The 55,375-nt window shown below is 39.3% G+C and overlaps 2 protein-coding genes across 3 annotated transcripts; both read left to right on the forward strand.

Annotated features, from left to right (window-relative positions):
* Positions 1-1,781: 1,781 nt before the first annotated feature.
* FMO5 (flavin containing dimethylaniline monoxygenase 5) lies at positions 1,782-44,884 on the forward strand. 2 transcript variants are annotated; one of them, NM_001101304.1, is given in 9 exon segments: positions 1,782-2,190; positions 2,293-2,467; positions 19,013-19,201; positions 21,942-22,104; positions 24,060-24,202; positions 29,020-29,219; positions 32,547-32,899; positions 39,136-39,208; positions 42,649-44,884. In NM_001101304.1, coding segments are annotated over 8 exon segments (1,602 nt in total). In that variant the 5' UTR covers positions 1,782-2,190; positions 2,293-2,332; the 3' UTR covers positions 42,995-44,884.
* Positions 14,641-15,186, forward strand: LOC788724 (histone H2A type 2-A). The gene has a single exon (XM_002686087.4). The coding sequence runs from the start codon at positions 14,689-14,691 to the stop codon at positions 15,079-15,081; it is 393 nt and encodes a 130-aa protein (XP_002686133.1). The 5' UTR covers positions 14,641-14,688; the 3' UTR covers positions 15,082-15,186.
* Positions 44,885-55,375: the final 10,491 nt, after the last annotated feature.

Genomic DNA, 55,375 nt, shown 5'->3' on the forward strand with positions numbered 1-55,375 from the left:
TCTCATGATGTACTCTGTATATAAGTTAAATAAGCAGGGTGACAATATACTCCTTTTCCTATTTGGAACCAGTCTGTTGTTCCATGTCCAGTTCTAATTGTTGCTTCCTGACCTGCATACAAATTTCTCAAGAGGCAGATCAGGTGGTCTGGTATTCCCATCTCTTTCAGAATTTTCCACAGTTGATTGTGATCCACACAGTCAAAGGCTTTGGCATTGTCAGTAAAGCAGAAATAGATGCTTTTCTGGAACTCTCTTGCTTTTTCCATGATCCAGTGGATGTTGGCAATTTGATCTCTGGTTCCTCTGCCTTTTCTAAAACCAGCTTGAACATCAGGAAGTTCATGGTTCGCATATTGCTGAAGCCTGGCTTGGAGAATTTTGAGCATTACTTTACTAGCGTGTGAGATGAGTGCAATTGTGCGGTAGTGTGAGCATTCTTTGGCATTGCCTTTCTTTGGGATTGGAATGAAAACTGACCTTTTCCAGTCCTGTGGCCATTACTGAGTTTTCCAAATGTGCTGGCATATTGAGTGCAGCACTTTCACAGCATCATCAATGGACCCTGATTCTGACCCAATGTGTGAAGTCCTATATCATTATATTGGTCTTTTCTGCATGATTCGAAAAAATCTGTTACTTTTTAAAAGTGGATATTTTGTGTTTTTAATTGCACAGGTAACTGTGTGAGAAAAAGAGCCTTTTAAAAGTATTTTTAGTTTTCTGAAATTTTGTTTGTGTATTGTCCTCCCTACTAAACTCTAAGCTCCTCTAAGTAGAAAACAATCCACTCACTCCTCACTGTACCCCAGCACCCAGGTCAGTGCATGGATATTTTAAAGAAATTTTCTATCAGTAGCATAGAACCATTTGAAGTGAAGTGAAAGTTGCTCAGTTGTGTCAGGCTCTTTACAACTCGGTGGACTGTAGCCCGCCAAGCTCCTCTGCCCAAGAGATTCTCCAGGCAAGAATACTGGAGTGGGGGAAAAAAAAAAAAAAGGATACTGGAGTGGGTTGCTATTTCCTTCTCCAGGGGATCTTCCCAACCTAGGGACTGAAGCCAGGTCTCCTGCATTGCAGTCAGATTCTTTAGCTGCTGAGCCACCAGGGAAGCCCAAATAGCAGAGGGGGCATCCCTGGGTGGGCACGAAGAATTGATGCTTTTGAACTGTGGTGCTGAAGAAGACTCTTGAGAGTCCCTTGTACTGCAAGGAGATCAAACCAGTTAGACCTAAAGGAAATCAACCCTGAATATTAATTTGGAAGGACCGATGCTGAAGCTCCAATACTTTGGTCACCTGATGCAAAGAGCTGACTCATTAGAAAAGACCCCGATGCTGGGAAAGATTGAAGGAAAGAGGAGAAGGAGATGACAGAGGGTGAGATGGTTGGATGGCGTCACTGACTCAATGGACATGAGTTTGAGCAAGCTCTGGGAGATAGTGAAAGACAGGGAAACCTGGGGTGCTGCAGTCCACGGGGTAGCAAAGAGTCAAATACGACTGAGTGACTGAATAACAAGCATAGAACCAAAGACCCAATTTGGGGGGTTGAGACCAAAAGGTGGACAAGGGGGCCCCGAAGTGGTTTATCAGATCTCCCGAGAGACAAATGTTCTCCACTTAAGCTTTTGGAGCAAGACTTGCTTGGTGGTGGTGTTGACAGTTTCCCTTCGCCAGGAGGCGTCTATCACTTTAAGATAAACACCAGGAAGTTAAAAGTGAATGGGAGAGGCGAGTGACGGAAATTCCGGCTGCTTGGATCTCCCCCTGAGAGTATTTGAGAGTTCGAGCATCTGCAGCTGAAAAACCGAGAGGCTGTAGGGTTAATCCTTTCTGCTTAAAGCGGGTTGGCCCACTTTTTATTCCCTCAGCTGGAGAAAAGGTTGCGGCTGAGTGGGCGGGGTTTTGGCTGAGAGGTGTGGAGCCGAACAGCCCCGCCCCATTGGCTATTGATGATGTTGGTATTTTATTGCTTTATATATCTTCGAAAAGAGCCAAAATTGCACTGTGCTCCAGATCGCAGCTGTAGGATCTGTTGGTGTTGAGGCAAAGGCATTGAGTTCGGGTACCACAGCCGACCTCTCAGCTCTGTGTCTCAGGTCTGGGTCTTGCAGCCGCAGGGCTCTCCCATCCAAGGTGTAATAATTCCCTGTGGCTAGGAGGACACTGGTATCTGGCTTCCTCAAAGGTATCTGCTCTTTCAGCCTTTATTTATTGATGCCACGGCCAAGTCTTACCGAAAGATGTTAATTGATGTGTGTTTTCTATCTTTTGTCATCCTTTCTTTCAGACAGGTTACACTGACCCAGCCCCGAAGATCTCTGGAGACCATGGCCAAGAAAAGAATTGCTGTGATTGGGGCAGGTGTGAGTGGGCTCACGTCTATCAAGTGCTGCCTGGAAGAAGGCTTGGAGCCCCTCTGCTTTGAAAGGTCTGATGACATCGGAGGGCTGTGGCGGTTCCAGGTAAATCTCTTGGTTCCTTAATACTTGGAACTCTGGCTGTAACTAGGTGCAAAAGATATTTTATCTTGTGTCAGGAAATATGATGGGCTTCATAGTGATTCAGCCTGCTAGACTTCAGTTTGCTGATCCCTTCTCAGGTTCTATGCAGGTTCCTCTTTCCCAAGGCTGGCAGCAAAAATGGGACAGAGATATCACTTTTTTTTTTCCTTTACTGATGACTATGAAAATGGCACAGAGATCTTTTTCATTTACAGATCTTCCTTGATTGACAATGAAATTACATCTTGATAAGCCCATCATAAATTGAAAATATCCTAAGCTTAAAATACATTTAATACACCTAACTTGGTAAAGAACCTGCTTGCTATGCAGGAGACTGCCTACAATGCAAGAGCCCACCTGCAATGCAGGAGAGGCAGGATTGATCCTTGGGTTGGGAAGATCCCCTGGAGAAAGAAATGGCAATTCACTCCAGTACTCTTGCCTGGGAAATCCCATGGACAGAGGATACTGGTAGGCTACAGTCCATGGGGTTGCAAGAGGTGGACACGACTTAGTGACTAAACCACCCCCTAACACCATAGCTGCACCTAACCTGTCTTAAATGTGCTCAAAGCACTCACTTTAGCCTACACTGGCAAAATCGTCTCACACAAAGCCTATTTCATAATAAAGTGTTGAATATTTTATAATTTATTGAATACTGTACTGAACATGAAAACTAGAACGGTTGTAAACTGATCAGTTGTTTACCCTCCTGATCTGTGACTGGGTAGAAGCTGCCACTGCCCAGCAGCACCAGAGTATGGTACAAAATATTGCTAACCCAGGAAAAGATTAAAATTCAAAATTTGAAATATGGTGTCTATTGAATGAATATTGCTTTTAAACTATTGTAAAGTAAAAAAAAAAATCACAAGTTGAATCATGGTAAGTAAGTTGAGGAGTGTCTAATAAGTTTTGCTGCTATCTGGAAGAGGGCAACAATCTCCATGGTGGCAGGGTGTAACAAAACGACAATATGTGAAGTGGCTAGAAAATTTAGAGTGGTTACTCTTGGTCTGCATTAATCAGTAAGTGATCTAGAATATAGTTTACAGCTCCTAGGAATTCCTCTTTTCAGTCTCTTCTAATCTTACTGTTTTTTGTTTGTTTATTCCTTCCTTCCTTCCTTTTAAAAAATTCTAGTAACTTTAAACAATTCTCTAATAATTCCAGTCCCTGAATAGGATATAAAATCTGGCCTAAAAGAATCAAAAAATTCTTTGAACTTTTTCTTTGCTTGAGAAATCAAATCAGTAGTCATATCTTCAGAGGAGGGCAGATAGCACGTGCAACTAGATTGTCTTGTCCTTGCACAGATAAAGTTGTTGCTTTAATAAGCACACCCAGCCCTGCAACTAACATATTAAAGTATCATCTAACTTAAATGATAGTTAAGCTTATTATATGTTAAAGAATATCAACCTCCTTAACTTCCTCCAAAGCAACATCCATTGGGTTTACTTCTAAACTCACTTTTTAAAGCCAGTGTTTCATATTTCATAAAGACAAACAGTGTTTGCCAGTTACTTACAAGTGGTTTCACAGCATTCCTTAGTTGAACAACAGTGCCACTGTTTTGCTTCTTGCCTCTGTCTTAGCGACTAACTCTGACAATAGTTCTTATTCAGATCTAGGGTGAATACCCCTTAGCACACGACCCATGCCTCGGTCATAATCAGTCTTGCACGTGGACTGAAAAGACTGTTAATTAATATTTTGTAATCAATAGAAAATTTTACTTTAGAAACCCAGCCACAACATAGTGTAGAGTTTAAGAGCATAGTCTGGGTTCAAATCCTGTGTCTGCACCTACTAGCATTACTGTGACTTTGGAGAAAATCATTAAACCTCTCTGTACCTCTATGTTATCATCTTTAAGAAGGAGATACCCACTTCACAGAGTTATTGTGGAGGTTAAGTGAATAATTATGTCATCACTAATAACAGTGGCACAATAAGTGCTACACACCAGTTGTTATTCAGTAGGCCAAATGTGGGGCCCACACAACTGAGCGACTGAACTGAACTGAAGCCTCCTAGGCAACTACTGATCACCTAAGAAATCAGTTGAAGGTTCACCATCCTACCCGATTATCAGGTTTCTAGCTTTTATCTCCGAAGTGGCTTAAACTTCTTCTCTGTTAAAAATTCAACTTGAAGTTTGTTCTAATGATACTCTTGGCAAAATTTCAATACCTTATAAACTGCTTACTTGAAAATAAATAAGCTATATTTCATCGTAATGCTCTGACTTCTGTTAAGACAGACCACATCTGGGTCTATTATATATAACACATATTTTTACATATATTATATGCACACACATACACACCACTATAATTCTAGAGCCAAAGGCCATGCCTGGCATGTATTAGGCACCAAACATACTTGCATTTTATAAATGAATCCTTGAAATGGAAAATTTCTTGGGTGGCTGCTTAGACTGCTTATGGAAATAGACCTTCGTTCTCACATATCCCAGTTACACAACTGTGAAGCCTGAGGCATTATAAAAATTTGTTAATTGCAGATTAAGCATGTTTCACATGTTGATGCTGGTTTCCTCAAATATTCCTTTAAGATCTGCTTTTCTTTTACCTCCTTGCTTGTTGTTTGGAGCCTTCTCCCCCACCCTACCCCCCTTCACATTTTTATAATTTCATTGGGGGTTTCATATATAAGATCATCCCAAAGTGAAGTCGCTCAGTCGTGTCCGACTCTTAGCAACCCCATGGACTGCAGCCTACCAGGCTCCTCCACCCATGGGATTTTCCAGGCAAGAATACTGGAGTGGGTTGCCATTTCCTTCTCCTGATCATCCCAAGCACACTGGAATTCCACTGTTGCTACGAGGTGTCCAATAAGTCACTGGGGACTCAGGGCTTCCATTTTCTTTCTTGTAATAGGTCTCAGGGATTCAGTATGTATGCCTTTCTTCTTGACCTCTTCATTAATGTTAGATCAGACTGAGGCTGAAACATAGGTAGTGATGTGAGACATATTGCTTTAATGTTCATTACTACAGTATTACTTTATAAACAAAGTGGCTTAAAATGATAAATCGCTTGGGAAATGTTGAGGTTTTAATAAGTATGCAATGCTGTAGAATAATTTTTAATTTTAGTTAAATTTAGTTTAATTTTGGAGAAGGCAATGGCACCCCACTCCAGTACTCTTGCCTGGAAAATCCCATGGACAGAGGAGCCTGGTAGGCTGCAGTCCATGGGGTCGCTAGGAATCGGACACGACTGAGCGACTTCACTTTCACTTTTCACTTTCATGCATTGGAGAAGGAAATGGCAACCCACTCCAGTGTTCTTGCCTGGAGAATCCCAGGGATGGGGGAGCCTGGTGGGCTGCTGTCTCTGGGGTCACACAGAGTCGGACACGACTGAAGTGACTTAGCAGCAGCAGCAGTTTAATTTTAGTTAAATTTTTAGTTAAATTTTAGTTAAATTTAGTTAAATTTTAGTTAAATTTTTAAAATCTCAATGTATACCATAGCAATGCTTCTCAAACTTGAAAATGAAAATGAATCACTGGAGATTTTGCTAAAATGTACATTCTGATTCATTAATCTGGGGGTGGTGCTAAGATGCTATATTTCAAATAAGCCCCCAAGTGATGTTGATCCTGCTGATTATTACATTTTGAGTAGTAAAATTCTAAAGTGTATATGTTATACAAAGGTACCATATTGATACAATATAATGTAAAGTAAGGCATATTTAATACATTTTGATTTAAAATATAAAATTAAGTGATAACCACTCTTAGATGGATAGATCTTTTAAATTCTTAAATATATCTCCCTCCGAAAAAGACAACTGAATGGATACAAAAGTACTTAGAAGGTTAACTATAGAGCAGTGGCTGTTAACTTTGGCTGCACACTGAGCAATCACCTGGCAACTTTAATAAACTTTAGCAAATACTGCTATCAGCCCATCCAGATTCTGGCTTTATTGGCCTGGAGTGCCAATAAAACTTTCCACTAGTTATTTCTAATGCCCAACCAACATGAAAACCTTTGGCCTTCAGCCTTTACCCCTGCTTTCCCACATGATAAATGAGGATGACATTGCATCTTTAAAACAAAATCAATAATGGTTTATTAAATAAACATTTCTGGACCTCAGACTATATTAGATGATAGGGAAACAGAATTATATAACCTCCTGCCTCTGCCCTTAGATATTTTGCAATTTAGCTAAGAATGTGAGGAGAAAGGACTTCTGAGGTGGATGGGATAAACTCTGGTTCCCTGAGCCTTCTAGGGCCAGCACATGATCTCATATCAGTAGATTTCAACCTTATCTACATATTAGACAGGCAGTAATTAAAACAGGGTCTCTGGGAGAAGGGACCAGGCATTAGTATTTTAGAGTTCCCCATGTGATCCCTGTGTGAAGACAACATTGAGAACAGTCCTAAGACAGCTGGGGTCCAATGGGATTCTGAGAGTCTGTCAAAGGAACAGAAGGTCCACACTGTTCTCATTCCTCCCACTGAAGGTGAGTCATTTTTCTCCGTTCTTCTGCCCTTACTAATGCCTCCAATCCCTTCAGTTTAAATTACACTACCCTATGTCCCCATTATTTTTTTTTTCACATGAATTTCCTATTCAATGCAAGTCATGTGCTTAGGCAGGAAATATGATCAAGGTATGTCTATATAGGGAAGATTATTCACTGATAGTAGAAAATACTAAAATGCGGGAGTAGAAGCTCCTTTTTCTACTCACTGACCTGATACTGCTCTGCGCTCACTTATAAAGTAGTGAGCTGACAGTAATAAGCACTACGAAGGATCTAATGGGGTGTTTAGAAGGGCTTGAAGGTTTTTGTGGACATACAATATTTCATTGTCTTAATTATTTGAAAATTAATACAAATATATGATTATTGTCACATATAATGGGTAAGATCTGTGATTCATTTAGCTCAGTGACCCCCAACAGACCTGCTGTGGAAAGCATTGGTCTACTCCTTCTATATGGAAACTTCGAACCTTTGGAAAACAAGGACAGACGTGTATTTTTTAGCATTAAGATTGTGAGGTTTTTTGTTTTGTTTTGTTATTTTGGCAGCTCTGGATCTTGGTTGCAGCATGCAGAATCTTTAGTTGCAGCATGAGAACTATTAGATGTGGCATGTGGGATCTAGTTTCCTAACCAGGGATCGAACCCACGTCCTCTGCTTTGGTACAGTGTGGAGTTTTAGCCGCTGGACCACCAGGGAAGTCCCTGCGGCGGCTGCTTCTGCTGCTGCTGCTAAGTCGCTTCAGTCATGTCCGACTCTGTGCAACCCCATAGATGGCAGCCCACCAGGCTCCCCCGTCCCTGGGATTCTCCAGGCAAGAACACTGGAGTGGGTTGCCATTTCCTTCTCCAATGCATGAAAGTGAAAGTGAAGTTGCTCAGTCGTGTCCGACTCTTAGCGACCCCATGGACTGCAGCCTACCAGGCTCCTCCATCCATGGGATTTTCCAGGCAGGAGTACTGGAGTGGGGTGCCATTGCCTTCTCTGAGGGAAGTCCTTAATATAGTGTTTTTATTACTTTAGAAATATCTGCTGAATGAATGAAGTCAAATTTAATAGTTAGGAATATTTCTACCCCTGCCCTCACAAACACCTTGTTTTCAAAAGGACCTAACCACTAATTAATTTTTTAATGTGCTATTACAAACAATATGTTTAAATAAACTTTAATTTTAGAACTGTGTTAAGTTTACAGAATTATTAGGAAAATAGTACAGAGTTCCCATATACCTCATGCCCAGATATTGTTAACATCTTACATTAGTGTGATAATATTTGTCATAATTAATGAACCAATATTGATACATTATTATTAACTGAAGTCCATGCTTTATTCAGATTTATTTAGGTTTATTTTTCCTAATGACCTTTTCCTGTTCCAGTTGTCCTGTCTCCTTAGGCTCCTCATGGCTGTGTCAGTTTCTTAGCCTTTCCTTGTTTTTGATAACCTTGACAGTTTTGAGAATCACTGGCTAGATATTTTATAGAAAATCCCTCAGCTGGGATTTGTCTGATGTTTTCATCATGGTTAGACTGGGGTTATGGATTTTGGGGAGGAAGACTTTAGAGGTAGAGTGCCATTCTCATCACACCATATCAGTGTTACACTCTATCACACTTGTCACACTGATTGATGTTAATCTTGATGACCTGGCTGGAAATGGTGTTTATCAGAGTTTGTCACTGTGAAGTTTTTTTCTCCCATGTCATACTGTACTCTTTGGAAGAAAGTCACTATGCACAGTCCACATTTAAGGGCAAAGTTGGCTATTCTAGGCTTTTTGTCCTTCCACATAAATTTTAGAATCAGTTTGTCAACATCTACAAAATAGCTAGCTGGGAGATTGACTGGGACTGCATTGAATCTGTAGATCAAGTTGGGAAAACTGACATCTTAAAACAATATTGAGTCTTCCAATCTATGAGTAGAGAATAAGTTTTCTTTTTTTTTTTTTTTAAATTTTTAATATCAAAATGAATCCACCACAGGTATACATGTGTTCCCCATCCTGAACCCTCCTCCCTTCTCCCTCCCCATACCATCCCTCTGGGTCGTCCCAGTGCACCAGCCCCAAGCATCCAGTATCGTGCATTGAACCTGGACTGGCATCTCGTTTCATACATGATATTTTACATGTTTCAATGCCATTCTCCCAAATCTTCCCACCCTCTCCCTCTCCCACAGAGTCCATAAGACTGTTCTATACGTCAGTGTCTCTTTTGCTGTCTCGTATACAGGGTTATCGTTACCATCTTTCTAAATTCCATATATATGCATTAGTATACTGTATTGGTGTTTTTCCTTCTGGCTTACTTCACTCTGTATAATAGGCTCCAGTTTCATCCACCTCATTAGAACTGATTCAAATGTATTCTTTTTAATGGCTGAGTAATACTCCATTGTGTATATGTACCATAGCTTTCTTATCCATTCATCTGCTGATGGACATCTAGGTTGCTTCCATGTCCTGGCTATTATAAACAGTGCTGCGATGAACCCTTCTGGTTTCCTCAGTGTGTATGCCCAGCAGTGGGATTGCTGGATCATAAGGCAGTTCTATTTCCAGTTTTTTAAGGAATCTCCACACTGTTCTCCATAGTGGCTGTACTAGTTTGCATTCCCACCAACAGTGTAAGAGGGTTCCCTTTTCTCCACACCCTCTCCAGCATTTATTATTTGTAGACTTTTGGATCGCAGCCATTCTGACTGGTGTGAAATGGTACCTCATAGTGGTTTTGATTTGCATTTCTCTGATAATGAGTGATGTTGAGCATCTTTTCATGTGTTTGTTAGCCATCTGTATGTCTTCTTTGGAGAAATGTCTATTTAGATCTTTGGCCCATTTTTTGATTGGGTCATTTATTTTTCTGGAGTTGAGCTGTAGGAGTTGCTTGTATATTTTTGAGATTAGTTGTTTGTTGGTTGCTTCATTTGCTATTATTTTCTCCCATTCTGAAGGCTGTCTTTTCACCTTGCTAATAGTTTCCTTTGATGTGCAGAAGCTTTTAAGTTTAATTAGGTCCCATTTGTTTATTTTTGCTTTTATTTCCAATATTCTGGGAGGTGGGTCATAGAGGATCCTGCTGTGATGTATGTCAGAGAGTGTTTTGCCTATGTTCTCCTCTAGGAGTTTTATAGTTTCTGGTCTTACGTTGAGATCTTTAATCCATTTTGAGTTTATTTTTGTATATGGTGTTAGAAAGTGTTCTAGTTTCATTCTTTTACAAGTGGTTGACCAGATTTCCCAGCACCACTTGTTAAAGAGATTGTCTTTAATCCATTGTATATTCTTGCCTCCTTTGTCAAAGATAAGGTGTCCATATGTGCGTGGATTTATCTCTGGGCTTTCTATTTTGTTCCATTGATCTATATTTCTGTCTTTGTGCCAGTACCATACTGTCTTGATAACTGTGGCTTTGTAGTAGAGCCTGAAGTCAGGTAGGTTGATTCCTCCAGTTCCATTTTTCTTTCTCAAGATCGCTTTGGTTATTCGAGGTTTTTTGTATTTCCATACAAATTGTGAAATTATTTGTTCTAGCTCTGTGAAGAATACTGTCGGTAGCTTGATAGGGATTGCATTGAATCTATAAATTGCTTTGGGTAGTATACTCATTTTCACTATATTGATTCTTCCAATCCATGAACATGGTATATTTCTCCATCTATTAGTGTCCTTTGATTTCTTTCACCAGTGTTTTATAGTTTTCTATATATAGGTCTTTAGTTTCTTTAGGTAGATATATTCCTAAGTATTTTATTCTTTTTGTTGCAATGGTGAATGGAATTGTTTCCTTAATTTCTCTTTCTGTTTTCTCATTATTAGTGTATAGGAATGCAAGGGATTTCTGTGTGTTGATTTTATATCCTGCAACTTTACTATAATCATTGATTAGTTCTAGTAATTTTCTGGTGGAGTCTTTAGGGTTTTCTATGTAGAGGATCATGTCATCTGCAAATAGTGAGAGTTTTACTTCTTCTTTTCCAATTTGGATTCCTTTTATTTCTTTTTCTGCTCTGATTGCTGTGGCCAAAACTTCCAAAACTATGTTGAATAGTAATGGTGAAAGTGGGCACCCTTGTCTTGTTCCTGACTTTAGAGGAAATGCTTTCAATTTTTCACCATTGAGGATAATGTTTGCTGTGGGTTTGTCATATATAGCTTTTATTATGTTGAGGTATGTTCCTTCTCTTCCTGCTTTCTGGAGAGTTTTTATCATAAATGGGTGTTGAATTTTGTCAAAGGCTTTCTCTGCATCTATTGAGATAATCATATGGTTTTTATTTTTCAATTTGTTAATGTGGTGTATTACATTGATTGATTTGCGGATATTGAAGAATCCTTGCATCCCTGGGATAATGCCCACTTGGTCATGGTGTATGATCTTTTTAATGTGTTGTTGGATTCTGATTGCTAGAATTTTGTTTAGGATTTTTGCATCTATGTTCATCAGTGATATTGGCCTGTAGTTTTCTTTTTTTGTGGGATCTTTGTCAGGTTTTGGTATTAGGGTGATGGTGGCCTCATAGAATGAGTTTGGAAGTTTACCTTCCTCTGCAATTTTCTGGAAGAGTTTGAGCAGGATAGGTGTTAGCTCTTCTCTAAATTTTTGGTAGAATTCAGCTGTGAAGCTGTCTGGACCTGGGCTTTTGTTTGCTGGAAGATTTTTTATTACAGTTTCAATTTCCATGCTTGTGATGGGTCTGTTAAGGTTTTCTATTTCTTCCTGGTCGAGTTTTGGAAAGTTGTACTTTTCTAAGAATTTGTCCATTTCTTCCTCGTTGTCCATTTTATTGGCATATAATTGTTGATAATAGTCTCTTATGATCCTTTGTATTTCTGTGTTGTCTGTTGTGATCTCTCCATTTTCGTTTCTAATTTTATTGATTTGATTTTTCTCCCTTTGTTTCTTGATGAGTCTGGCTAATGGTTTGTCAATTTTATTTATCCTTTCAAAGAACCAGCTTTTGGCTTTGTTGATTTTTGCTATGGTCTCTTTTGTTTCTTTTGCATTTATTTCTGCTCTAATTTTTAAGATTTCTTTCCTTCTACTAACCCTGGGGTTCTTCATTTCTTCCTTTTCTAGTTGCTTTAGGTGTAGAGTTAGGTTATTTATTTGACTTTTTTCTTGTTTCTTGAGGTGTGCCTGTATTGCTATGAACTTTCCCCTTAGGACTGCTTTTACGGTGTCCCACAGGTTTTGGGTTGTTGTGTTTTCATTTTCATTCGTTTCTATGCAAATTTTGATTTCTTTTTTGATTTCTTCTGTGATTTGTTGGTTATTCAGCAGCGTGTTGTTCAGCCTCCATATGTTGGAATTTTTAATAGTTTTTCTCCTGTAATTAAGATCTAATCTTACTGCATTATGGTCAGAAAAGATGCTTGGAATGATTTCTATTTTTTTGAATTTACCAAGGCTAGCTTTATGGCCCAGGATGTGATCTATCCTGGAGAAGGTTCCATGTGCGCTTGAGAAAAAGGTGAAATTCATTGTTTTGGGATGAAATGTCCTATAGATATCAATTAGATCTAACTGGTCTATTGTATCGTTTAAAGTTTGTGTTTCCTTGTTAATTTTCTGTTTAGTTGATCTATCCATAGGTGTGAGTGGGGTATTAAAGTCTCCCACTATTATTGTGTTATTGTTAATTTCTCCTTTCATACTTGTTAGCATTTGTCTTACATACTGCGGTGCTCCTGTGTTGGGTGCATATATATTTATAATTGTTATATCTTCTTCTTGGATTGATCCTTTGATCATTATGTAGTGACCTTCTTTGTCTCTTTTCACAGCCTTTGTTTTAAAGTCTATTTTATCTGATATGAGTATTGCTACTCCTGCTTTCTTTTGGTTCCTATTTGCATGGAAAATCTTTTTCCAGCCCTTCACTTTCAGTCTGTATGTATCCCCTGTTTTGAGGTGGGTCTCCTGTAGACAACATATGTAGGGGTCTTGTTTTTGTATCCATTCAGCCAGTCTTTGTCTTTTGGTTGGGGCATTCAACCCATTTACGTTTAAGGTGATTACTGATAAGTATGATCCCGTTGCCATTTACTTTATTGTTTTGGGTTCGAATTTATACACCATTTTTGTGTTTCCTGTCTAGAGAAAAGTTTTCATTTATTTATATCTTTGATTTTCTTCTTCTGTGTCTTATATTACCTGGATATAAGTCTTATACATATTTTGTTAGATTTTTACCTAAGCATTTAATTCAGGGAGTATTATTATAAATGGTATGGTTTTTAATTTCAAAGTCCAATTTTTCAATTCTGGTATATAGGAAAGCAGTTGGCTTTTGTATATTACCTCTGTAGCCTGCAGTCCTGCTATAATTGCTTATGGTTTCCAGGAATTTAAAAAAATTCTTTGGAATTTTCTACATAGATAGGCAGTCATATCATCTTCAAATAAAAATCATTTTACTTATTCCTTCCCAATATTTCATTTATTGCCATTTCTTACCTTATTACATTAGTTAGGATTTCTAATACAGTGTTTAATAGAAGTGTTAAGAGAGGCTGTCCTTGCCTTGTTCTCAATTTTATGGGTAAATTGTTCATTTTCTCAGTATTAAGTATAATGTTGTTGTATTAGTTGCTCAGTCGTGTCCAACTCTTTGCAACCCCATGGATGGTAGCCCACCAGGCTCCTCAGTTCATGGGATTCTCCAGGCAAGAATACTGGAGTGGGTTGCCATTCCCTTCTTCAAAGTATCATGTTACCTGTAAGTATTTTGTAGATGTTCTTTATCAAATTGAAGGTGTTTCCCCCTATTCCTAGTTGGCTGAAGGTTTTTATCATGAAGATGTGGTATAAATATTTCTACAAAAATAAAAGAAAAATCCTACCTCCTTAATAAGTCAATTTGTTTTTCCTACCTTCAAGTTTTATTGATTCATAATAAATAAAATATACTCATATAACAGGGGAGAGATTATACAATGTGTAATTATGTAAACTTGGGTAGACACAGGCATACAGTTGCCCCAGGCATACATAATATTATATTTGGTGATTACAATGTAAATTTAATTTTGTATATTGCTTTTTCCACTTAAAGTTATAGCATAGGCTATTTTCAGTGTTCCTTTACAGATTTCAAAATCACATTTTTAAGTGTCTCTAAATTCAATCTCTATAATTCACTCATTAATTCATTTCAAATCATTTATTAAGCATCCACTATATATCAGGTTGGGAAGATATATACTTTCTGGAGTAGGAAAGGGCAACCTACTTCAGTATTCTGGAAAATTCCATTGTCAGAGGGGCCTGGCGAGCTACAGTCCATGGGGTTGCAAAGAGTCAGACACGACTGAGTGTGCGCACACACACACACACACACACACACACATCAGAAATCCAAAAATAAGACACAAACTCTACTTTTGGGTACCTCACAGTCATAGTAACAAATGTAGACTACTGTGTATTCTAAGTCGCCTTGATGGCAATATGAGCAGAGAGTTTTGGCAGTTTGAAGGTTGAATGGAGGCATTTAACTCAGTGGAGAGAACAAGAAATACTTCTCTAAAGAAGTCATATTTGATGGGACTCTTGAATGACTGATAAGAATTTTCCAGGAGTTTGTCGGACGTTTGGCGGGAGCAACTGTTAGTGGGTGTCGCTGTCATGTCTGGTCGTGGCAAGCAAGGCGGCAAGGCCCGCGCCAAGGCCAAGTCGCGCTCGTCTCGCTCAGGCTTGCAGTTCCCGGTGGGGCGGGTGCACCGCCTGCTGCGCAAAGGCAACTACGCTGAGCGGGTGGGGGCCGGCGCGCCCGTCTACATGGCGGTGGTCTTGGAGTACCTGACCGCCGAAATCCTGGAGCTGGCGGGCAATGCGGCGCGAGACAACAAGAAGACGCGCATCATCCCTCGTCACCTGCAGCTGGCCATCCGCAACGACGAGGAGCTGAACAAGCTGTTGGGCAAGGTCACCATCGCCCAGGGCGGCGTTTTGCCCAATATCCAGGCCGTGTTGCTCCCGAAGAAGACTGAGAGCCACCACAAGGCAAAGGGCAAGTGAGGCCGGTCTCCGCAAGTCCTACCCAGCTCTCCTGTAGAAGGGGCATCTGTAAAATCAAAAGGCTCTTTTCAGAGCCAAAAAAAAAAAAAAAAAGAATTTTCCAAATGAAGAAGCAGTAGTATTACAAAAGTTTAAAGTTGTGAAAGAGTCTAGAATGTTTCAAAAACAATTTAATGACTCAGAACCTTGAAGTTAATTGAGGGAATAATAAATGCAGATAATAAAGTAGATTAGGATTGTGCAACATGCTGAGTTTTAGAATAAGAAATCTGGTTTCCCACATGGAATCAGTGGAAGCCAGTAAGCAGTGGGCTGATAGGATCTGCTTTGAATTTAGCAGGATACTTAAGAAGTGGTGTGGAAGATAATTTCTACATCATACTGAGATCATAATTTATTAAACCATTTGCCTATTGGGAGAGGGGCCATTTTAGGTGATTTCTAATTAATAGCTATTTTAAACTATAAATTGAATATCTTCATGCATTTGATTTTATATTATTTTGCAATTTTCCTTACAACAAATTTTTATAAGATAAAAATATCTTATTCAACTCTTTTTGGAATGAATTTGATGTATTTCATTAGTTTGTTAAGCATTATGTGAAATTTACTTCTTTTTTCTATATGTACCTTTCTCAATGTAATTCAGCATACATCTATTAAATAGCTACTAAGTGCTATTTATAATTTTATATACTGTGGGAAAGATCATAAATATAAGTCAAGGGGTTTACAATCGAATTGGGGAGATAAAGAATGTATAAACTATAAGACATTATGGAGGTCTCTGAATCCTAAATTGAAAAACAAACTATAGAAAATGGAGCAGCATCCAAAAGTTTAATTAGAGAAGAGATACAACCATACCCTAGTAGAACACTTTGGTTGAAATTTGTAGGATAGGTTAGAAGATACTTGAAAAGAGACTTGTGAAAACATTATTAGCAGCCAACAAGAATGAGATCTGAAGTACAGGGGAAAGAAATGGGAATGATCAATTCGGGATTCTGAAATTCAAAAATTCTTCTCTAAAAACCAGGGGAAAATCATCTTTAATGTGGGCAAAGCCAATGAACACTCTCCTTTATGGCCATTGAATGCTCAGGAACACCCAACATCCAAATATCTGTTTGTTTATGGAAAAAAGTGAGGACTCTCTCTGCATGATAAACAACCTTTTGTTGTTTAGTCTCTTAAGTCATGTGGACTCTTTTGCAATCCCATGAACTGGCAGGCTCCTCTGTCCATGTGATTTCCCAGGCAAGACTGCTAGGGCAGATTGCCATTTCCTTCTCCAGGGGATCTTCCAACCCAGGATTTGAACCTGTGTTTTCTGCATTGGTAGGCAGATTCTTTACCACTGAGCCACCAGAAAAGCCCTAAAAAGGAAGTGCATGGGTGTGTGCTCAGTCGTGTTGGAATCTTTGTGATTCCATGGACTTTAGCCCACCAGGATCCTCTGTCCGTGGGATTTTCCAGGCAAGAATGCTGGAGTGGGTTGCCATCTCCTACTCCAAGAGAGCTTTCCCACCCAGGGATCGAACCCACATCTCTTGCACTGGCAGGCAGATTCTTACCACTGGGCCACCTGCAAAGCCCAGAAAGGGAAAAGGGGGTCTAAGTTGGTTAAGGTAATTGACCATAATCAAAACAATTTTTAAAAGAGTTGAAAAATCATCATTTGTGATGTTTCAGTGAAGGCTAATATAGCTGTCTGGATAGATACTGTGCTATTTTTTGTGGTCAGTACAACACCCCTGTTTGTGTGTGCTAAGTCACTTCAATCATGTTCAACTCTTTGCAACCCTATGGACTGTAGCCCACCATGCTCCTCTGTCCATGGGATTATCCAGGCAAGAATACAGGTGTGGGTTGCCACGCCCTCCTCCAGGGCATCTTCCCAACCCAGGGGTTGAACCTGTGTCTCTTGCGTCTCCTGCATTGGCAGGCAGATTCTTTATCCCTGAGCTACCTGGGAAAATCTTGAGGATTTTGCTAAAAAGGCAGGTTCCAATTCAGTAGGTCGGGGTGGGGCCTGAGATTCTGCATTTCTAACAATCTCCCAAGAGATATCTCTGCCTGCTAGTTCACAGATCATACTTCAGGTAGCAAGGATCTAGAGTAGTGATTCTCAAATACAGTGTATTTGTTGGGCGTTAAATGGTTCTGAGACCAATGCCAGTGTGTGTGGGTGTGTATGTGCATGGGTGGGGGATGGTCCCCAGACACCAACAGACAATGTTCAGATACTAGCAAGATGTCCAAGAATTAAACTCTATTCTATTTACCCAGAGATAGTTTCAGATTCCACAAATTGAGAGCTCAGTCCTACAAGACTGCCCCCTCAGCCCTACTGTAGACACCAAGTCATAAACTCAGGTTATTACCAGTGCTTCTGACGAACTGGCTGCAGTTTGGAGATTCCAATGACCCCTCCTTGGACTTTGGACTTCAAATGCCAGTCGTTACCAGGTTGTTACCTATACTTCTGACCAACTGGCTAGAAATCAGAAATTCCCATGACCCTTTCCTTGGGTTTGCTTAATTTGCTAGAGCAGCTCACAGAACACAGAAAACCCATTTACTCACTAGATTACCAGTTTCTTATAAAGGTATGTAGCTTGGGAACAGCCAAAGGGAGAGATGCACAGGGAAAGGACACTGAGCTTCCATGCCCTCTCTAGGCACGCTGCTCTCCTGATCTTTTCAGGTTCACCAACCTGGAAGCTCCCTAAATCCTACTCTTTTGGGTTTTTATGGTGGCTTCATGACATGGGAATGATTAATTAAATCACTGGGCATTGGCTACTGATTCAACTTCCAGTCCCTCTCCCCTCCCCAGAAGTCAGAAGAGGGCAACTGAAAGTTACAACCCACAGGGTTTGCTCCATTGGTAACCAGGCCCACCATTATTTGCTTTGTAAGAGTCACCATACTAACACAACAAAAGACTTTAATTACTTTCAACATTTGGGAAATTACAAGAGTTTTGGGAGCTCTGAGCTAGGAACTGTGGTAGAAATACCAAATATATATGAGAAATATATTTTGACCATCTGGATGACCAAATATATATTTCTTATAAATCACAATATCACAGACATTTATTTCATTTTTATGTTACAAATAATGTGATCAACATACATTAACATAAATTTTTGTCTGAATACTGAATCTTTTTTTAAATGGCTAAGTGTCAAGGGTTTTCATATTCTTGCCGCATTACTCTCCAGAAAACATTGTACTGAGATTTCATTTTTGCTAACACTGAATAATTGTCTTTTAAATTAGTGAAAATAAGGTAAAACAGGAACACATAGTGGACAGAATTATAAATTAGTACAGTGTTTCCTGGAGAACAGTGTTGCAAGTACATGAAAAACCTTGAAAGTAGTACTCAGATGGGAGTCTCTTGTCATTTTAATCAGGTGACAACTAAGACTGGACACATACTATGACCTCTTTGCTTCCATGTTTAGAACATCAGCTGGGATAACTAGGACTTCTGGGGGCTGGTTACACATCTCTCTATCACAAACATGCTCTTCATGTGGATAGCTTGGGCTTCCTCACAGGATGATGGTCTCAGGGTAGCTGGACTTGTTACACAGCTGCTGACTTCTACTAGAGGAAGCTTTCTAAGGAACCCAGGTGGAAGTGGCAAGACTACTTAGCACTTAGTCTTGGAAGCCATTCAGTATCATTCCAACTGCATGCTGTTGGTCAAAAGCAAGTCATAAAGACAACTCAGATTCAAGGGGAAGAGACAGCTCGAGGGTACAAATCCTGGGAGATATAAAGGGATGTGTGTGTATAACTTTTTTTTTTTTTAATTGGCGTTGCAGATAACTTTTCAAATGTTAATTGGCTGTTTATAAACCATGACTTTAATTCTCAAGCTGCTATGAATGCTTTTTATTTACTGCAGGAAGAACCTGAAGAAGGAAGGGCAAGTATTTACAAGTCAGTGATCATCAACACTTCTAAGGAGATGATGTGCTTCAGTGACTATCCCATCCCAGATCATTATCCTAACTTCATGCACAACTCCCAGGTCCTGGAGTATTTCAGGATGTATGCCAAAGAATTTGACCTTCTAAAGTACATTCAATTTAAGGTAGGGAATTTTGTGGGTATCTCTGTGTTTGAAGTTGTTTGCAAAGTAAATGAATAATGTGGTTTCATTTAGCAGTGCTTATGTGTAGCTTGGTTTGATATGCTCATGTATCTATCCAATAGACTCCACACTGTGTCTTCTCTCTGACTGAAAAGTATCAGTGGGAAAGTCTCTCTTCTATGTATTTTGGCTACAGATCCAGGAAGCAACCTTCATTTCATTGCCTTCATTCTGTATCATTTGATTACAATAAACAAATGAGAACTGACAGGTATGGACACTTTGAAACCTTCTGGTGCCACAGTTTGTTCTACAACTTGCCACTTAGCCCTTTATGCTTTCTGAAGTGCTTTCCAAAGCATTTTTTATGTGACGACAACAACCCCATGAATTAGTTATTGAACAGTTATGAGAAAGCAAATAAGTCAACTCTGGTGTAGAGGAAAGAACACTGAATTGAGGAAAAAATCTTAAGTTTTATTCTGCTGCTAATCTACTTGTGACTTCAGGCAAGTAAGTTCCTCAACTTTGATGTGTCTTAGTTTTATTTTTAAAACAAGATGATTGTAGTATATCACCTCCTTGGTTCCTTCCTGCTGTAAAATCTTCCATGATATTTCTATCATTTTAAGCCATGACCATAAAAGAACCAGTATTTCTGACAGCTGGCAAAAAGCCCAAATCTTCTACTTTCTGATCATTCTACTAAATCATGCCTTTTTCTATTTAACAACAAAATTAAAATGGCAATATCCAGTAACGACTTCTAAAGTCAGTCGTTTACAGCCTAGTGGTGCTTCTCTTCACTTGTTAAAAACACTTAGGTTTGTTATCACACTAAGCAGTGAAGAAACAAATACCAAAAAAACAAAACAAACAAAAAAACAGTGATTTAACAGTCTTAAATACAGAGTTACAGGGTGATAAATGCCCTGAGATCTATACATTGCAGCTCAGAGGTGGGACACTTAACCCATCAGAGCTTGAATTATCAGGTACCAAGGACGTTTTCTTAGAGGAGATAATACCAAACTAAATGCTGAAGGGTGAGTATCTCCAAATGAAGAAAGCATAAAAGGATGGTCCAGGCAGAAGCACCGGCCTGTGTAAAAGTAAGAACATGCTAGAGAGGAACTATAAATAATATAGGATCACTTGGGTATATAAGAGTGGTATCTCTATCAGTCCACCAAGACATTATGGTCATAAATCCTAGAAGCACATAGGACATACTCTTAATGTTTCCTTAGACTAGGTAAAGTAACCCGTATTTGTTTTTAAAGCTAAAAACTATACCACTGACTATCCCATCTTGTATCTTCTTTCTTTCTAGTTATTTGTAAAATGGGCATTTATGGGAGTCAAAGAAGTTCATTTACACAAAACATGAGCCACTGAGATGTTTTTCTACTCTATTAGGAAAGGGAGCCTTATTAGCTCAGTCACACATTTAAGACTAGACAGTGAGAACAGAACTTGAGATAAGAAAGCATCAGAAGATCTCAGGATGTCTGGGAGTATGGGGAGGAATAGGCATTTAGTACATCAAGTGTCTTAGAAACACAAGAGAAGCCCAAATTTTATTTAAGTATCATATTGCCTTAGGGTATGGTCCAGGGCATATGGTCCAAGAAGGGCTTCCCAGGTGGCGCAGTGGTGAAGAATCCACCTGCCAATGCAGGAGACACAGCAGACTTCGATCCCTGTGTCAGGAATATCCCCTGGAGGAGGAAATGGCAACCCACTCCAGTATTCTTACCTGGAAAATCCCGTGGACAGAGGAGCCTGGTGGGCTACAGTCCAGGGGATCGCAAAGAGTCAGACATGATTGAGTGACTGAGCATACACACATGCATGGCCTAATAAAACTAGTAATTTGCACTTTTCTCAGAGAAGACAATGGCACCCCACTCCAGTACTCTTGCCTGGAAAATCCCAAGGATGCAGGAGCCTGGTAGGCTGCAGTCCATTGGGTCGCTAAGAGTCCGACACAACTGAGCGACTTCACTTTCACTTTTCACTTTCATGCATTGGAGAAGGAAATGGCAACCCACTCCAGTATTCTTGCCTGGAGAATCCCAGGGACGGGAGAGCCTGGTGGGCTGCCATCTATGGGTCACACAGAGTCGGACATGACTGAAGTGACTTAGCAGCAGCAGGAGAGGACAGTGCAATGTTAATTTGCCAACTCATTTGAATTAGGTCGCCTCATGAAAGTTTTCTCACTCTGACCAAGGCGGTGGTGGTTGTGATGGTTTAGTTGCTAAGTTGTGTCCTACTCTTGTGATCCCATGGACTATAGCCTGCCAGACTCCTTTGTCCATGGGATTTTCCCAGGAAAGAATACTGGAGTTGGTTGCCATTTCCTTTTCCAGGGGATTCTTTCCAACCCAGGGATCAAACTCTGGTCTCCTGCATTGCAGGCAGAATCTTTACCAACTGAGGCATGGCCCAAGAAAAGTAGTCATTTGTACTTTTCTAGAAGGAGAAGATAGTGCACCGTTAGTCTGCCGACTCTGTTTTATTTAGCTTGCCTCGTGAAAGTTTTCTCACTCTGACCATAGCCCGAAACAAAAATAGTTCTTATTTGTAGAGTATGAATATCAAATATCCCTGCCTTAGCCCTCTTATGTGGTATCAGCCCTTTCGTGTAACCCCGTGCAAAGACATACCTGTCAGGGAAGATGACCACTGCATATCTGTGGCTACAGTCCCCCGTGGTGATCCCTTTTCTTCTTAGACCACTGTTTGCAGTGTGAAGAAGCAACCTGATTTCCCCACTTCGGGCCAATGGGAGGTGGTCACGGAATCTGAAGGGAAAAAGGAGGTGTATGTCTTCGATGGAGTTATGGTTTGCACTGGCCATCACACCTATGCTCACTTACCCTTGGAAAGCTTCCCTGGTAAGTACCTACTAAGCAGGAAGACCCTTGAACCATGCCTGTGACCTGGTCCCTAAAGAATGGTCTGAGTGATTCCTACCTTGGGATGAAATAAGGCTTATCCTAATTCTGCATATTCTCCTGAAAAATGTTGTGGTAACTTGTATTAATAATATTTGGGAGGTAGAAATAACAGTAACATGGGGGTCTAGAGGAAAATTAGAAGGCTTTATATTTAGTTTCACAATGATTATAGTTTTTCTAAGGATAAAAAGAGTTGATCTGCATTAGACTGAACGAGGGCTTTAAAAAAATTTTATTGGAGTATAGATGATTTAAATATTGTGTTTTGAAAAGTTTCTGCTATATAGCAAAGTGAATCATATATCCACTCTTTTTAAGGTTCTTTTGCCACACAGGTCATTACAGAGTATTGAAAAGAGTTCCCTGTGCTATACAACAGGTCCTTACTATTGCTGTTCAGTTGTCAAGTTATGCCAGACTCTTTTGCGACCCAATAGACTGTGGCCCACCAGGATCCTTTATCCATGGGATTTCCCAGGCAAGAATACTCAAGTCAGTTGCCATTTCCTTCTCCAGGGCATCTTCTCAACCAAGGAATTGAACCCATGTTTCCTGCATTGGCAGGTGAATTCTTTACCACTGAGCCACCAGAGACCCCTTATTAGCTGTCTATTTACAGTGGTGTGTATATGCCAATCCCCATGTCCCAGTTTATCCCTCCCCCACTTTTCCTCCCTATAGAAGTTTGTTTTCTATAACTCTTTCTGTTTTGTAAATAAGTTCATCTGTGCAATTTTTTTAGACTCCACATATAAGAGATACCATATGATATTTGTCTTTCTCTGACTTATTTCACTCAGTTTGACAACCTTTAGGGGCATCCCTGTTGCTGCAAATGACATTATTTTGTTCTTTTTCATGACTGAGTAATATCTCATTGTATAAATGTACCACATCTCTTTATCCTGAATGAAGGCTTTTTTTTTTTTTTTTTTTTTAAGCAATGGAGGAAACAAACAGAAATATTGAGTTTCTAAGCAAGAAAATAAAGCTTAAAGAAAGAGTTAAATTACAGTCTTTGGCCTGGATTTTCATTTTGAGGGGAAAAAAATACTATATATGTGCTCAGTTGCTCAGTTTTCAACTCTTTGTGTTACCACTGGAGTGGGTTGCCATTTCCTCCTCCAGGGGATATTCTCAACCTAGGGATTGAACCCATGTCTTCCTGCATTGCACATGGATTCTATGTATACTCTAGAGTATATAAAAACATATATACTACAATTGAAATGGAAGTAGGTATTTACAGAAGATGAGAGGGTGGGGTGGGCAAAATAGGTAAAGGGGATTAAGAAATACAAACTACTAATTATAAAATAAGTCACAAGTAATATAATATACAGCACAAAGAATGTAGTCAAAATACTATAATATTGTTAGAGAAGAAAATGGTAACCCACTCCAGGGTTGTTGCCCAGAGAATCCAATGGACAGAGGAGCCTGGTAGGCTGCAGTCCGGAGGGTCACAAGGAGTCTGACACAACTTAGCATCTAAACCACTATAATATTGTAATAAGTTTGAATGTTGCATAATCTATAAAATATCAAGTTACTATGTTATACATCTGGAACTGATACAAGTCAACTACAAAAAAAAAAAAAGAAGAAGAAGAAGATGAAAAGACAAGAGAATGTTTTCTGAAGTAGTTTGGATTTGTGAGTCCACAAGTCCAAAATACAAACAGATCCTGAGGTAAGCAGACTACTTATGGTAAGGAAATCACAAGGTTTGACTCTGGGGCTATGGGAAAAGAAAACAGGCAAAAATATTTAAAAAGGTGACAGTGTGCTTGAATAAAAGGAGAATACATGGAGAATGTATGCATAAACTCTACAGACTGCAAAAAAATTGAATGACCATTACCCATTAATTATTTTTCCTTCTGTTGTAGGAATTGAGAAGTTCAAAGGACAATACTTCCATAGTCGAGATTATAAGAATCCAGACAGTTTCACTGGAAAGAGAGTCATTATAATCGGCATTGGGAATTCTGGAGGGGACCTGGCAGTGGAAATTAGCCACAGGGCCAAACAGGTTTGAATTAGTAAAATTATTTACTTTGCTTCACCAAGGAAGCCGCAGGACCCAACGGAGTGTATATACCTGCACACAGCCCATCAGTGCCAATGGCAAATGTAGGGATTGGTTTTGTAGCCTCAATTGGCAACATCATGATTGATGATGTGACTGAGCCAGGTTACAAGTTAAGATTTCCATCATTTATCTGGTCACTCTAAGGAATTCAGTTATGACCAAGGACTGTGCCCATAATCGCTCTCAGCTGTCTCTTCGGAGGGTGCTTCTGGCTTTGAAGAAGACCAAGTGATTGCTGGGAGAGCTTGTTAGAATGCAGCATCCAGTGGGGACCACCTGGTGGCCAGCAGAAGTGCTATGCTCTTATTTTGAAGGAAAGTGTACTGGGTCATTGAAGGCTTTTCACTCATAGGCTGGTAGGGGAATTTTCCCCTTCACTCTTCTTCACTCCCCAAATGAAAAAAAAAAAAAAAAAGCAGTCTAATCCTCTAAAGACAACAGACATCAGTATGAAAAGCATCCACATTGTAGCACATGCAAGCAGCTCTCCCCAGCTTCCGTGTACAATTAGTTAACATAGAATTACATCCACAGTAAAGCCATTTCTATGTCCTTGAGGGTTTTTTGATTGTTTTTTATTTTTTGTGTATCATAGATTTTGAACTGGGAAGAAAGTATCTTCATTATAAATTCCTAGAAAAAGACATCATTGTCTTTCTGGAATCATAAAGATTCATGTCTTTATGGAATCATAACTTTTTTGGCATAGTTAAATGCCTGGTTGTTCTTCAGTAACTTTAATTAAACATACATTTTAAATTACTTTTTAAAAAAATTACTTTTAAAAATAGAAGTTTAATGCCACAACTTTGTTAAATAACCTTTACCCAGAAATTCCATTCAATAACAGTTCTTCTCAGGTTTATCCCCATCTATTGCCACAGAACTGATTTTATATGTTACTCCATGAATTAATTCAATAAGCATTTATTAGGAAACAGTTATGTAAATAATAAAGGGTAAAAATGTACGGGGGTGATGTGATAAAAGAATTTTCAAAGTATGTGGTAGGAACCCAAGTCATGAACTTTCTTTAATACCATTGGCTTGTTAAATTGTCAGCTATACAGAAGCTTGGCCTTACAAGCACTCAGTTCAGTTCAGTCACTCAGTTCTGTCTGACTCTTTGCAACCCTATGAATCACAGCACGCCAGGCCTCCGTATCTGTCACCAACTCCCGGAGTTCACTCAGACTCACGTCCATCGAGTCAGTGATGCCATCCAGCCATCCCATCCTCTGTTGTCCCCTTCTCCTCCTGCCCCCAGTCCCTCCCAGCATCAGAGTCTTTTCCACTGAGCCAACTCTTTGCATGAGGTGGCCAAAGTATTGGAGTTTCAGCTTTAGCATCAGTTCTTCCAATGAACATCCAAGACTGATCTCCTTTAGAATGGACTGGTTGGATCTCCTTGCAGTCCAAGGGACTCTCAAGAGTCTTCTCCAACACCACAGATCAAAAGCATCAATTCTTCGGTGCTCAGCTTTCTTCACAGTCCAACTCTCATATCCATACATGACTACTGGAAAAACCATAGCCTTGACTAGATGGACCTTTGTTGGGAAAGTAATGTCTCTGCTTTTGAATATACTATGTAGGTTGGTCATAACTTTCCTTCAAAGGAGTAAGTGTCTTTTAATTTCATGACTGCAGTCACCATCTGCAGTGATTTTGGAGCCCCAAAAATAAAGTCTGACACGGTTTCCACTGTTTCCCCATCTATTTCCATGAAGTGATGGGACCAGATGCCATGATCTTCGTTTTCTGAATGTTGAGTTTTAAGCCAACTTTTTTACTCTCCTCTTTCACCTTCATCAAGAGGCTTTTTAGTTCCTCTTCACTTTCTGCCATAAGGGTGGTGTCGTCTGCATATCTGAGGTTATTTATATTTCTCTGGCCAATCTTGATTCCAGCTTGTGCTTCTTCCAGGTCAGCGTTTCTCCTAATGTACTCTGCATATAAGTTAAATAAGCAGGGTGACAATATACAGCCTTAACGTACTCTTTTTCCTATTTGGAAACAGTCTGTTGTTCCATGTCCAGTTCTAACTGTTGCTTCCTGACCTGCATACAGGTTTCTCAAGAGGCAGGTCAGGTGGTCTGGTATTCCCATCTCTTTCAGAATTTTCCACAGTTTATTGTGATCCATACAGTCAAAGGCTTTGGCATAGTCAATAAAGCAGAAATAGATGTTTTTCTGGAACTCTCTTGCTTTTTCCATGATCCAGCAGATGTTGACAATTTGATCTCTGGTTCCTCTGCCTTTTCTAAAACCAGCTTGAACATCTGGAAGTTCACGGTTCATGTATTGCTGAAGCCTGGCTTGGAGAATTTTGAGCATTACTTTACTAGCATGTGAGATGAGTGCAATTGTGCGGTAGTTTGAGCATTCTTTGGCATTGCCTTTCTTTGGGACTGGAATGAAAACTGACCTTTTCCAGTCCTGTGGCCACTGCTGAGTTTTCCAAATGTGCTGGCATATTGAGTGCAGCACTTTCACAGCATCATCTTTCAGGATTTGAAATAGCTCCACTGGAATTCCATCACCTCTACTAGCTTTGTTCGTAGTGATGCTTTCTAAGGCCCACTTGACTTCACATTCCAGGATGTCTGGCTCTAGGTCAGTGATCACACCGTTGTGATTATCTTGGTCATGAAGATCTTTTTTTGTACAGTTCTTCTGTGTATTCTTGCCACCTCTTCTTAATAACTTCTGCTTCTGTTAGGTCCATACCATTTCTGTTCTTTACTGAGCCCATCTTTGCATGAAATGTTCCCTTGGTATCTCTAATTTTCTTGAAGAGATCTCTAGTCTTTCCCATTCTGTTGTTTTCCTCTATTTCTTTACAAGCACTGAGGAACCATAAATTGCCAAAGAACAAGGCAGCAAGAGTGGGTTAAGGTAAGGTGGATATGTTTCTGATAAAGGTTTGTGACATATGTATTATTGTCACTATTTTATACATAGAGAAGTTTTTACTATTTTTTAAATAGAGGATAATTGCTTTATAATGTATTGGTTGAGAACTTTTTAACTGAAGCTCTGAGCATTTACATTACTTATAACCTATATTTTAAAAGTTACATAGACTGCACACAAAATCATTTGATTCCTAAGACCATGCATGCTCTTTCAACTGTGACACATAAAAGTGCTTAATTATGATAGTGCTTAAGGGCACCATTGGTGAGAATACATGTATGAAGTATATGATCATCCCGCTGTAGACAGGTCACCTTTTAACAGGAGGACTTAAACAAAAAACCATGAAACAAGGACTTCCCTGTCAGTACAGTGGTTAAGACTCCACTGCAGAGGGTGCGTGTTCAATCCCTGGTTGGGGAACTAAGATCCCACTTGCTGCATGGCATGGACCAAAAAAAACAAAAAACAAAAAAAACCCCCACAAAACATTGTACTTAAATAGCTTGCTGCTGCTGCTAAGTCACTTCAGTCATGTCCGACTCTGTGCAACCCCATAGACGGCAGCCCACCAGGCTCCCCCGTCCCTGGGATTCTCCAGGCAAGAACACTGGAGTGGGTTGCCATTTCCTTCTCCAATGCAGGAAAGTGAAAAGTGAAAATGAAGTCGCTCAGTCGTGTCCGACTCTTCACGACCCCATGGACTGCAGCCCACCAGCCTCCTCCATTCATGGGATTTTCCAGGCAAGAGTACTGGAGTGGGGTGCTATTGCCTTCTCCGCTTAAATAGCTTACAACCCTGGAAAGTATCTCTAGAGAGTGTTATAACGTAGACAAAGTGATGCTTTTGCCAAGTAGCTGAATACCAAACTTTTATTAGCTCTGAATGTGGACTTGAGCCAGCAGATGACACAGAAAGAGTGACCAGCTCCCATGTTGTTCTACTCGCAATATTCAGTTTTTCCCTTAAATAACTGAAACATTTCTTAAGCACAAGCTTTGGCATAGGTAAGACTTAGGTTAGAAATTCAGCTCTACCACTTAGTAGATCTATATGAGTTCAGGCAAATTATTCATCTTCTCCATGTTTCTCATCCATCAAATGGACATAACATTACCTACCTCAAGAGGTATTTATTTATTGATCAAATAAAAATACAGATAAAGGACCTAGTACAATGACTTACGGGTTATAATTCTCAATAAATGGAAATGGTGATGATGGTATGTTGGGAACTAGAAGATGTATGTGCTATACCTTCCACCTTGGAGAAAATACATTCGGAAAGACAAAAATCAGAATATACAATGTTAAATATCAGTATAATTGATGTTTTTTTGTAATAATGCAAACAATGTCAAAGAAAAGATTAAAGGTTTTAGATTAAATGATGTCCACTTGCTGTCAGCTTTATTGTCCCCTGATTTTAGATGAATTGGACAGGTGATAAGTGCTAGAGAAGTTCAGAAAATGGAGAGAAAATTATCAGCCAGAATGATCAGTGGTATCTTATGGAGGAGGGAGACTTGATTCTGGATCTTAAAAAGGAATAAGCTTTGGAGAATTTAGGGAATAGGGGGCCTTTCAGGGAGGCATAATGACATTAAACAGAAATGCAGTGGTAGCTTACAGCAAGATATATTCTTGTTCAGTGAATATACCAATTTAATTGTAAGCTTAGTGTTTGAGAAGAAAATGGCAGGAAATTTAAATAAATAAAGAGATAGGCAGGGAATAAAAAGCCAGATTAATGAGTTTGAACTTCATCTTGAAAAAAATGGGTTCCCATTTCTTCAGAGAATGGCAAAAGCAAAAATTATTTTTTCCCCATTCTCAGGTTTTCCTCAGCACCAGAAGAGGGGCTTGGGTCCTCAATCGTGTAGGAGACTATGGATATCCTTTTGATACAATTTTGTCATCTCGATTTAATCATTTGCTGAAGAAGATTATTGGTGAATCAGCAACAAATAGATATTTGGAAAAAAAGATTAACCAAAGGTTTAATCATGAAATGTTTGGCCTGAAGCCTAAACACAGGTATGTTCCAAGGCTTGGAGTTGGCAGGGATGGCCAAAGCAAAGTATAAAGGCTGTGCCCACAGACTAACAGTAGAGCTTATCTCTACCTGTACATGAAACAGATGCACAGAATCAGAAATCAGATTTCTACCTTGCCCCCACGGAAGTCCAAGATCTACTGGTCTGTAATTTTCAGTCTAGAATTCTCCTTGGCATTAATCATTTTATCATTCTCCAAGGTACGAGTTCTTTTTACATGATGCCCAACAGCAACAATAAAATGGTAGTAGAGGGCAGTGCATCCTTCACTCATCTAACAACTGAGCATCTGAGCCAAGCAGTAAACTGGCTTGAGAATACTGAGACTCAAGACCTAATAGTAATACTAACATCTTACCTTTCTGAAGACTTAATATAAGACAAACATGGTGCTAAATGTGTTACATGCATGATCTCATTTAGTCCTCACAGTAGCCCTATAGGTTGGTACTATTTTGATCTCCATTTTGCAAATATAAAAATTGACAATTAGAGAAACTAACTTGCCCGAGATCACGTAAGCAATAAATGAGAAATGGCTAGTTCTTTAAATACTCTAACAAGAAGACAGATGGTAGAATATGATGTTATAAGAGAAATGCATGGAGATTATGAAGGACAGAAGTCTTCACACAGAAGTGGACTGTGATAGCATTTCCAGAGGGTGATTTTAAATGCTTTTTACTCCCTCCAACTTTTAATTTTTTTTAATGTTTAGATTTACTTGCTATAAAATAGTAAGTACAATGAACACCCATATACCCTTCATTTAGGTTGACCTATTATTACCATTTCACTATATTTCCTTTCTCTCTCTTTCTGGAGGTATATAGATCCATACATATATAGTATCTATATATCCATGCATGCATTCATACATTTTTTCCCTGAACTATTTGAGAGTAACTGCTGCTGCTGCTGCTGCTAAGTCGCTTCAGTCATGTCCGACTCTGTGCGACCCCATAGACGGCAGCCCACCAGGCTTCCTGGTCCCTGGGATTCTCCAGGCAAGAACACTGGAGTGGGTTGCCATTTCCTTCTCCAATGCATGAAAGTGAAAAGTGAAAGTGAAGTTGCTCAGCTGTGTCTGACTCTGAGCAACTACTTGTAGTCAATAAGACACTTTACCCTACATTCTTTAGCATACATTGCCTAAGAAAAAGGGCATTCTTCTACATAAACATAATATAATTACCAGACTTAGCAAACTGAACATTGATAAACTACCATTATCTATTGATAATATATTGCATATTCAAATTTCCCAAATTGTTTCAATAATATTTGTAGCTTTTTATTTTGGAGCCACACTGTGTGGCTTAAAGTGCAGAGTCCTAACCACTGGATCACCAGGGAATTCTTTGTAGCTTTTTTATTTTTAAAATCTAGGATCCTGTCAGGTATTATACCATGGCATTCAGTTGTCATCTCTCTTTTGTCTCTCTTAATCTGAAATAATTCTCTATTTTTTACACGGATTTTTGTTTTTTTTAAGAATTGAAGCCATTTGTTTTGCAGGAAGTCTCTAAATTTGGACTTTCATAGTTATTCTTCCTCTATTATATTTAGATTAAATGGTTCTGGTGCCAATACTCATAGGTTGTGTTGTGCCTTCTTGGTGGATCACATGAGAAACCAAATGACAACAGTTTATTGCATATTAATGATGTTAAATTTGATCACATGGATTTGGTAGTAGCTACCAGGTTTCTCTTCTGTAAAGATATTTTTTTCCTTTGAAATTAATCAGTGGGATGATACTTGGAGAGTGTGTTTCCCAACAAACTTTCAGCCATTTATTTGACCCAATTATGGAAACTGTAGCATCCAAAACTTTGGGAATCACAAAATAAACTGAGTCTTTATGAAATAATAGGAGATAGTCAAACAAAATGGGTAAGGAAGTAGCGTTCTAATTATAAATACAAGGTCTTAGAATAGCAAAAAATACATTATGCTGTAAGACCTGCATATAGTTTTGTTGGGCTGGACTACTAGGCAGAGATAGAAGAGTGCCTGAGTACATCTCCAGGTTCACTGGAAATAAATAAAATAAAAAGTTTAGAACGAAGACAGTCCAGAGCCATCATCAAAAGGTTTTAACCGAGTGACATAATAATAATAAATACATTTTTGAACAATCACTCCCAAAAAAAATGTAGAACATAGATTGAAGGGGGATGGAGCAGAAGACCCTGAAGACAACTATAACAGTCCAGGTGAAACAGAGAATGAGTAAAACAATTCTGAAGATGTTTAAAGGAGAAAGGGTGGCCTTGGTAACCAGATATAAGACTCACAGTTCTGTGATTTGGGCAACAGTGTGGAATTGTGGTACTGTTAGTGAAAAGGAGTAAGTTTGGAGAGAAAGATGAAATGAGGTTAGAATGAGAACAGAATCACAAACCTAAAGGTTTGAGTCAAAGAATTACTAAATGCAACAAGCCAGTAATACTGTTTAAACAGACCAGTTCCTGAGAAGAGGCCAGCTCTGTCCGAACATGACAGGCTGAGGATTATCAGAGCCTGTTAACACAATATCCAAGGATTCAGACTGTTTTTAGAAAGGTCCAAATTCTGCAAACCTGTCATTTTTTTGTCACCTTATCCTATACTATTTCTAGGAAATACCACTTACCATGCCCAGAGGATCTCAAGGGAGTTCATAAAAAACCATTTTGATATAAATCCTAAAGTCCTAGGCTGCAGGACCTTAGGCAAGTAGTCACTTAACTTCTTTAGTCCTCAGTTTCCTCATCTATAAAACCTGGATAATGGTAACTGTCCTGCCTCCTTCATTAGGTTTATGTTAATGTATGTAAAATCAATTTATAAAAGTAAATTACTATACACATGTAGTTCATTATACAGTTTGGAAAACGATGGTTCAAGTCTACCTCCTGGGCCTTTGAAACTAAAATGAGGCTCAGTAGGATGCTGATAATACAGTTCTGCAGACTTTCTGACATATGGATAGAAACCACTAGACTGTGGCCTTATTATGTCACCAAGAGCATTATTATTCCTTGAGAAACCATACATGTACTTTTCAAATAAGACCATTCTTCCCTTACTTCTCCAACATCTCCCCTTTCAATGCCTTCCACAGTCCAACATCTACTCTGAGATCGTCCTTATCTTTATCAAGCTGGTATATATTAGACTGTTTCCAAATTTCATGAATAAAGGGAGACTATTGGCATATTGATTAACCACCTCAATTGAAGCAGAATTTTACTTACATGGTAATGATTTCTCTCTCTCTCTCTCATGATCTCTCTCATTTCTCCTTTATCATCATTCACAGAGCTCTCAGTCAGCATCCAACAATAAATGATGACCTGCCAAACCGTATAATTTCTGGCTTTGTGAAGGTAAAAACAAATGTGAAGGAGTTCACAGAGACAGCAGCCATATTTGAGGACGGCTCCAGGGAAGATGACATTGATGCTGTTATCTTTGCTACAGGCTATAGCTTTGCATTTCCTTTTCTTGAAGATTCTGTCAAAGTAGTCAAAAACAAGGTATCCCTGTATAAAAAGGTCTTCCCTCCTAACCTTGAAAAGCCAACTCTTGCAATCATAGGCTTGATCCAGCCCTTGGGTGCCATTATGCCCATTTCAGAGCTCCAAGGACGCTGGGCCACTCAAGTATTTAAAGGTAAGTGACCATGTAAGATGATTACCTGATTACTTAGCAGTATGTTTAATTATATTTATGTTCTTGCTTATAAATAGCCAGATAGATAGTATGTATGATTAAAACAGTGCCTGGCACAAAGTTAGTGCTCAAAAATTAATTGTTGAGGGAATATAAAGTAGTAATTTATAACCATGGACCTATAGCAAAATCTCCTGGGAAATTTTCCCAAAATAGGCATGTTTTGCTGGTGGTATTTAGTTAATAAGTCCGAGATGGAGCTGATATAAAATCATTGAGAAAATGTTCCCCAGGTGATTAAAATGTGCACTCCAGATTAAAATCCACTCTTCTAGATTTTAGAAAATGGATACATATTTGTGAAGCAGTCTTCTTTTATTATAGTTAGAGAAAGTCAAATATAGAAGTGCTGTGACTTGATTTCAGCAAAAAATTAAGACCTGGTAAAGACTAGTCCAGAATATAGAAGATTCAGCCACTCAAATTCTCAATTTCCCCCTTTATAGTCCCTTTTTCAGACAGTTTTGGCTATGAGAACATGAGAAAAAACTGTAGGGTTTGGGATAGTAGGTTCAGCATGAATTAGCAGAATAATGTGGCTTCTAAAAGACTTAATTATACCTGACATCATTAAAAAACTATAATATCCTGGAATTTACAAAATTCTTCTCTAAGTCAGACCACACTGTGGTCAGACCACACCTAAAGATATTTTAAAAGTGAAACTGGAGTACATTAAAAGGAGAGAGATAAGAATGGTTAAGGGATTTGAAAATGTGCCATTTGAAGTACTAAAAAGGAGCTGACATATAGATTCAGGGATCAGATCTGATAGACAGAGTACCTGAAGAACTATGGATGAAGGTTCATAACATTGTATAGGAGGCAGTGATCAAAACCATCCCTAAGAAAAAGAAATGCAAAAAGGCAAAATGGTTGTCTCAGGAGGCCCTAAAAATAGCTGAGAAAAAAAGAGAAGTGAAAGGCAAAGGAGAAAAGGAAAGATATACCCATCTGTATGCAGAGTTCCAAAGAATAGCAAGGAGAGATAAGAAAACCATCCTAAGTGAACAATGCAAAGAAATAAAGGAAAATAATAGAATGGGAAAGACTAGAGATCACTTCAAGAAGATTAGAGATACCAAAAGCACATTTCATGCAAAGATGGGCATAATAAAGGACAGAAACACTATGGACCTAACAGAAGCAGAAGATATTAAGAAGAGGTGGCAAGAATACACAGGAAAACTATACAAAAAAGATCTTAATGACCTAGACAACTATGATGGTGTTATCACTCACCTGGAGTGTGAAGTCAAGTGGGCCTTAAGAAGCATCACTACAAATAAGGGTAGTGGAGGTGATGGAATTCCAGCTGAGCTATTTTAAATCCTAAAAGATGGTGCTGTGAAAGTGCTGCAGTCAAAATGCCAGCAAATTTGGAACACTCAACAGTGGCCACAGGACTGGAAAAGTTCAGTTTTCATTCCAATTCCAAAGAAGAGAAATGCCAAAGAATGTTCAAACTACCACACAATTGTACTCATTTCACATGCTAGCTAGGTAATGCTCAAAATCCTTCAAGCTAGGCTTCAACAGCGTGTGAACCAAGAAATTCCAGATGTACGAGCTGGATTTAGCAAAGGCAGAGAAACCAGAGATCAAATTGCCAACATCTGTTGGATCACAGAAAGAGCAAAAGAATTCCAGAAAAACATATACTTTTGCTTTATTGACTATGCAAAAGCCTTTGACTGTGTGAAAAGTGAAAGTTGCTCAGTTGTGTCCAACTGTTTGTAACCCTATGAAATTCACCAGGCCAGAATACTGGAGTGGGTAGCCTTTTCCTTCTCCAGGGGATCTTCCTAACCCAGGGATCAAAGCCAGCTCTCCCTCATTGCAGGCGAATTCTTTACCAGCTGAGCCACCGGGGAAGCCCCTTTGACTGTGTGGATCACAACTGTCTGTGAAAAATTCTTAAAGAGATGGGAATACCAGACCACCTCACCTACCTCCTGAGAAATCTGTAGGCAGGTCAAGAAGCAACTGTGAGAACCAGACATGGAACAACAGACTGGTTCCAGATCGGGAAAGGAGTATTTCAAGGCTGTATATTGTCATCCTGCTTATTTAACTTATATGCAGAGTACATCATGCAAAATGCTGGGCTGGATGAAGCACAAGTTGGAATCAAGATTGCTGGGAGAAATATTAGTAACCTCACATATGCAGATGACACTGCCCCAATGGCAGAAAGTGAAGAACTAAAGAGCCTCTTGATGAAAGTGAAAGAGGAGAGTGAAAAACATTCAAAAAGCTAAGATCATGGCATCCGGTCCCATCACTTCATGGCAAATAGATGGGGAAACAATGGAAACAGTGATAAACTTTATTTTCTTGGGCTCCAAAATCACTGCAGATGGTGACTGCAGTGATGAAATGAAAAGACGCTTGCTCCATGGGAGAAAAGCTATGACAAACCTAGACAGCATATTAAAAAGCAGAGACATTACTTTGCTGACAAAGGTCCATCTAGTCAAAGATATTGTTTTTCCAGTAGTCATGTATGGCTGTGAGAAACAGCCATAAAGAAGGCTGAGTGCCGAAGAATTGTTACTTTTTAACTGTGGTGTTGGAGAAGACTGTTGAGAGTGCCCTGGCCTGCAAGGAGATCCAACCAATCCATCCTAGGGGAAATTAGTCCTGTATATTCGTTGGAAGGACTGATGCTGAAGCTGAAGTTCCAATACTTTGGCCACCTGATGTGAAGAAGTGACTCACTGGAAAAGAGCTTGATACTGGGTAAGATTGAAGACAGGAGGAGAAGGGGATAACAGAGGATGAGATGGTTGGATGGCATCACTGACTCAGTGGACATGAGTCTGAGTAAGCTCTGGGAGTTGGTGATGGACAGGGGAGCCTGGCATGCTGCAGTTCATGGGGTCACAAAGATCGGACATGACTGAGTGACTCAACTGAACGGATTCAGAGTTCTTATAAAAATTACAGCTTCTTCCCTAGTGAATACTTCATGGTAGTAGAGAAAAAGAAACTATGGTGATAGATGGGAGTGAAAACTAGTACAACCACTATGGAGAACAGTGTAGAGATTCCTTAAAGAACCAGAAATAGAACTGCCATACAGCCTAGCAATCCCACTGCTGGGCATACACACTGAGGAAGCCAGAATTGAAAGAGACACACGTACCCCAATGCTCATTGCAGCACTGTTTACAATAGCTAGGACATGGAAGCAACCTAGATGTCCATTGGTAGAAGAATGGATAAGGAAGTTTTGGTACATATACACAATGAAATATTACTCAGCTATAAAAAAGAATGCATTTGAGTCAGTCCTGACGAGGTGGATGAAACCAGAGCCTATTATACAGAGTGAAGTAAGCCAGAAAGAGAAACACCAATACAGTATATTAATGCATATATATAGAATTTAGAAAGACAGTAAAGATGACCCTATATCCAAGACAGTCAATGAGACATAGATGTAAAGATCAGACTTTTGGACTACGTGCGAGAAGGAAAGGTTGGGACGATATGAGAGAATAGCATTGAAAATGTATATTACCATATGTAAAATAGATGACCAGTGCAAGTTCGATGCATGAAGCAGGGCACTCAAAGCTGGTGCTCTGGACAACCCAGAGGAATGGGTGGGAGGGAGGTGGGAGAGGGGTTCAGGATGGTGGGACACATGTACACCCATGGCTGATTCATGACAATATATGGCAAAAACCACCACAATATTGTGAAGTAATTAGCCTCCAATTAAAATAAATAAATTTTTTTAAAAAAGATTAGCAAAAAAAAAAAAGAGCTTTCCCAGATTTCCCCAAAGTTCTTTCATTTCTTTTCTTTTTCTTTTAATTTTTTGGCCACACCACAGGGCACATAGGATCATAGTTCTCCAACCAGGGATCAAACCCGTGTCCCCTGCATTGGAAGCATGGAGTCCTAACCACAGGGACTACCAGGGATGTCCCAGAGTTCTTTCATTTCTTAATTCTTTAATTCTATCCAGTAGATTGTGTACTCCTTGAGCGCTGGACCAGCAATCCAATGCAAGTAACCCATTAAGTTGGCTAATTCCAGTCATATTAAGTGGATCTTTTAAGTGGTCAATTAAGTAAGAGGAAAAAGTTGCATTAAAATAGGCCACAGTACCTTAATATATTTTGAACAAACAACTGAGACTCTTCCAGAACAAGTGAACTATTGAGAGGATTAGGGAAAAAACATTTGGAAGATTCTGCATTACGGCTGTGGGATTAGGGGATTTTAGGGGAATTGTATAAAAAGCCCAGTTTTCTATGCTAGCAGAGCTTAGTGCTAATTCCTCCAGCTTTCTTTTAACACTCGGAAAGAATCATCAGAGAATCCCTATAAATTTATCAAACTTCCAAAAGGAACCCTGAGTTTCTTCTAATACTCATACCCCTACATTCTACCTACCAAATTTCTTGCCTTTCTCATCCCTGAATTCTACCCTCACTGTGCTGATTTTAAGCCTTTAGAATCAGCTAATTTCACACATGCCCAGCTCAGCCTGTCTTCTTGCCTGATGTGTTCTTTCCTACCAAGTCCCAATTCTCTTCTTCCTTTGTTCTCTAGAATTACTATTCTCTTGTTAAGGAAATATTACACCCTTTTGTAGAACACTAAGTCTACTTGCTTGCCTTGACCAAAATCTAGTTTTCTTTAATCTTTGTCTCTTTTGTAACCTCTCAAGAGCCCTTGCAAGGATCCCACTTTCATTTAGTAACTTTCTTCCCTTGCAAACCATATGAAATGATACAATTCTCTGGATCACAAGGAGGCATTATGTCATAGCATGGCATTCGAGTTCCTTCACAAATTGGATAAAGGCTGCTTTTTCAGGCCTATCTTTCACTTCTTTTACCATATATCCTATCATTTTCTAGATCCTATCATCTTCTAAATCTTCTAGCTGACTTACCCACTAAGCAGCAACACAGCAGGTAATATGTTGAAAGCTCTTTGTTTTTCTGGCTGCAAACTGGGTCCACCTTGCAGGGCACAGGCTTCTCTAGTTGTAGTGCGAGGGCTTAGCTGCTCTGCTGCATGTGGGTTCTGAGTTCCCTAACCAGGGATTGAACCCACTCCCCTGCATTGGAAGACAGATTCTGAACCACTAGACCACCAGGGAAGTCCCTGAAAGTTCTTTAAATACAAGAGTCAAGTTTATTTGCCTTTGTCTTCCAAGACTAGACCAATGCCTAGCACATGGGAGGCAGCTAATAAATCTCTAGTCAATGAATGCAAGTCCAGCTTTGGTGGTTTTCTAAACTCTACAGTTGTTCAGTCCCTAAGTCATGTCTGACTCTTTGCAACCCCATGGACTGTAGCATGCTGGGCTCCACTTTAGAGTTGGGTTTAGAGTTGGATACAACCAACGGAGGAAATGAACAGGCTTTTTCTACACAAATAAGGAGTAAAGGGGAAGGCATACAAGACAGAGAAAACAGCAGAAGCAAAGGCATAAGGTATGAGTACCTTTAGAGTTGGCTCAAATTTTCTCTATGGCATAGTGCCTATAAATTCCTGGCAAATTGTTAAGTACTATCCTACCTTTGTTTAGCCATGTCCTTGATGTTGGTGTTAAATTCCTGCTACTGGAACTCTTTGTGCATTGGTGCATAAATTTATTTGTTAAGACTGGGTATTGAGTTGCCTTTAACCTTACCCCTCACTGTCACCAAATAAAAAAGCTTGTAAGGTAAGGTTTATTCCCCAAGGGACTTAAGGCATAAAACAGATTGACAGTTTATTTTTACTTCCTTCTCTCTGTGGTATAAAGCCCCTTTGTGATTGAGTACAAGAACAGATGTGTTTCCCATCATCCTCCCACCCTTTTACTTTGAACCTAACTTTTCATATAATTTTTATCATTTTCTCATGTCCATATCTCATTTCCCAGTTGAAAGACTATTTTAGGGAGGAGGCGGATATTGGTTGGAAAGCAGATTAGGAGAAATTTCTTCCAAAGACAAAGTGGGAAAGAGTAAGCTACCAAAGTTAATATGGTTATATTCTGGTGGTGGAAGGGTAAGGTGATCAACTGAATGTGTAACTTCCTTGGTACAGAAAACTAGCCTGTATTCCTTTGAATTCTCCATAGCATGGTCATTGTTAATAGGATTATTATTCAGACTGAGGTAATTTTACACATAAATTTTTGATTTTTTTTTTCTCTTTAGGGTTAAAGACATTGCCCCCACAAAGTGAAATGATGACAGAAATAGCTAAAGTTCAAGAGGATATGGCAAAACAGTAAGAATTCTCCCAATTTTTCCCACTCAATTCTTAATAAGAGCAATGTTGTACTATATTTATTTTCCTTGTGTTCATTTAAGGATTTAGATATTTTGAAGGAAAGGAAATAATAGTTTGTCACAACAGAATAGAGAAATACCACCAAGTGATTTGAGTATGGATGGGAAAGGAGATAAGAGCTTAAGAAAATCCTATGTGTAAGGCCTAAAAGAAAAGTCAAGTAGGAAAAAGTACACGGAGGGAAAACCAGGTATGTTATTTTGGCAAGAATTACTTGAAGGGCTGTTAGAGCTGCCAGAGAAAGGAGGGGCAGCAATGAATTAATGAGGGGTGGAGCTGCCAGAGAAAGGAGGGGCAGCAATGAATTAATGAGGGGTGGAGCTGCCAGAGAAAGGAGGGGCAGCAATGAATTAATGAGGGGTGGAGCTGCCAGAGAAAGGAGGGGCAGCAATGAATTAATGAGGGGTGGAGCTGCCAGAGAAAGGAGGGGCAGCAATGAATTAATGAGGGGTGGAGCTGCCAGAGAAAGGAGGGGCAGCAATGAATTAATGAGGGGTGGAGCTGCCAGAGAAAGGAGAGGCAGCAATGAATTAATGAGGGGTGGAGCTGCCAGAGAAAGGAGGGGCAGCAATGAATTAATGAGGGGTGGAGCTGCCAGAGAAAGGAGGGGCAGCAATGAATTAATGAGGGGTGGAGCTGCCAGAGAAAGGAGGGGCAGCAATGAATTAATGAGGGGTGGAGCTGCCAGAGAAAGGAGGGGCAGCAATGAATTAATGAGGGGTGGATATGGTCAAATTACAAATCTGTAGGTAGACTTGCAGATCTGCAGAGGACATTTGCTGGCTGGCCTGTGACAGCATACTCAGGCCCCAGTAGCTCTTGGTATGAACAGTCTATATGATCTGGGAAGGTGGTACCATCAGCTAGCTGCTTAGTGCTTATTTAGCAATCTGAATTTCAGAACTTAAACTTATTCACTGGGGGATTTTTATTTGAACGAAGTTGATGTTGATCAAGTCCTAAAAGTCAGAGGCACAATCACCCCATGCCCAAAGATGTGGTTTTCTTCAGTTATATGATTATACCAGTGTAACTCTCCCTTCTGGGAGGAAGAGAAAGTTTTTATTTAACCCTGATACCCTTTCTAGATGCCCTCCTGTTTTCCTCCTTCCTTTCACTACCAAACTTCAACAATATAAACATTCTGTATTACATGTTCTAAATTGGCACCCTTTTCTCCATTGTAACTTCCATCCTTATTCCTGAAATTGCTCTCTTAAGAGTCATCCATGAACAACTTAATTTTTCTTTCACTACTGAGTTTGGTGCTTTTTAACACCTCTTCCTTCTTGGAGTGCTTTCTTTCCCTGGCACTATTTATTATTTTTATTATTAATTATATTTATTATTGGGCTTCCTAGATGGCTCAGATGGTGAAGAATCTGCCTGCAGTGCAGGAGACTTGAGTTCCATCCCTGGGTTGGAAAGATCCCCTGGAGAAGGGAATGGCCACCCACTCCAGTATTTTTGCCTGGAGAATTCCATGGACAGAGGAGCCTGGTGGGCTACAGTCCATGGGGTCACAATATTATATTATTTAAATAATTTATTATATTTATTATTTAGTATGTATTTATTATCAATTATTATATTTATATCATGTGTTATATTTATTATATTATTTAAATATATGTATTATTACCCCATTTCAATTTTCCTCCTTTCTTTCCTTTGACTTACCTTCTGACTGTGAGCAGTTCCTAAGGATAATATTTAACTTTTATTGAGGGTCAACTTTGTGCAAATACTAAATGTTTTACATGTATGAGTTTATTTAATTCTTGAAACAATCCTACAAAGCAGGTACTAGTGTATCTCTGTGACATCTTCCTGAATACCACAGCTGTTGACCCACTACATGCCTGTAAACCCATGAGCTAACATAATACCCATAAGGGAAAGCTCTCAAATTCTTTCCTGTCTTACCTTCTTCTCTTCTAAACTTTAGTCCCATTTCATAGATTCCTTTGCCTATCTATCAGTTCCTCAGGAATTCTATCTTACCAGTTCTATTTTAAATTTATTTTCTATCATTTTTTCTGCCTTGTTTTTTATAGTTTCTTTTGGTGTTTCTATTTTTATTTTTTTTTTAAATTTGTTGGCTGTACAGCATGTGGGATCTTAGTTCCCTGACCAGGAATTGGGATCTTAGTTCCCTGACCAGGAATTGAACCCATACTCTCCTTCACCCATCCCTCCTCCTCCTGAATTGGAAGTGCAGAGTTTTAACCACTGGGCTGCCAGGGAAGTCCCTTTTCCTGTCCTTTTTGGATTTCTAGTAAGCCCATCTAATCTCAGTTAACCTGACTTGACTTTTCTCATATTTCTTTTCTGTCCCACTGTTCTTTCTTTTTTTTTAATAGAAAGTAAAAAGAGAAAGTCATCAGTTAACTCTTTAAATCCCACTGGCTTCCCCGATCCCACTAGTGATAAAGAGCCCACCTGCCAATGCAGGAGATATAAGAGACGTGGGTTCATTCCTTGGGTTGAGAAGATCCCCTGGAGGAGGGCATGACAACCCACTCCAGTATTCTTGCCTGGAGAACCCCATGGACAGAGGAGCCTGGTGAGCTACAGTCCCTAGGGTCGCAAAGAGTCGGACATGACTGAAGCGACTTAGCATGCACTTTTCACATATGTATTGTACTGTTACCACATTTTCTCTCCCAAAAGCCCATTTTGCTCTTCAAATCTGTACTTGGTGTAATCATTCCATCTGGTTCCATTTGGAGGAACCTTGTAGGATAAGTCATCCTCCCCCTCCTTTCAGGATTCCAAATTAATGTTGGTCCTGAGAAGTCCTGCCCTTTGGACTCCACCTCCCTCATGAAACAATTGAGGGTCCCAAACTTGAGAATTTTTGTGGTGGGTTCTTTCTGACAACATCAGAGTCCTCTGTATCTCGATCTGCTATGTTTGCTTCCATATATCCACCCTTATTTTCTACAGCATTCTTCCTCTACTGTAGGTAGTGCCCACGAATACTCTGTGCTTACATTCTATACTCATTGTTGCCTTCTTCCTTCACTGTGCCATTCCCTTGACTTGTAATGCTCTGCTCTTTGTTCTCACTTTATCTATTTCTTCCACATCCTTCAAGAACTTAACATAGCTCTGTTTCAACTACCCTCCTCTACATTTCTATATTTATCAGCCTAAAACCACATGATTTAACAAAGTCTTGAATTCTTCTCTGTTTCATGTGTACCTATCTACTCCAGTAGATTATAAAGGTCCTTAAGGATAGAGACAGTGTCTTTTCTTTCTTCTCTGTTTTCTGTAGTTCCTATCCCAATATTGAGCCAATAGCAGGTACTCAGAAAGCACTGATTGATTGAATTGTTAATAGGCCATGGTTTCTGTCTTCTCTGCTTCAGGTTTGTGGAAAGCCAACGCCATACCATTCAGGGAGACTATATAGGTACCATGGATGAGCTTGCTGATCTGGTGGGCGTCAAGCCCAATCTTCTGTCCCTGGCCTTCACTGACCCCAAACTGGCATTCCAGTTATTTGGGGGACCCTGTACTCCAGTCCAGTATCGTCTACAGGGTCCTGGAAAGTGGGATGGAGCTCGAAAAGTGATCCTTACCACACAAGATCGTATCAAGAAGCCACTAACGACAAGAATACTTGAAACCGATAATTCTAACACTTCGACAATAACAATGGCCAAGTTTGTGTTGGCTGTTGTTTTCTTTGCCATGGTTATGACCTATCTGTAGCTGTTCCATTGTCATGGTCCCAGTTTTCTTTGAAAGCTGAATCTACAGATGCCTTTGGAGCCTGACAAGATTGAACAACTTTCATTGCCCAAAAAGAGATATTTCATATTGCCCAGAAATCTACTTTTCTTTCTCTTTCCAAAGCATTCATTCTTTTTCCTCTTTTCCCTACAGTGAAATCTCAGCATTTCATTTCTATTGACTTACTTCCCTTACTCTTATGACTCATTACTTTTTCCTTCCAGTAATTCCTGGACCATGAGCTTAGATACTCTTTTAGTCATCTTTGTTTCTCCTTAGCAGAATTCCTGGCATGTGGCAGGTGCTTAATAAATGTGTGCCGTCATTTATCAAATATTATGGTGGGGAACATAAGCCAATATCTACATAAGAAATGGGTGACTCCATGTAACTGTGCTTCTGACAGTATTTTCTACTAGAAGCTGAATCTTTTGTTGTTTTTAATATATAACTAAATGTATTTTTCCTGAGAGATAAGAGAAAAAAGTTGTCTTATAACTGTTGTACACACCTAAGATAAGATATATAGATACTTAAACATTTTGTTTCACTATGTATTCACTAGTATATCTGATACCTGGTCATTTTTATTCTTTTCCGCTAAGTAACACATCTCTATTTTTTCAATGAGAACTACCTTCAACTATCTAGGTTCATGGATCATTCTAACAATCTAGCAGCTGCCAACAGGCTCAACCTGACTGGAAAAACTGGGATTTTAAATTAGCGGTCCAGTCCTTTTTGATCTCTCAGCTGTCATGTTAGGATACAAGACTTTATCTTAGGAACTGTGATAAGTAGCCATCAACTGCTATAGTATGACACACAAATGTGACTGGATTTCCTCTCCCACCCCCAACTCCCACTGTCTCCCCTCCATACCCTCCCACACACAGAAAGTCAAGGTAATTCAAAGAGGTCAGTTATGTAATAAATTAAAATTGATGATAACTAAATATAGGGGGTATTCTACTTTTAACAGTTATGTCAGAAATTGCAAGTTGTGAAAAACAAAGCAAATGAAATGAAAACCAGGGACTCCAGTTTATGTCCAAGAGCTGCTGTTGATTCTGTTTTCTCATCTGTAGAAGTGTTGCCCTGTTTTTGTGCCTTAGAGAAGTTAGCTAAGTGTTAATTGTTGGGCACACTGAATTTCATGAAGAAAGGTACTGGATGTACCAATCAGATGTGTGTTCATAAAGATGCTATTGTATAATATATTTTGGGATTGCTGTCTATTACTTAACAAAAGAATAAGTTTGAACAACTGAAGAAACAACACTAGAAATTATTTTCTTTCCCAATATAAATAAGAGAACCAGAAATGTGAGAACTACAACTTCTTCTTAATCATATAACTATTAATATTTGTACAATTCCCTGCTATTTTGCCTGTGGAAAAACTTTTTGAGAATGAGAAGGTCTTTTGCCTTCCATAATTCTTGTGATACTTGGGATTTATCCTCTATTAAAATGGACCTAGTATCTTTTTTTTTTAATTGGAGTACTTGCTTTACAATGTTTTGTTAGTTTCTACTATACGGCAAAGTGAATCAGCTATATGTATACATATATCCCCTCTGTTTTTGGATTTTCTTCCCCATTTCCTCACCACAGAGCACTGAATAGAATTCCTTTTGCTATACAGTAACTTCTCTAAAATGGACCTAGCGTTTTTTAATCTGCAGACTATTCTAGTGCAAGAGTAAATGAAAAACCACTTCTTTTTCATTTCCTTCTTTTAACATATACATTTTCCTCTTTTAGCATGTAAGTTTGTTGAATTAATAGTCCTTTGACAACATAATTCCTAGTGATCAGTAATAAATACTTCACTTTTCTCTTTAAATAAAAAGCATGTAATTCTAAGCTCATTGACTCTCTCACTTTATGTATAATATGAAAGTTTACCAAAAAAAAACCATCATCATAAACCAAGGTAAAATTCAGATGTGAATAGGAAAATGAACTCAAAACAAACTCAAGATACAAAGCCCTAGTTACTGATTTTGTCGTCGTTGTTGTTTAGTCGCTAAGTCATGTCTGACTCTTTTGACCTGATGGACTGTAACCCACCAGGCTTCTCTGTCCATGGGATTTCCCAGGCAAGAATACTGGAGTGGGTTGCCATTTCCCTCTCCAGGGGAATCTTCCCAACCAGGGATCAAATCCACATCTCCAGTGTCTCCTGGATTGCAGGTGAATTCTTTACTGCTGAGTCATCTGGGAAGCCCCAGTTACTGATTAATACTCATCAATTTACCACATCTTTCTTTTGTAATTATATTAAAAAGTAATATCATTTTCCTAATTATATTATACAAAAAAAAAAAAAAAAAGAGAGAGAGAGAGAAAGCTTTTTTGTAGTACCAGAAAGTAAGGAAGTGCTCAAAAAGCAAACTGGTGGGAGTATGTCATAGGGACACAGGAACCAACTGAAAATGGCCCCAGTGGCCAAAGCTGAATAACAGTACAAATAATCTAGCGATCTCGAGTGGCTTAGGCCTGCAGCAGCTTGAAGCGGGGTTTTGGTTCTCAGCCAGAGATTGAAGCTGGATCATGATGGTGAAAGCACCAAATCCTAGCCACTAGGCCAGTCGTCAGTGACAAGGCCCTGGCTCTTCAGCTTTGCAGAAAAGAATTCCCACTAAGAGAGAAAGTAGTGAAACCAGTAAAGTATTTATTAGGAAGAAAAAGGGTATCATATGTGTGGATAAATACATGGACACACTCCCTTCGTGGCAATTTGAATCATTTTTATGGGGCATTTCTTCCAGTTTCTTTTGGCTGATCATTTTGTTGTACCTGGTTCGGTGTTCATATTTGGTATATCTCAGGATCCTCCCGTATGTGCCAAGGTGGATTCTATGGAAAAGGCCTATGGGTAAAGCATCCCTTAGCACTCCCCTTCAAGGGGACTTTCTGTGAATGTGTGGTCAGGGAGGTCTCCTGACTTCAAGAATGAGAAATACATGGCCTGGGCAGGGCTCAGCCTCCTCCCTTGACAAGATATTCTTGTTTTGGAGTTTCAGTCCACAGGGAATAAATCTCCAATCACTTCACTGGGTGGGGTGGGTGTGGTAATCTACCTCCTGCCTCACTAGTACTGGATTATAATATAAAGTATAAAAAAAATGCCCATGAGTACATACTGATATAAATAAGTGATTGAGTAATAAATAGGGCAGAACAGACAAAACACCCATAGGAAGAATTTTGAACCTTTACATAACTACACTACCCTCAAGGAGTTGAATCACAATTCCCCACTCCTTAAGTATAGGCTGCAGAGAGTGACTTCCTTCCAAAGAGAACAATATGAAAAGGGGGAGAATTAACTTTGCAGTGGAGAAATCAGACAAACACTACTTCAACTGGGTGATCAAGATTAACATCAACAGTGAAGTCATGCTGACAGTATGTACTCTTGATATGATGTGATGAGAAAGGTACTTTACATCTATGGTCTTTCTCCCTAAAACCATAACCCAGTCAACCCATGAGAAAAACATCAGACAAACCCAAGTTCAAGAATATCTTACAAAATACCTGACCATCTCAAAACTGTCAAGCTCATCAAAGAAAAAGGAAGGTCTGAAACTGCTGTAGTATAGAGGAGCCTAAGGAGACCTGATGTCTAAATGTAATGTATCTTGGATGGGTCTTGGAAAATAAAAAGGACAACAAGTAAAAGAAAATGAAATTACTGTTAATAAACTATGGATTTTGGTTAATAACAGTGTACTGATTGGTTTATTGGTTGTGACAAATGTACCACAGTAATGTAAAATGTTAACAATAAAATAAATTGGATGTGGGATATTCAGGGACCCTATACTATCTTCCCAAGCTTTTCTTAAAACTATTCTAAAATTTTTAAATTATTAAATAAAAAAGAAACATATTCCTTTGGTTCAGGATTTGACCCAGAGCCATAATCTAGTGGAATTTTCTCAGAGGAGAAGTTATATTGGACCGTACCATTCATTTAAATTACTTTCTTTTCCCTTGATTAGTCTACAAATTAAGCTGTTTTAATAAGGTACACTATAACTTACTATAGCAATTATTTTCCTTTGCTGAGTAAGTATAGGCTACAGTTGTAGAGGAAAAAATGGTAATATAAGGTCAAAAGACACATTTTCTTAAAATACGCAGTTAATTTTTTTCTTGTAGCTGAGTATATTAAGACAGTCATCTCCACTAGCAAATTGTATGATATATTAATGACAAGTACATTCATGAATGAGATAGTTTTACTTAATATTGGATCTCTGCATTGTTAATTTTATCAATAGTAATATAAAACATACTGAAAGGTTGTTGCTGAATCATGCAAAGATGCCGGGAATTCAATCCGGGGCCAGAGACGAGGCTTGATCACTCAGAGCTTTTGTGTAATAAAGTTTTATTAAAATATATACTGAAGTATTACTGAAAGGTTGTTGTTGAATCACGCAAAGACTCCGGGAATTCAATCCGGGGCCAGAGGCGAGGCTTGATCGCTCAGAGCTTTTGTGTAATAAAGTTTTATTAAAGTATAAAGGAGATAGAGAAAGCTTCTAGACATAGGCATCAGAAGGGGGCAGAAAGAGTACCCCCCTGCTAGTCTTCAGCTGGATGTTACATAGTCACTAGCAGTCTGTTACTGAAAGAAAGGAATGTCTTAGAATGGCACCAGGCCCCTCACCCATAAGATGCATTTTGGGATAATATTAGCACCAAATGGTTCATCCTGGGCCATAAAATGATTAACTTGAATCTTGAAGAAGGGCAGATCACCATACAAATAGTTTCATTTACAAAAATTAGGGGAACAATATCTGAGTATAACATACTGGTTTGTCAAGTAGGTTCTGAGCCAAGAGGAGGAACTGACTTGAAGAGAGTTTGGGGGTAAATGCATAGTACATTAGCATAGCTTAAGACAAACATTTCCATAAGAAAAAGGCAGTGCTTAACTTCAGGTGAAACCAGGGGTCATTATGGCAACACGGTATTTTAAGAGAAACCTCTTTTTAAATTTGTATAGAGAAGGAAAAAATATTGCTAGTTTGTTTCCTCCAGCTGCTTAAGAGAGATAAAAATGTCTGACACTTGCAGCCTATTTCCTCCATTTGGAGACCCCTGGCCTTCCTGCCTGTTACCCTCTCAATACTATATAAATATCCTCCAGACTGCCTATTGGAATTTACCAAAGTGTTGTGTTTTTACCATGCTTCTATATACATTCGCATGCTGTACCCTCCTTTTATTACATGTTCCAGCCTATTTCATATTTCACCTTCCAGATTCACTTTATCTGTTATCTCTTCCAGAAATCTCTAGATTTCCAGGATGAAACAGGTGACCGCACTACACTTGGTATATTGCTCAATTATACACGATGAATATCACAGTCACACTACATAATATCAGTTGTTTCTCTCACCTAGTTCTTCCTTGAACTAGTAAATTCCTTTGAGGAAGATACTTTATAATTAATTTGTATGTTCCTATGGCAACCCACTCCAGTACTCTTGCCTGGAAAATCCCATGGACGGAGGGGCCTGGTGGGCTACAGTCCATGGGGTCGTGAAGAGTTGGACATGACTGAGCAACTTCACTTTCTCTTTTCACTTTCATGCTTTGGAGAAGGAAATGGCAACCCACTCCAGTGTTCTTGCCTGGAGAATCCCAGGGATGGGGGAGCCTGGTGGGCTGCCGTCTATGGGGTCGCATAGAGTCGGACACGACTGAAGTGACATAGCTTAGCAGTGCCCAATATAGTGTCTGAAACATGGTAAGACCTAAGTAAATTAGTGATTAGTTAATTAAATAAATTCAACATGGGAGATAACAGTATGAATGAGTTTTTTAAAAAGTAAATAAAATAGTGAATAATATGTTACCATTCTATTAAAAAGTGATCAGGAGATTAAGGGGTTCTTAACACTTTGAAATGTTTGTGGGCCAAGCACGTTCTTCCAGAAAATATTCTTGGATAAATCTTTGATCTGAGTCAGTAGGTCATCTCTAATATTCTGTTTGGTTTGAAACACAAGTGATATGTCCTATCTATAACGTATTTCCTTGATCAAACGCAGGGTTTAAAAAGTCAATCTCAGCACAGGAAAGAAGATGGGGGACATGTCTTCCTCGATCCTGCTTGCTGTCCTGGTCCTCACTACTGTTTCTTCATGTTTTGTCACATTCCCCAGCTTCTTTAAAGTATCCACTATCACTTCTGTTTGAAGTTCTTTAGAGACCTCCTGTTTACTCTTCATTCAGGGAAGATTTGAGCACCAAGCTTTCCACCTTTCTCTATATATAATTACTCCTGTAGTTGATTTTTTCAGCAGTTTTTTTTAACCTCAATTTTTTATTGATATATAACTGACATGCATTGTTAGTTTCAAATGTACAATATAATGATTTATGCATATATTATTAAGTGATCACCATGGTAAATATGGTTAAGATCTATCACCACAAATAGTTAATAAATTTTTTTATTAACTATTAATTACTGATGATGAAAGGTTGTTGTTGAATCACGCGAATACACCGGGATTCTTGGCCCCCGGAGGAGAAGAATTCAATCCGGGGCCAGAGACGAGGCTTGATCGCTCAGAGCTTTTGTGTAATAAAGTTTTATTGAAGTATAAAGGAGATAGAGAAAGCTTCTGACATAGGCATCAGAAGGGGGCAGAAAGAGTACCCCCCTGCTAGTCTTTAGCTGGATGTTGTATAGTCACTAGCAGTCTGTTAATTAAAGAAAGGAATATCTTAAAATTCAGAATGGCACCAGGCCCCTCACCCATAAGATGCATTTTGGGATAAATGGTTTATCCTGGGCCATAAAATGATTAACTTGAATCTTGAAGAAGGGCAGACCACCATACAAATAGTTTCATTTACATAGATTAGGGGAACAATATCCATACTGGTTTGTCAAGTAGGTTCTGGGCCAAGAGGCGGAACCGACTCGGAGACAGAGTTTGGGGTAAAGGCATAGTACATTAGCATAGCTTAAGACAAACATTTCCATAAGAAAAAGGCATTGGTTATCTCTAGACTCGAGAATAGCTAACTTCAGGCGAAACCGGGTGTCATTATGGCAACACAATATTTTAAGAGAAATCTCCCTTTAAATTTGTATAGAGAAGGAAAAAATATTGCTAGTTTGTTTCCTCCTGCCGCTTAAGAGAGATAAAAATGTCTGACACTTGCAGGCTATTTCCTCTATTTGGAGACCCCTGGCCTTCCTGCCTGTTACCCTCTCAATGAGAACTTTAAAGATCTACTCTGTTAGCAACTTTCAAATGTACAACAGAATATTGTTAATTATAGTCACCATGGTGTACATTATATCCCCAGGACTTACTTTACAACTGTAAGTATTTACCTTTAGGGGCTTCCCTGATGGTTCAGGCGGTAAAGAATCCACCATGATTCCCATGCCTGGAGAATCCCCATGGACAGAGGAGCCTGGCGGGCTATACAGTCCATGAGGTTGCAAAGAGTCAGACATGACTGAGCCACTAAGCATGGCACACTTACCTTTAGACCTCCTTCACCAATTGTGCCCATGTCCTGCCTCTGCCAACCACCAATCTTCTCTGTGCATCTGTGAGTTTAAGTGTTTTATTTTCTAGATTCCACATATAACTGAGATCATATGCTATTTCTCTCTTTGTCTTACTTATTTCATTTAGCCTAACGCCTTCAAGGTCCATCCATGTTGTCGCAGAGGTAGGATTTCCTTTATTTTTATTGCTAAATAATATACCATTGTGTATATATACCACATATTCTTTATTTCTCCATGAATGGACAGTTTGGTTGTTTCCATGTTTTGGCTATTATAAATAATGCTGCTATGAACATGGATGTGTAACCTTATTCTGTAGTTGATTTCCACAATTATGTAACACTTTCACCCATCCAATGTATTAGTTAGGATTAGTAACAGTAACCCAAAGTAACAGTGGGTTAAACAAGGTTCAAGTTTATTTCCTTCTCATATTAAAAAGTCTGGAGGAAGATAGTCCTGAAGTGGTATGGCAGCTCCATAGCATCTCTTTCTGCTCCGCTCTCAGCATATGGCTCTGTCTTACGGTCCAAGATGGCTACTGGAGCTCCAGCCATTATATGGACATTCTACACAAAAGGAAAGCATAGTTTCCATTTCTCTTAAGGCAACTTCCTAGGAGAACATTGCCTTCCACAGAACATTGCCACTTGGATCTCATTTAGTCACATATATCTAGCTACCAGAGAGGCTAGGAAATGTGTCCTTATACAGAGAGGCAATGTGCCCAGGTAAAAATCAAGATTCTGATATTAAGGAGGAAGGGAGAATGAGTATAAGTGTTGAGGTAGATCTTTACCACCTGGCCTCTCAGTTCAGTGACCTTCTCACTCCAATGATCTTATAATCTACCTATGTCATTATCATCAAAACCTTGATTTAAAGCATCTTACTCTCCGAAAACATCTCTTATCTTTCCAGCACACTCACTCCAGTACTCTGACTCCAACAGTTTTTTGACTCCCCTGTGTGCCCTCCATCAACCTCCTCTTTTTTTTTGAGGGGGGGGGGTTGTGCTGGGTCTTTGTTGCTTTGTGTGGGGGTTTTTTGTCTCTAGTTGCTTCAGGGCAGGGGGTGGGCTACTCTTGGTTTCAGTGTGCAAGCCTCTCACTGCAATGGCTTCTTTTGTTGCAGAGCACAGGCTCTAGGCATGCAGGCTTCAGCAGGTGTGGCACATGGGCTCAGCTGCTCTGCAGCATGTGGGATATTCCCATACCAGGGGCTGAACCCATGTCCCCTGCATTAGCAGGCAGATTCTTAACCACTGGACCACCAGGGAAGCTCCATCAACCTGCTCTGTCTTCACTTCTTAACCCACCTGGTCTAAAACCCATGGTCCAACATTATATCCATACCCTACCATGCACTCTCAATTCCTTTGCCCTTTCCCCCATACTTGCTTGGGTATTACCTTTGTTATGTGTCTTCACTAAAACACTCAAATATGGCGAGAGAAAAATACTACCTGACATCTTAAATTCATGACTACTAAACCTTGCTTCTTTTTTCTCTAAGATAGACGCAATCAGAAGATTTTCACATCTTTCCACTCAGTGCCTGAGGTTTGTAATGAGGGCTAGTTATATAGGCACCCTCTGCCTAGCATATATCAAAATTCCAGGCTCCCAAGAGGAAAGCAGATGTTCAATATAAAACACATGGTTAGACTTCAGTGGTTAAGAATCCACTTGATAATGAAGGGGACATAGGTTCAATTCCTGGTCTGGGAGGATTCCACATGCCACGGGGCAACTAAACCCATGCACCATGACTACTGAGCCTGCACTTAAGAGCCCATGCTCTGCAACAAGAGAAGCCACCATAATGAGAAGCCCGTGCCCTGCAACTTGAGAGTAGTCCCTGCCCACCATAACTAAAGAAAGCCTGGACACAGCAGTGAAGACCCAGCACAGTCAAAAATAAAATTAAATAAATATAAGATAATAGATTCCATAATTTACAGGAAATGGATAAATTCCTTTACAAGCATAATTAAAAAAAAAATAAACCACATGGTTATACAGTTTAGTCTCGGGGAGCTACTCTTATCAGGGTGGTAAGAACCCTCCCCAAATCCAAATTCTCAGGCACCAGACATGGGTTAAGGATGCAAGCTGGCCTTCCTGAGGATAAACAGTCTCAGGCCTGGAGTCATGCCCTCCTTGAGAGGGCAATACATACATAAGTTATTTGGAATTTTTCTGTACAGAAGATTTGTTCCCCATATTCTGGTTGGTTTTAATTCTTTATTTTGGGGGATATGGGAAGCACTATCATGGTTACAAGAGTCAGCTAACCCTTTCCTGCACATTGCTTTTTATTAGGAGCCTCCAATACTGGTCTCCAGACTCTTGCCTGGCCCAGTGTTTCTCAAAATTTGGCTCTTGAGCCAGAAATATCAGCATCATCTGGAATGTGACAGAAATTCTCAAATCCCACCCCAGACTTACTGAATCAGAAATTTTAGTAAGTCCTCCTGATGAATGGTAAAGTTGAAGAACCACTGGTTTAGCCAGATAATGAGGAAGACCTGTACCTGCTCTTTCTGTCGGGCTTCAAACTGATCCTGAGGTCTCCACTATCTGCCAGAACCAATAGATGAAAGTAGGTTAGGATGGGAGTGGTGTGGAGTCAGGGTATATTCAAACTAGCATCTTCCCTTCCTTGTGGATTATAAATAAACTTATTTTAAAGCTTTCTTCAGAGCATTCTTTTTCTCGATTTCCTTGGGGGCAAATTCTCTCATTTGAAGAGTCTTCTTACGAAAGATCATGGTACTGGATGCCTGTGTTTTACTATTTGGATTGCTTTAGTAATTTTTTATGTTTTTTGGGGGGGGCGGATTTCATTGTTTCATAAAAGTTGAAAAACTAAAACAAAGATTTCTTACATAACTTTTGCCCAAATTCCCTAAAGGCAAGACTTTACATACCAACAAAGGAACAAGAAAATTAACATTCATATAACATTGTTAACTAAACCACTTATTCAACGGTCACCACTTTTCCCACTAATTTCCCTTTTTTGTTCCAGGATCCTATATTACATTTAGTAGTTATGTATCCTTAATCTCCTCTAATCTTTGTCAATTCTTCAATGTTTTGTTGTCTTTCAGGACCTTGACAATTTGAAAGACCTAAGTTCCATATTTTATTTCTGATTTATTTACTTTATACCTAATGTTGTTTTTCTATTGCAGGATCCCACTTTCTAAGTGGGATCACATGCCCTTTATTATTAGTCTGCTTTAGACTGTGACAGTCTCTTACACTTTCCTTGTTTTTGATGACTTGACAGTTTTGAGGAGTACTAGTTAAGTATTTTGTAGACTATCCCTTAATTTGTGATTGTCTGATATTTTCCCCTCATGATTAGGCTAGGGTTTTGCATTGTCAGGAGGAAAACTACAGAGGTGAAGTGCTATTCTCATCACATCATACCAGGGGTACTACTAATCACTTACCACTAATGATGTTAACTTGCTGAGCTTGTGTTTGTTAAGTTTCTCCACTGTAAAGTTATTCTTTTTTCTTTTTTTCCAAATTGTATTCTTTGGAAGGAAGTTACTAGGCTCTGCCCATACTTAAGGGTTGAAGAGTTATGATCCATGTCCTTGAGGGCAAAGTATCTACATAAATTTTTTATAATTCTGCTATATGGGAAGAATCCTCTCCCATGTATTTGTTTATTCAATTATTTATATCAGTATGGATTCATGGGTATTTATTTCATAACATGGGTTATAATCCAATTCTACATTATTTATTCCATTGCTCAAAGTATTCCAGCTTTAAGCCATTTGGAGCTGTTGCACTGGTGCCTCTGACATACCGTCATTAGTTTTTTTAAAGCACTTCTTCACTTTCTGGCACTACAAGATGCTCCAAACTCATCTTGTACATTCCCTGTCCCAGTTTTAGGAGCAGCCGTTTTGCTCGGAGTCCTGGTTACTCTCACTAGAGAATGGTATTAGAAATAAAAACTTGGTGCTAAGTGTGCTCATTGCTACTGGGGTATCATGGCTTCCAGGCCCTTCAGAGGACAGAGCTTGGAAATATGTGTATACTAACTCATGAATACACAATTATTTCTGTACTTATCCATCTATTTCTACACTAAGCTAAATATGACTTCATACTAATGAGAGAGGTAAAGCTTATGCAGATTGATAGGGAGTCCAAGGCCCCTTGAGGAGGAGGCAAGCATTCTTTCAGATATTCTTTTGCCTTAGTCTCGTAGGACATGTTTCCCTTAGTTCAGTTCACTTCAGTTCAGTCGCTCAGTCGTGTCTGACTCTTTGCAACCCCATGAATCGCAGCACGCCAGGCCTCCCTGTCCATCACCATCTCCTGGAGTTCACTCAAACTCACGTCCATTGAGTCAGTGATGCCATCCAGCCATCTCATCCTCTGTCATCCCCTTCTCCTCCTGCCCACAATCCCTCCCAGCATCAGAGTCTTTTCCAATGTGTCAACTCTTTGCATGAGGTAGCCAAAGTATTGGAGTTTCAGCTTTAGCATCATTCCTTCCAAAGAAATCCCAGGGCTGATCTCCTTTAGAATGGACTGGTTGGATCTCCTTGCAGTCCAAGGGACTCTCAAGAGTCTTCTCCAACACCACAGTTCAAAAGCATCAATTCTTCGGTGTTCAGCTTTCTTCACAGTCCAACTCTCACATCCATACATGACTACTGGAAAAACCATAGCCTTGACTAGACGGACCTTTGTTGGGAAAGTAATGTCTCTGCTTTTGAATATACTATGTAGGTTGGTCATAACTTTCCTTCA

The sequence above is a fragment of the Bos taurus genome, chromosome 3 (assembly GCF_002263795.3).
Source record: "Bos taurus isolate L1 Dominette 01449 registration number 42190680 breed Hereford chromosome 3, ARS-UCD2.0, whole genome shotgun sequence".
Taxonomy (NCBI): domain Eukaryota; kingdom Metazoa; phylum Chordata; class Mammalia; order Artiodactyla; family Bovidae; genus Bos; species Bos taurus.

What these genes read in the sequence shown, in the direction of transcription:
- FMO5 (XM_059884938.1), top strand. Translation starts at nt 19,076, where the DNA reads ATGATGTGCTTCAGTGACTATCCCATCCCAGATCATTATCCTAACTTC. An exon ending in ACCCTTGGAAAGCTTCCCTG is followed by an intron (nt 22,105 to 24,059) that starts GTAAGTACCTAC and finishes CTTCTGTTGTAG; the next exon opens with GAATTGAGAAGTTCAAAGGA. An exon ending in GGCCACTCAAGTATTTAAAG is followed by an intron (nt 32,900 to 39,135) that starts GTAAGTGACCAT and finishes TTTTCTCTTTAG; the next exon opens with GGTTAAAGACATTGCCCCCA.
- LOC788724 (XM_002686087.4), top strand. Translation starts at nt 14,689, where the DNA reads ATGTCTGGTCGTGGCAAGCAAGGCGGCAAGGCCCGCGCCAAGGCCAAG.